We start from the raw sequence: 72,089 nt of genomic DNA on the forward strand, positions 1-72,089 counted from the left end.
GACAGTGGAGCTTGGCAGGCTACAGTCCATAGGGCTGCAAAGAGTTGGACACAACTGAAGCGACTTCGCACACCCACAAACCATAATTATATTGCTATAGATTAAAAGTTCAAGAAACAAGAGCATGGTCTCCTGTCTAAAATAAACCACAGTCATATTATTGGAAAGCAATGGAACTGGAGATCTTCAGCACTCGTCTTCTTTCAGCGATCTCTTTGGTCACAAACTACAGATAGTAAGGGGCTTCCCTGGTGACTCAGATGGTAAAGCAGCTGCCTGCAATGCAGGAGACCCAGATTCGATCCCTGGGTTGGAAAGATCCCCCGGAGAAGGAAATGGCAACCCACTCCAGTACTCTTGTCATGGAAAATTCCATGGACAGAGGAGCCTGGTAGGCTACAGTCCAAGGGGTCACAAAGAGTCAGACACAACTGAGCGACTTCACTTTTAGGTAGCACTAGTAGTGAAGAACCTACCTGCCAATTGGAGACACATGAGACACAGGTTCAATCCCTGTGTCAGGAAGATCCCTTGGATTTGGAAATGGCTACCCACTCCAGTATTCTTGCCTGGAAAATTCCATGGACAGAGAAGCTTGGAGGGCTACAGTCCATGGGATCGTGAAGTGTTGGACATGAGTGAGGACGGGTAGTAAATGTACTTACCTTCTATCTAGTTGTGTACATGACTCTGAACTAATCACTCTCTGACATTTATTTTCAGATTGCCTGACATAAGACTTTGGAATTTTAGTTTACAAAGGCTTTTTCTAGACAGTTTGTTGCTCTTCTGTAATTTTCTGTGGAAATACATTACTATATGCATACTTTTACCATCAGAAAAGCTATCAGATAAACCTTTAGCAAGGTGTTTGATTCTTGAAAAAGGAGTCTAACACCTGGAAAGACTATACAGCAGGATGTTGCAAGGTCATCATTCCCTCCTACAGCTCCTGACAAAACGTTGATCACTATTACACATAACTTTGCTTTTCATCTCAATAGGGAGTGAGGTGAGCAGCTCTCCGTAGAGAAGAATCTCTATATAGAAAAGTGCAAAGAAATCTGTTCTTGCAGAAATTTGTATTTTTCATATCTTTTCATTTTCAGTCTTTTGGGGAAAATACAATTTCTTAGAAGACTCTTCAATAGCACTTATTTGTGTGCTTAGTTTTATAGCTGAAATATCACCACGGGATTTCAGATTCTTACATGTTACTTTGTGTTGTCTTTATCCTAAATTGTCACAGTTGAATGCCATCCCTTGCTTCATTAAACAGCTAAAGAAAGTTCTTTTAGTTTAAACAAGTGGAAATAGGTATGGAGGTAAGGGTGAAGCAGTATTTTATTTATTTATTTTTTTCTGCCTGTGAAATTGAAAATCCAGTAACATGTACCTCAATGAGCCGAATGTATAGGAAGGACATGTTAAAGATGAACAAAATCCTATAACATAAAAATAATTTTAAAAAAATTCAAAACAAATCATTCAGAAGTACCTTAACACGGAAATATCAGCTTTAACACTGCAAATTTTCTAGTTTGGAACGTGGTATATTTGCATATATGGTTTAAATGAAGTCTTACCCTAACAAAATGATCTAAGGGCCAGTTTCAGTCAGAACACTGGGCATGCCTCATTGCCAGTATCTTGGTCATCCTATGTTCTCCTTCATTTTCTTAAAATATTTTATTAACTTTTTCTTTCATTTATTTGTATGATTTCATAAGAAGAAAAATTAAGAGGAAATACAGGCAGCAATATTTATGTACAATGAAGCATGAAACAATGGGTCAAGATCTGGTCCTCTTGGCAGCAGATCTGTAGTCACAAGCTTTAAAGATGTTGAAGACTGAACTGATTGACTGGGCCCTCTCTGTTTATCTCTATTTTTTTGGTATCCTTTTCAATATTCTATACTTTACTAATATTTCATTCTTAGAAACCTTAGTCTCCTTGAATCATTAATTTTCTGACAACTAAATAAAAAATAGTCTAAATATTGGGGTGTGTACTTAAAAAAAAAGTGTAAATAATTTAATTCTGAGATGATCTCTGGAATCCCTGATGCAAGAGTGAGACTGTGATTGGGTGAGGGGTGAGGGCCATTAATAAATTTGCATTACTAAGCAAGTTACCACTAGGGACAACAAAATTTTAAACCCATCAGAGGCTTGGAAAGCCAGCATAGAAAACACACTTTTCAGTAATTTCACACAAAGAAACCAGGGTATTTATTTACCAATTCTTGTCTGTCATTGGTTGGACAGTATGGTGTTAATTTCGCAGAAATTTTGGCTTGCTACTTTAGAGACAAGTTGAATCTAACTGCCAGATAAAGACTTCAGGGAAAGGAATGTAGCTAGCACTAATTGGAAATCTAGACCCTGTCCCCAGAAATAATAAGAAACCAAGGGATATGTACTAAGCATTGACAGCAACTATTCTGTCCTTAAGACAGATAAATGTCATTTTAATATATTTTAACATTTTTAAGCAAACACATTGCTTTCAAAGTATATAAATAACTGTGTTGCCTCAGAACCTTGACATGGAAATTAAAAAATCTGTATTCAAGGCCCATATTAATGAAACATAAGAAAAGTTATATTCTCCCTATTGTTCTCGACTTTTTATTCAATAAGGGTGGCTTCCTTGTCTTGCTCATTTGTATAATGAAAATGTGTGCAGAGATATCCTTACATTGAAAGAAAATAAAAATAAAAATAGATTTTGTTTTAAAATTGTTTCTACTAAACAGTTTTAAAAAGAGAAAGCAAAACATCCAGTAACTTAGAGGAAAGCAAGTTATTGTGCAATTATTTAAGTTAGATTTTAGATTGATCATACTGATAGTAAAGAATTGTGATTAGAATTATTTGCCAAATTATAAGTGATTTTAAGTGGGATCAGATGTATCTGATGAGTTATGTTTTCACTGATCCATGGATATTTTGATATCTGGGTGCATCTTAACATGTAAAAGATCACTAAAGATAGACTCAGCGTGTTTCTAAAATTGGTCTCTAATTTGCATCACAGCATCCAACAGTCATGATAATTAAGCCAACTGATAAAATCACTGTAACTGCTTCTTGTCACTGTAGTATTTTCCCCATTGAGAGGGGGTTAAATGTAGTGGTAGAATTATTTCCCTCTTAGGCAGAATTTTTAAAAACCAACAGTGAGGTTCAAAATGACCAGTAATAAAAGTAGGAGGAGATGATTGCTATGAAACTCAATTTAATGGGATTGGACTCACAGAGAAAATAACCACATAGTGAATTAGATCAAATAAAAGAAGTAAAATGGCCTGCATATAGTCTATTAAGAAGAACAAAATGAAGCAAAACAAACTGTTACATTGTAGTAATTTCAGATATTTATATCACCTAACTTTCACTAATTTGAGTATTATTTTAATATAAAATTGATCTATGCATGTATTAAAAGAAAAATGAAATCCTTCTATTACTGAAACTAGCTCAGATTCCAGAGGATAGTCCACAGTTTCTTGTACAATACTTAAATGGTGGGATCCTGGTTTATATTGATTCACACATTTCATAAGCAATGTAAGACTGTTTTCCTATGTTCTTAGTGCTAGACATTTTCAACATTACTGATTTCACATAATAATTAAGTTAAATGGAAACTCATGTTTTTAATTTTTATTTCTTCCTTGTAGGTGATGTTAAACATCTACTGTTTAAAACACTTGTTCTTTTTCTTGGTTTTGAATCATCTGTTCAGCTTCTTTATTCACTTATATATTACATGGTTTGACTTTTATTCATTTTTGGAAATCCTTTGGTTACTGATTCACTAGAAGAAGGAAAGATTAGTAGTCTCCATGATCTACAACCAGTTCTAGACCATTGGGTCTTCCACATAGGGTTTTATTGTTTTTAGTAGCTTTACATAAAAAGTATGTGTATATTTGTCATATATCTATAAAGTAATCAGAATTCACTGATATTAAGTGCTCAAATGTTCACTTGTGTCCGACTCTTTGTGACCCTATGGACTGTAGCCCACCAGGCTCCTCTGTCCATGGGATTCGCCAGGCAAGAATACTAGAGTGGGTTGTCATTTCCTTCTCCAGAGAATCTTCGCAACCCAGGGATTGAACTTGAATCTCTTAAGTCTCCTGCATTGGCAGGCAGAATCTTTACCATTACATGACCTAGGAAACTTACATTATTGTCACCTCAATTATAGAGCTGAAGAAATGTAAGCTTGGACAATGATTTGACCAACACTCATAAGAAAAATGAAACTTCTTTTCTGACTTCTTGCATTTATTTTCCAACTACAAACATCCATTGTCTCTATTTTATTAACAGAGTATTGTTATATCTATTATCATGCACCAATATTTTTTCTATTAAGTTTTCTATATTGAATACATACTAATTAATAGAAAAACAGATCAATTCCATAAAATTCCCTGCAAAAGTCTGCTTTAATATTTTATCATTTCAACACCCCCATACTTGGCCACAGAGATTTTAATAAAAGTAAATCAGCTGTTCCCCAACTACTGAGCTTGGCACCAAAATCAGCATCCATGTTATTTCAGCTTCTTGAAGTAGTCTAAATATTTCATGCCATGTTGCCAAATTATTAGCCACTTTATCAGGCTAGGTTAATTTCTTTCTCCTCAATGAAAACTGTAATAATCTTAAAAAAAAAAAAAAAAGGTCAGAACTTTTCTCACTCTCTGTACTTCAAGAATTTTACAATCTTTTATATAATAAAGTTCATTTCCTTAAATATCTACCATAATCTTTCAAATTATTCTAATAAAACTGTATTAATATCCTATTAATATGTAGTTTGACAACAGAATTGGACATCTTTTTTGGGTGTTAGTTCTAAAAGGTCTTGTAGGTCTTCATAGAACCATTCAACTTCAGCTTCTTCAGCGTTACTGGTTGGGGCATAGGCTTGGATTCCATGATATTGAATGGTTTGCCTTGGAAATGAACAGAGATCATTCTGTCATTTTTGAGATTGCATCCCAGTACTGCATTTTGGACTCTTTTGTTGACCATGATGGCTACTCCATTTCTTCTAAGGGATTCCTGCCCACAGTAGTAGATATAATGATCATCTGAGTTAAATTCACCCATTCCAGTCCATCTTAGTTAGCTGATTCCTAGAATGTTGACATTCACTCTTGCCACCTCCTGTTTGACCACTTCTAATATGCCTTGATTCATGGACCTAACATTCCAGGTTCCTATGCAATATTGCTTTTTACAGCATCAGACCTTGCTTCTATCACCAGTCACATCCACAACTGGGTATTGTTTTTGCTTTGGTTCCATCCCTTCATTCTTTCTGGAGTTATTTCTCCACTGATTCTCCACCTGCTGACTTGGGGAGTTCATCTTTCAGTGTCCTATCTTTTTGTGTCTTCATACTGTTCATAGGGTTCTCAAGGCAAGAATCCTGAAGTGGTTTGCCATTCCCTTCTCCAGTGGACCACATTCTGTCAGACCTCTCCACCATGACCCATCCGTCTTGGGTGGCCCCACACGGCATGGCTTAGTTTCACTGAGTTAGACAAGGCTGTGGTCCTGTGATCAGATTGGCGAGTTTTCTGTGATTATGGTTTTAGTGTGTCTGCCCTCTGATGCCCTCTCGCAACACCTACCGTCTTACTTGGGTTTCTCTTACCTTGGACATGGGGTATCTCTTCACGGCTGCTCCAGCAAAGCACAGCTGCTGCTCCTTACCTTGGACAAGGGGTATCTCCTCACAGTCGCCCCTCCTGACCTTGAACGTGGGGTAGCTCCTCAGCCCTCCTGTGCCGCGCAGCTGCCACTCCTTGGACATGGGGTAGCTCTTCTTGGCTGCCGCCCCTGACCTTGGGCATGGGGTAGCTCCCCTCGGCTGTGCTTCTGTGTGGTCCATCACAGCCACCATGCTTTTCATTATAGGAGGCTGGAATGCAAAAGTAGGTAGTTAGGAAACACCTGGAATAACAGGCAAATTTGGCCTTGGAGTACAGAATGAAGCACGGCAAAGGCTAATAGAGTTTTGCCAAGAGAACGCACTGGTCATAGCAAACACCCTCTTCCAACAACACAAGAGAAGACTCTACACATGGACATCACCAGATGGTCAACACCCAAATGAGACTGATTATATTCTTTGAAGCCAAAGATGGAGAAACTCTATACAGTCAGCAAAAACAAGACTGGGAGCTGACTGTGTCTCAGATCATGAACTCCTTATTGCCAAATTCAGACTTAAATTGAAGAAAGTAGGGAAAACCACTAGACCATTCAGGTATGACCTAAATCAAATACTTTCTAATTATACAGTGGAAGAGAGAAATAGATTTAAGGCACTAGATCTGATAGACAGAGTCCCTGATGAACTATGGATGGAGGTTCATGACATTGTACAGGAAACAGGGATCAAGACCATCCCCATGGAAAAGAAATGCAAAAAAGCAAAATGGCTGTCTGACTAGGCCTTACAAATTGCTGTGAAAAGAAGAGAAGTGAAAAGCAAAGGAGAAAACGAAAGATATTCCCATTTGAATGCAGAGTTCCAAAGGATAGCCAGGAGAGATAAGAAAGCCTTCCTCAGCAATCAATGCAAAGAAATAGAGGAAAACAACAGAATGGGAAAGACTAGATATCTCTTCAAGAAAATTAGAGATACCAAGGGAACATTTCATGCAAAGATGGGCTCAATAAAGGACAGAAATGGTATGGACTTAACAGAAGCAGAAGATATTAAGAAGAGTTGGCAAGAATACATAGAAGAATGGTACAAAAAAAAAAGATGTTCATGACCCAGTTAATCACGATGGTGTGATCACTCACCTAGAGCCAGACATCCTGGAATGTGAAGTCAAGTGGGCCTTAAAAAGCATCACTACGAACAAAGCTAGTGGAGGTGATGGAATTCCAGTTGAGCTATTTCAAATCCTGAAAGATGCTGCACTCAATATGCCAGCAAATTTGGAAATCTCAGCAGTGGCCACAGGACTGGAAAAGGTCAGTTTTCATTCCATTCCCAAAGAAAGGCAATGCCAAAGGATGCTCAAACAACCACACAATTGCACTCATCTCACATGCTAGTAAAGTAATGCTCAAAATTCTCCAAGCCAGGCTTCAGCAATATGTGAATCATGAACTTCCAGATGTTCAAGCTGGTTTTAGAAAAGGCAGAGGAACCAGAGATCAAATTGCCAACATCTTCTGGATCATCAAAAAAGCAAGAGAGTTCCAGAAAAACATCTTTTTCTGCTTTATTGAGTACACTAAAGCCTTTGACTGTGTGGATCACAATAGACTGTGGAAAATTCTGAAAGAGATGGGAATACCAGACCACCTGACCTGCCTCTTGAGAAACCTGTATGCAGGTCAGAAAGCAACAGTTAGAACTGGACATGGAACAACAGACTGGTTCCAAATAGGAAAAGGAGTACATCAAGGCTGTATATTGTCACCCTGCTTATTTAACTTATATGCAGAGTACATAATGGGAAACGCTGGGCTGGAAGAAGCACAAGCTGGAATCAAGATTGCCGGGAGAAATATCAATAACCTCAGATTTGCAGATGACACCACCCTTATGGCAGAAAGTGAAGAAAAACTAAAAAGCCTCTTGATGAAAGTGAAAGAGGAGAGTGAAAAAGTTGGCTTAAAGCTCCACATTCAGAAAACTAAAATCATGGCATCTGGTCCCATCACTTAATGGCAAATAGATGGGGAAACAGTGGAAAAAATGTCAGACTTTATTTTTGGGGGCTCCAAAATCACTGCAGATGGTGATTGCAGCCATGAAATTAAAAGACACTTACTCCTTGAAAGGAAAGTTATAACCAACCTAGATAGCATATTTAAAAGCAGAGACATTAATTTGCCAACAAAGGTCTGTCTAGTCAAGTCTCTGGTTTTTCCAGTGGTCATGTATGGATGTGAGTGCTGGACTATAAAGAAAGCTGAGCGCCAAAGAATTGATGCTTTTGAACTGTGGTGTTGGAGAAGAGTCTTGAGTTCCTTGGACTGCAAGGAGATCCAACCAGTCCATCCTAAAGGAGATCAGTCCTGGGTCTTCACTGGAAGGACTGATGCTAAAGCTGAAATTCCAATACTTTGGCCACCTCATGCGAAGAGTTGACTCATTGGAAAAGACCCTAATGCTGGGAAGGATTGGGGGTAGGGGGAGAAGGGGACGACAGAGGATGAGATGGCTGGATGGCATCACTGACTTGATGGACATGGGTTTGGGTAAACTCCGGGAGTTGGTGATGGACAGGGAGGCCTGGCCTGCTGTGACTCGTGGGGTCGCAAAGAATCGGACACGACTGAGCGCCTGAACTGAACTGAACTAACGACAGAATGTAAGTATATATAAATTAATGTAGTTTGTTGGTATTGCTCACAGGTGTCAGTAATTGCTAGAAACTTGAGTCAAAGAAGTTCAGGGGAGCTCTTTATTAATGAATAATGATTTAAAATCTAAGAATAAAAGAGGAAGGAAGAAGGAGGCAGTTGCTAAATATATAATTAAAATATAAACATGAATGTAATCATCCAGACCAGGTTAATATTTTGAATAATGCAAAAGCATTTTTGTAGTATTTCCAAAATTTTACTCTCTACCCCTTAAAGAATAAAGTGGACTCTTTAATTACGAAAGAAGACGAATGCTAGTAGTTGACCCAGGGAAGTTAATGCACCATTGGCAGAAGAGAAATAGGAATGGGAGGTTAGGAGGTGGCAATAAGTTTTGTTTTGTTTTGTTTTTTAATGTGATATATGAACAATTAGTCCAGAAACTGAGAAAGGGGAAAGTAAGAAGCAAATATGCAGGGGAGAATTTAAACTATTATGTATGTAGTTAGGCATGAGCAACAAAGAATGGCCTAGATACAAAATATTCAAACTGATCTCTAAACCGCATCCCAGACATGTCCCAGTGTAGCCCAGGAGATCTCACAGATATGCTATAAAATAACCACAGAGATTTTTCCAACTCCAGCACACGTGCAGTTGATTCACAGCTGTGTCCTCAAGTGACTTTAAGCAGCAGGGAGCTCATTAAGTGTTCATAAATATTCTGTACATACATACATCTGATTATAACAGACTGAATTATGGGAAAGGCATGTGCAATACAGCCTGTTGTTATATAATTTACAACTGTCAATCAAAACCATCAGTGCACACCCACCTAGATGAATATATAAAAGCTTTGTTCTGAAAACCCCATAGTTCATCTTGCAGGTGCCAGTGCCTCTCAGCTTGGCCCACCTCTCCCTTGAGGTATTCTTTCTGTTCTTTCTTCTATAAACTTGCATACTGTCATGGGTAAGACCTCAGATTCTTCTCTGTGTCCTTACCAAGAACTAAGGCCAAGGAAGGGTCCTCTTTGACTCTTCCTTCCTGGTAACAAAACTCATCTCAGTAAGGTCAGGAGATTGTTACAGGGATGTATACAGAGAAATGAACATCAGCTGGAATAGACCAATAGCACACTGTGTGATTTGTGTCATTATAAATTTTTATGGCACAAGTTCTGGAACTAAAGAAGATGCTCTGTCTAGACAGTGCCCCCAGAAGAGCCTGAGGTTTGCATAAGCTCTTCTGGTATTTTTCTTTCAATCCTGTACTTTGGAGGTTATGCCTTACATACCTAGCAGGATTATCACATTGTTCAAATCATTTTATTTGTAAATATTTCTGTATCTATCCATATATCAGTTTCTTAAATTATGCTGTATCAGGTATTGGTTTTTCAAAAGATTATTTCATTTCACTTATTTATTTCAGTGTTTCAAACTTCAAATATCTGCATGCAATTTAATTTCTGCCTAAATTATATCAAATATTATACATATATTTAATGCATTTGCAAATAAAATATGGCTAGTGTTTCATATTGCTATTTAGAAGGTTATTAAATTATTACACATAAACAGAAAATGTTCTATACATTTCATCACTTTTAATATTTTAGTAGTTGCTTCAATTTTGCTATAAAGTGTAGGGATATAGCCAGTTAAGGTTAAAAGACAACATAATAGAGCAAATGGATTTAAAATGGCTTCAAACTAGTTTTGTTTAATAAAATAATCTATGCCTTGGGCTTACCTTTTTCAATCCTATCTACTTTCTGATTCTTATGGTCCAGAAAAAGAGTATTGTAAATGACTGAACAGAGCATTATATCTGATTTTGTGCTAGAGAATTGAAACAGCATGTGATCATGTCTAAGCAGAAGTTTTATGGAAGGAGCAAATAGTTACATGATTATTGAAGTAGAGCTGTCACTGGAAATAGAAACCTGCAAGGAGCCTGTCATAAAAGTAGCAATTTCAGATTCACTAGTGTTCAAAATTAAAGTTTAGTAATTCATTGTGGATGTATCTACTTAATAGCTTCCAGAAAGTTTCTTACTTTTACTTAGCATTTTCATATTTTTTTCTTTAATGCCCTGCCCTTCAAAACAAAAATATATTTATTTAAGATGAGTAACACAATTGTTACAAGGTTGTGTGAATAAAGCATGCTAAAAACATTGAATTGTGAAACAATGGTCAGTCAATTGTTTCTGTAGTTAACACTTGATTTTTAATCAATTGAGGGATGAAATATACTAAGTCAATTTGACCAATAGATTCCCCGCCCGCCCCCACCTGCCCATTTCTGGAGTATAGTTAGCTGATGATGATGGTGAATCTAATTAGAGACATGAAGAAAATTTAAAGTGAAAGTGCTTAGTGACAAAAAAAAAAAATAAAACATGGCGATTTAAATAGGTGTACACAAATATATGATATTATACTGTCCTAAGTGGAGATGTTTATTTTGTTATTGAATAATGGAGGGCTCTTCAAGCAGTTTCTACAGAAAAAATGTCTGTGCCCATCAATTTATTATTGTTGTTCAGTTGCTCAGTCCTGTCTGACTCTTTGTGACTCCATGGACTGCAGCACACCAGGCTTCCCTGTATTTCACCATCTCCCAGAGTTTGCACAAACGGATGTCCATCGAGTTGGTGATGCCATCCAACCATCTCATTCTCTGTTGTCCCCTTCTCCTCCTTCCCTTCAATCTCTCCCAGCATTGGGATCTTTTCCAATGAGTTGGCTCTTCACATCAGGTGGTTAAAGCACTGTAGCTTCAGCTTCAACATCAGTCCCTCCAATGAATATTCAAGATTGATTTCCTTTAGGATTGACTGGTTTGATCTCCTTGCTGTCCAAGGGACTCTCAAGAATTTCCCCAACACCACAGTTCAAAATCATCAATTCTTTGGTGCTCAGCCTTTTTTATGCTTCAACTCTTACATCCATACATGACTACTGGAAAAACCATAGCTTTGACTAGACAGACCTTTGTCAGCAAAGTAATGTCTCCACTTTTTAATATGCTGTCTAGGTTGGTCATGCTTTTGTTCCAAGGACCAGACATATTTTAATTTCATGGCTGCGGTCACCATCTGCAGTGATTTTGGAGCCCAAGAAAATAAAGCCTGTCACTGTACCCATTGTTTCTGCATCTATTTGCCATGAAGTGATGGGACCAGATGCCATGATCTTTGTTTTTTGAATGTTGAGTTTTGAGCCAACTTTTTCAGTCCCCTCTTTTACTTTCATCAAGAGGCTCTTTAGTTCCTCTTTGCTTTCTGCCATAAGGGTGGTGTCATCTGCATATCTGAGGTTATTGATATTTCTCTCGGCAATCTTGATTCTTGCTTGTGCTTCATCCAGCCCGGCATCTCACATGATGTGCTCTGCATATACCCACTCCAGTATTCTTGCTTGGAGAATCCCATGGATAAAGGAGGCTATAGTCCATGGGATCACAAGAGTCGGGCACAACTTAGTGGCTATACCACGACCACCAGCAGCACTCTGCATATAAGTTAAATAAGCAGGGTGACAATGTACATTCTTGACATACACCTTTCCCTGTTGCCTATTGTTCCATGTCCGGTTCTAACTGTTGCTTCTTGACCTGCATGCGAGTTTCTCAGGAGGCAGGTAAGGTAGTCTGGTATTCCCATCTCTTTAAGAATTTTCCACAATTTATTGTGATCAATACATAACTCCTGTTGCCAGCTACTCCACAGTGTCTTTCCTGATTCTTTTATTCACAATTATTATGTGTTTTCCTTTTACTTTCATGGCTGTTTGCTTATTTCTCTACTCAGAGCAAATTTTAATCTGTTAAAATAGGCTTGTATATATTTGATTGCTTACTTGTCATTATTATGAATTATATGTACCAAAAAGTTTGAAAGACAAGCAGAAAAGAAATCTAATAACTGAAAATAGATAGAAATACCAAGAAATCATTAAGTTTTGCCCATTTTCTAAGAAAAAAAGTATTAAAAGCATTTGCTCCAGACTACTTTCCAAGAATATTTTTATTGCACTCACTATGGAGGAGCAAACCTAAGATCTCTCAGACTTGCTCTGATAAGGGTAGTAATGATCAGGGTCAAATTTTGGTAGATTGGAAGCAGCTCCCTTATAATATTGGGAGTTTCCCTTAGGTCATGTTTCCTCAGTTTTGTCATAAAAGGTACTAAGTGGACAGCATCCACCTGGACCCACCTCCAAATTACCTTGAGGGACTTAGGGACAAGAGAAAGTGACAGGTATATGAAGTCCTTGATCCCTGCTGTGCAGTGAGACATAAAGTTCTGTGATCCAGGTATCTTGTATTTTCTGCTTGTAACTATGAACCCATGCTGGGCAACCTCATAGATTAACTTAGTTTTCAAGTAAAGCAAAATTTCAGAACTCACAATTTCCTATAATACCCATTGTTTTCTGTATTTTTCTCATGAAAGGGCCCAAAACAAATGACATACCTATCCCAACATTATCATACTTAACATTGCAGATCTTGATCTTTGAATATCATTTAACTCTAAAAAGAAACAAGAATTCTTTAAGAATACACTGAATCCAGGGCTCATGTGGGTGCAGAGAAAGCAAAATGAAGAAGAATGTTGGTGGCAAAGCTTTACTAAGTTTATATTTAACATCACTGACTTTGGGGACCAGTAAGCATCACTTGCCTCCTGCTGTGATACACTGAAGAACACATCACTTTAATACTATTCCTGCCTATACCTTACAACCTAAATCTAATCATGAAGAAATACTAATATCAATGAGGAACATCCTACAATATAAATGACCTGTGCTCTTCAGAAATATAAAGAGTACAAAAGATTTAAAAAAAAAAAAACCCTCTGAGGAATCATTCTAGTTTATGAGACTAGCAGTACCTCACAAATAACTGCAAAGTGTGACTTTTGTAGAAAGAACATTTGACCATAGGGCACCAAATGACTATGCTTCTGAATGACCCATTCTGCACTGGGTACTGATGACCTGCCAAGACATAATTTCTAATGAGTCAGTCAAAGATGGAAATGATACAACTGGGATCAAGCATCAATAGTAGAGAGCATGAGTAAGCTGCATGTCTTGGTAGTCACCTCCACACAGCTGAACCCAGGGCTTGAACCTACTGCCATGTAGGATGTTTCATCAGATTAACTGAAGAAGAAAGAAAAGCCCAAACTAGGTTATGGAGGAGTTGGCTTGATATGTGTAAGCAATCTGAAAATGTGTAACTGCCTCACAATCACATTCAGGTATGACCTTGAAAGACACTGGAGTGAGAGAATCTTCCCAGTAGGCAGAACTGAGAGCAATGCACCCGGTCATCCACTTTGCAAGGAAGAGCAGGTGGTCAGAGGGGTGAGAATGTAGACACACTCCTGGGCAGCACCAAATGGTTTGTCCTGAACGTGGGCCTGGAATGAAAATGCCTGAAACATCAGAGGAAAACAGGTCTGGGAAGAATCATGAATTTGAACAAATAGAAGTGGACACAAACTTGACTATAGACCAATGGATGGGTAAATTAAATTGAATACTACAAAACAAAAATCCAAATTAAAAATTGTATTAAGTGCAATATTCATCAGTTGGAGCTTTGAGAAAGACTAATTTGGAATATAAAAAAGATAACACTTTTGACATTGGTATTTTTGCATGAATGTATTGTGTTAAAGCAATTGTCAAAAATTAACTTATAATTTTTTTCATAACAAAAGATTATGTATAAAGTACATTTTCAAGATCACTAAAAGAAAAAAAAGAATGTGTTAGAAAAAGTTTTAAAGAAATCATAAAATACCCTAATGGTCTTCTAATGATTTTGAAGTATATACTATTTCTTAATTTCAGAATTGTCAGTCTTAATAGCATAATTAATAATGTATTTTAAGTACCCTGAGAAAGGGCTTGTAAACATTATGGATTTTCACAAAGGTGACAATTTATTATAGTTTAATTACTTTGTAGATGCTTATAGACAGAGCTCCCGCGACGCTGAACCTCTGTGACGTTAGGCAGGACTTTAAACTGTTCTGTCATAATCTTTTGTCAACATGGAGATGAAATAAACAATTGAGATCTAAACAAGATTATACAGCTCAAAAGAAATATTTCCCAAGAGGCTTATCTCCTCCACTGCACATAATCTTTGCATTTCCATTTAGAGCAGCACCTTCTACCGCCACCATCCTCTTCCAATTAAAACAGGATTTTTAAAAAATGGAAATTTTTAAGTTTCAGCATTTTATTTTTAACTTAACTTTTTTAAAAAGTTCTTATTAAAGCAGAGGTTGGGTTTTGGGGGCCGGGTTGGGGGGGTATGTGCTTTTTTAGGAAAAAAGTACCTGTTTTACCAGAAATCAAATTATGTGCAGGCCTAAGTCTACAGGTATCTTGGTTTAATCTGCTTGCCTTTCTCAAGGGGATTAGATGAAAGGCCTACTCTCCTCATTTGGCCTGTGTTGCTCAGCTCTGTTGACGAGGATGAATCTAACCTTCATCTGCCTCTTCTTATTATCCTCCTATTGCTTTCCTACCTCCTTTGCTTAAACAAAGTCCTTTGCCAGCAGCTGCTGTTAAGTACCAGAGGTTGGGAATATTGCCCCTCCTCTCTCAGTACACTGGAGCAGGGAGCAGATGATGTTCAGTATCACTGTTAAATATGATGCTGACTTTACACAAAAGTGACAGAATAGAATCCTCTGTCAAGATCACAACGTCTTAGAATATTTTTGTAAAGGAAAAATAAATAAAATTGATTTTATCCAGCCTCGTGGGTAATTTAAAAATTTTAAATGACATTTAATTTTAGGACAGTGATTATCCTGATGTTATTCAAATTACTCAGAATATTCTGCAATATGACAATATGCTTTAAGTAAAATTAGTATACTCCCATTTGCTAAAATCTACAAATATCATTTGCAGTTGGCAGGCTATCAGACATATTTTTAATTAGCATATAGGTTGATTGGCTTAAGTTATCTGTGGACAATAAGTTTATTGACATCTACTTTCAAAATTTTAATGAATGGTTTCATACAATTTTATACCTGAAATTAGTCATTTAAATTTCTTTTAGAAATAAAAAGATGAAAAATCTGTATGAGAGAAACTCGTTTAATAATATGTGCATTTAAAATGCAGAGAAAAACATTGCTGTGTTTTTTTGAGAAATTAATTTTTAAGTGACATTTTGTATTTCAGAATACCTAAATCAGGAAAAAGACCTCTAACCTTTGTTTCTCTATTAGGAAATAACATCTGAATGTCCCCACGATGAATTTAAACAAAAATGTGAAAAGAGCAAAGGGCAACTAATGGTATATCATGAAATCATGGGTGAAATGTTAACCAAGGCAAATTTGTAGTGAAGATATGTGGTGACTGGGAAAATACATAGCAAATGTGTATGTAAGATGGTGGTAAGCAGGAAAAAAATGTGATTGCCTGTGGAGAAGTAATCCTAATTGTGAGATATTATACATAATTGATGATTTATTCTCAGCAAAAGCATTGATAAATATTTCCCATATGTCATCTCATTAAATTTTCACATCGAATTACAAAAGAAAAATAAAATAAATAAACTAAGAATGAGGGAATTTAAGTAAAACATCCATGTTCCCAGAATAGTTTTGAAGCCATGATTCACTCTAGATTTATTTAACTACCCAGTGTATGCTTATAACTCTGATATTTCACTTCTTTCCTCTGCACCACACTGTCTTCTACTGCATGAATCAATTACATGTATGTTGATAGAACAAAGTAGAATAAATATTAATATAAGCCCAGATTTTTAATATCTAGATTTTTTATAGTTTGGGAAAATGAATTTGCACCAGCAACCTAAATTCAACTCCACATATACTTTCCCTATTTTTTTTAATGCAACAAATGTGACTTCATTTCATGCTGCCTACACATCACATGGATTCCTGCAGCTGAAAGCAGACTAGAGTGAAACATAATTATGCTGGATTATAATCTTTTTTAAATTTGTAATCATCAAATTGAAGTTGATAATGTCTGTTAAAGATGACATTTTCCTAGTCCCTACTCTCCAAGATAACTTTATACTCTCCCATTTTATTTTCTCCTTTCTACAAACTTAGATAATATTTTTTTTTTTTTCTAATTCCAATGCTTAACTGATATTTTTGCTTCTTATTCCACAGTGGGGGGAAAAAAAAAAAAACAACAACCACAAGGAGTTAGAAGAGAGTTTTTCAGAGATTCATTACAACATCTAGGAATTAATTCACTTCTATTTGTAGTTGGGTTTCCCAGGTGGCTCAGTGATAAAGAATCCACCTGCCAAGCAGGGGATGCAGGTTTGATTCCTTGGTCAGGAAGATCCCCTGGAGGAGGAAATGGTACCCCACTCCAGTATTCTTTCCTGGAAAATGCCATGGACAGAGGAGCCTGGTGGGCTACACACAGTCCATGAGGTCACAAAGAGACACAATTTAGCAACTAAACAACAACAAATTGTAGTCATACTTAACCTTTCATATATTATTATGAATGAATTATCCAAGTTCCTATCAAAAGCAATCATTTTTTTTTTTTTAAACACATGATCGAATACTCTTGTTTTAAATGTAACACCATAGTGATTTTCCTCTCTTTCTCACATCATGAATTTTCTCCATACTTTCTGGATCAATATGGTTAGTATACCAACATGCTTTGACTTCTTTCTTTAAAAAGCCCACCTCCAGTACTAGTCCATGCTCTTTTTCCTATTCACTATTTCTTGAGAGATCAAGTGTTTGTCCTTGTCATTTCACGGAAACTAATCTCTGCTTTTCTACATCTGTTGGTCAATTCTCAGTCCACATCTCCCTTGCTTTAGCAGCATTTTTAGTAGTCGTTCAATCTTTCCTCCTTGAAGCTCTTTCCTTAGCAAAAAATATTACACTCTCCTGGTTTAACTTCTAATTTACCTGGTGGTTTTCTTTTTCATTTGCTGATTCCGCCTAATTCTCAACACTGAGTATATTAGGACTCAGTCTTTGGATTTCTACATTACTCTTGTTCTACATTATGGATGGAGGAAAGTCAAACTTAAACTGGAATTATTCATGATAATGGATAATATAGACATTAAATGGAAACATATAGACATTAAAAAAAAAACTTTAGTATTAATTGCAAGGAAAAAATAAACTTGGAACCATTATTAACAATTCATCAATTACCAACTATAATATAACTGTATTTAATGATTTTCTACAATTAAAATTTAGAGTTAAATAATTAAAACTTATATCACATGTTTAACATATTTAATTGGATACTACTTTTTGGCTTCTAAGATTCTACCTAAACATATCTATGGCATATAATTCATATGCTATAAAAACATTTACACAGATATGTATAACCATGTTTCTTATCTATATTGTTCATTGTTCATATCATTTTCATGTCAGAATTTAATTTAGTGGAATATTTTGAAAACATACTTAATGAATATTTAAATGTGATTTCAATAACTCACTCAGCATATAGTAAGTTAAACAAAAACATTTGTCAGTGTAATAAAACAACCTCAAAGTAAGTGCTACCATATTTTAGCCATGATTTGGGTTGGTCTCTATTTGAGATTATCTAATTAGGTATGTATAATAATATAAGTAAAATGCGAGATGATTAGAAATATAATGGGGAAAAATAAAATTGTTTTTCCCTAGAATTATCTCCCAAAGATATTACTTCTTAAAATGCACAATTATAAGACTAAAGAACATGACAAATGGTCTCATATTGAATGCTCTGTGGAAGACTGAGATAATAGCAGAATTAGGTGTCAATCTTATATACAAACATGTCAATGAAATTGGTTTATATATTGATTTAGCAAAGCTAATTTTGCTTTATATTTTAATGAATTTACATTAATGCTGCTTATATTATAATTAATGATTACATTAATGCTGTTGATAGATAGCTTCAACTTAATTTCCACTAATATCTTTAATATGGGTTTTTAATAAGTCAGTTCTTCCCATACCCAATCTGTATGACTAAATCATTAAATCAGATTCATAGTTTATTTCATTAAGCTTAAAATTTCCTCCTATTATTTTAGTTTATTTAAAAATTTTATTTTATTTTTTTTTTATTTTTTATTTATTTATTTATTTATTTTTTATTAGTTGGAGGACAATCACTTCACAACATTTCAGTGGGTTTTGTCATACATTGATATGAATCAGCCATGGATTTACACGTATTCCCCATATTTAAAAATTTTAAACATAAATTTACCAGTCTACATAATAACTCCTTCTTACTCCATATTAATTACATACGATAATCCTACCTTTTACATTATCACCTTCAATACAATTTAGTAGGAAACTGCCAAGGTGGACTAGTAAATATCTCAAGCAAAGCTTGTCCAGATTAAAGCTTTAATATTTCAAAGATTGAAATCTAGTTAATTGTAAAATTTTCTAACTTGAGTTTCTCCTTTCTAAATTTAAGCTACTGTATAATCAATAATCCTAACTAAAATGAAATACAAATTATTTTGGCATAACTTGTTCCTTGTGTCTTCCCAGGTGGCACTAGTGGTAAAGAACCCACCTACCAGTGCAGGAGACATTGGATCCCTGGGTTGGGAAGATCCCCTGGAGGAGGGCATGGCAACCCACTCCAGTATCTTGCTTAGAGAATCTCATGAACAGAGGAGCCTGGTGAGCTATACTTCATAGTGTCGCAAAGTGTTGGACATGACCAAAGCAACTTAGCATGCATGCACATACAACTTGTTCCTTAAAGAAAAACTATTATCTATAGTTTTTACAAGTACTTGTATACTATTTATAGATTTGTTGAGTCATTTATCCTCAACAAAATATAGTTACCACCCACTAGGTGTGAATTTCTACTCTAGGTACAAAAGAGGTCCTCTCATCATTTACTTGATCCTCTAAACTGCAAGTGGTAGACAGAAGATATTTTGACCCTAAAAATCACCCTCATAATGGTATTTTTGAAAAGTCTTAATATTCATTTGGCCAAATTTATTGGTTTATAGCTTTTATTTTTCTTACAAATTCTTACTTTGAAATAAACCCTTTCATTTTGTATATTACTCTTAACTCTTGATTACCTATATAAGTTTCACAATTCTCCAACCTTGGGTATTTTTCCTAAAAGTAAGATAAACTTTAGTAAGTACACAAGTCTTTAGTCAAAAAATTCTATATTATAGTTTTTATTGAATTATTGTTCATCATCACATGTGAAATAAGGACACTAGCAGTAATTAGGGAAAGAATAAATATGGAAAAAAAAAAAGGTAGCATACCTTTCTCTCAATGTTTGAAATGGAATAATTTGCATTAAACAAAAATAATCTGTGTATTTCATATATTTTGAAGATCTGTGCCCTGTTTAACAAAATAGAGCTGGTTTGGACTAATAACAAAAATAATAGCTATTATTATTATTATAATCCATGGCTGATTCATATCAATGTATGACAAAACCCACTGGAAAAAATAAAATAAAATAAAATAAAATAAAAATTATTATTATTGCTATTATTTTTGTTAAACATTAAAGGTTTTGTTACCATCAACACTCACTTTATTCATTAGACTGATTAACTGTATAACATCCTTCACAACCATAAAGTAGTGAGAGGAGATTCACACAGATATAGGATATGACTCATCTCTTCTGTTGAATATACTCTGAAAGTGAATACTGGAATTTAAAACCTGCATTTCTACAGAGATTTCCCAGTGAAATGAAGTTTAACAATGATTGCTGAGTGCCCCCTAAATTGGGTTGTACCTCACTAATGACTAGAGAATGATCTTTAAAATACTCCTACTAAAATTATTCCAAGACCCCAGGGGTACAGTTTCTAATGTAATTAAATTGTATTTCAGTACAAAGAAATTATTTTCCTTCACAATTTTTGAAACCACCTGCTACTGCAGTTGAGCTTATTTGCCTTTATTTTTCTTTCAAGAAGAATATACTATCCATTGCCATCACAGGGAACCCCTAAGTACATATTTAACCTGTAAGTGTGATCTTTTGTTAATTTTGCAGATGATAGTTGTTTAGTTTTGCTTTCTGTTGCAAAGAAACTTGTCCTCTAGCTGAAATGACCAGAGTAACATGAAAAGCTGGAGGCTGCTAGGTAGGTGAGCATCTGAATTAGGATGTAAGTGGTGCAGAAGCTGGAAGAGAAGCAGTATCTGGTGTAATAGAGCTGAGCAATGACATAGCTGCCAGAAAAGCCATACCTGGTGGGAAGGGCCAAAGGTGAATGGGTGAGAACTATCTAGAATATTGGGTGCAGAAAAGAAAAGAGTGTGCAATTTCATGAGAAGAATGATTATAAAAGAATGAAAAAGGTTATTTTGTGAGGAGAATGAAAATATCGATTGTCTAAAATTTTATAACAGTCGTAATTAGTGAGGCTTTTTCTGCTGTCATGAAATTAGAAGCACCTGCGGTTACCGGTAATAACAACTCCTGACCCGAGTATGTCAGATAGATTTTCCAAGTACTGAAAATTACTGTTTTCATGGAGAACTGCAACTGTTCAGGAATGGAAAAAAAAAAAAAAAAAAAAAAAAAACCTTTTCTGTAGGATTCGGAAGAGTTTGAATTGTTGATTTTTAATATGTTTGGTGATTTTTCATATCACTGAAGACAAATGCTTATGTCTAGATAATGAAATTTGCTTACAATCTAACAATTTTTAGTATCTGGGAGAAAATAATCTGATCAATAATCTCAAATTGGATCACTGGCTTTCAAAGACGCATTGTTTTCAATGTTTCAAAATAATGTGAGTTCATATTAACCATTGTTGTTGGATGGAAGGAGCAAAAAGTGCCTATAGAACTGAGAAGGTATTTTGAGACCAAAAGAGAAGACAGGTCGCTCCATGTAATCCTTGGTCAGTTTATTGTAGGGTAATTTACAGGGTATGATTGGATTGTTGACAATCAAGATGTATTCACAGCTGCATTCTGCACTGCTGAGGGGCCATCAGGACAATTGTACAGCTAACCTAGCATATTGAGGTATGTGCTTGAAAACAGGAAGTGTATTGCTAAGTCAAGATTTAGTCAAGTGCATTGCTAACTTAAGACAATTTTATAGTTAACCTAGGACATGGAGGTATGTGCTTGAAACAGGAAGTGCATTGCAAAGTCAAGATTAATACTAGTCTCCTGGGTACTGAGAATACCTCAGCAAAGGTCTTCATCGTTGTTTGGAGACCAGTACAGTATAGACCTAAAAATCATGAAACAGTATCTATGGACTTCTCTGACAGCTCGGTTGGTAAAGAATCCACGTGCAATGCAGGAGACAGAGGTTCAATCCCTGTGTCAGGAAGATCCCCTGGAGAAGGAAATGGCAACCCATTCCAGTATTCCTGCCTGGGAAACCCCATGGACAGAAGAGCCTGGATGGCTATCAACCATGGGGTCGCTAGAGTTGGAAACAGCATAGTGACTAAACCACTGCCACCATCAGCTACAAAGAGGCTTCCCAGCCGGCACAGTGGTAAAGAATCTGCCTGCCAATGCAGGAGACACAAGAGACAACGATTTGATCCCAGGATCGGGAAGATCCCCTGGAGTAGGAAAGGGCAACACACTCCATTATTCTTCCCAGGAGAAGTCCATGGACTAAGGAAGCTGGAGGACTACAGTCCATGGGGTCTCAAAGAGTCAGATATGACTGAGCACGCAACACTCACTCATAAGCCATATTAAATTCAGACTATGTTTTGTTAATGTTGATATTTATTATTCTTTATTGAAAAATGTATTTCCTAACACAATCAAATGAAAATTCAAGTAGGGAGATAATTAATTAAAAAATGTAATTTTTAAATTATGACTGAAAATAATCAGAAATTTGAAAGGCTATGTATAGCAGAAATGAGTGAATACAGTTATCCAGGTAACTGACTCATTCTTAGTTTATCTATTTGAGATAAGTGTATTCAGCACCTAATGTTGAATTGGCAGACATGGCATTGACAAATCTGACAAAGAACTTTGTCTTCAGATATCTTACATAATATAGTCATTACATATTTCTGACATCTTAGTTACATATTACATTAAATATTAAGATCATAACTTATTTAGCAGATATATGTTTGGCTTTGCAATATAAAAGCTTCAAAAATTACTGTTAGAACATTTATATGACCCCAAAATATTTTATACTTTGAGTGTGGTGGTAGTTAAATAGGTGTATATACTTCCCAAAAGAATTCAAAATATATAATTAAATTTTATAATTAAACTGGACAATTCAAACTGGGGAATAAAATTCATATTATTGTATATAAATTATATCTTAGTAAAGTAGGTTTTAAATGCTTGAAATACATACTATAGAAATTACTTCTATGCACATACCTAAATTTCACAAGTGTATATATGAAATATACTCTTTCTATGAAAGAGTAAGTAGGAAATGTGACTTGATATATTTTGGGAACTCTAGGTTGAGGGTTGGTATATTTGTTGTATTTTAGGAATGTCATTTTTACTCAAAATGAAGTTATTTCATCTCTAGCCTTCAGATTCCCAGGATGACAATACTGTTGTCACTAATAGATGGCATAGGGACTTTGGATGATTTAAATAAAAGTAAATTCTATTGCCTTGCTATAAGTTAATTTACCTCTCTTTGGAGCTTTCATTTTTTGGAATAGTTTATAAAAAGACCATTTGTTTTGCAGTTAAATGAAGAGAAATAAAAATTAGTTTGTCTTATGCTTATGTGACACTCATTAAGTTCTCAGTGATAAGATTTAGAACCAGAAAAGCACATATTCTAACTGTGATTAATGACAGAATCAGTTAGAAAGAGAATTTATAGCTAAAGCCTCAGAGAGCAGTTATCTATATCTGTGCCACAAATTATAAGTGGTTGGGAATAAGAAAATATCAGAGAGAAAAAAGGAGGAACAAAGGCTATTCATTCCACTTCTTTTGACTGAATCAAACTGGGCCAGAGGCAGAATTATCACCACTAACCTGAGATAGAAATGATTCAAATGGCACACTGCTCACAAATAAAATAAGACGGCAAATGTGTTTCTGCTGTTTAAGATTGCTTTAAATGGTACAGTAAAGCCCTTTATGTTATAGTTAGAAAATAGAAAATAAAGGTGGTGGTGTGTCTGTCATGGTAGAATATAGAGAGGACAATTAGTATGAGTAACTTAAGCAAACATGGTAACATATGAAATTATGATTTCTATTAAAATAGATCTTTTATTGCCCCTCTTTGTCTATACATTGCTACTTTCTCTTTGTATCTCTTTATACCTATTCTTGGGCTTCCCAGGTAACTCAGCTGGTAAAGAATCCACCTGCAATGAAGGACACCCCAGCTCCATTCCTGGGCTGGGAAGTGCCCCTGGAGAAGGTATAGGCTACCCACTCCACTCCAGTGTGCTTGGGTTTCCCTGGTGGCTCAGAAGGTAAAGAATTCACCTGTAATGCAGGAGTCCTGAGTTTGATCCTGAGTTGGGAAGATCCCCTGGAGGAGGGCATGACAGCCCACTTCAGAGGAGCCTAGTGGGCTACCGTCCATGGGGTTGCAAAGAGTCAGACACGGCAGATCAACTAAGCACAGCACATAACAATATATGCAGAGAGTAAGCCTGTATCTAAAGTGTAGACTGCATTCTATATTTTTACTTAAATTTTATTTACTAATTTGTGTCTCAATACCTGACTTATCAGTTTACAAAATAACTCCATTTTATAGATATCTTCTACCAAAATGATAGCAAACAACTTTATAAAACATTGTCATACTGTAGAAAATGTTTTAAATATTTGGGGCAATAGGTGGGGAAACAATGGAAACAGTGACAGACTTTATTTTCTTGGGCTCCAAAATTACTGCAGATGGTGACTACAGCCATGAAATTAAAAGATGCTTGGTCCTTGAAACAAAAGCTATGACCAACCTAGAGAGCATATTAAAAAGCAGAGACATTACTTTGCTGACAAAGGTCCATCTAGTCAAAGCCTATGGTTTTTCCAGTAGTCATGTATGGATGTGAGAGTTGGACCATAAAGAAACCTGAGTGCCAGATAATTGATGCTTTTGAACTGTGGTGATGGAGAAGACTCTTGAGAGTCCCTTGGACTGAAAGGAGATCCAACCAGTCAATCTTAAATGAAATCAATTCTGAATATTCATTGGAAGGACTGATGCTGAGCAGAAGCTTCAATACTTTGGCCACCTGATGTGAAGAATTGACTCATTGAAAAAGACCCCAATGCTGGGAAAGATTGAAGGCAGGAGAAGAAAGGGATGACAGAGGATGAAATGGTTGGATAGCATCACAGAGTCGATGGACATGAGTTTGAGCCAGCTCCAGGGGTTGGTGATGAACAGGGAAGCCTGGTGTGCTGCAGTCCAAGGGGGTCGCAGAGTCGGACACAACTGAGCAACTGAACTGAACTGAGTAAACTTTCATTCCCAACATATTATATTAAAAATAAGTAAATTAGTCTTACCTATTACTCAAAATTAAAATCTAGTTAATATCAGAACCAATATAATAACATGTAGCTGCAAAATATTGTGATTATGAAATTTTATATGCACACACATTATGTAAACAAAAATGTATTTAGCATATTGTGTGTATGATACCTGAAGGGGGTGTATTTTCTCAGTTTGTACACATGTTAATAAAATGTATGGGGACAGCAAGAGAGAATGGATAAAAGTAAAAATTAAATAGTGGCTTAGATTTCCACTCTAGATTTAATAGTTCTCACACATATCCCCAGATAGTTGATTATAAAAGACATAAAAAAGGAAGAGAAACGATGGGAAGGAACTGAAAATAAAATAAGAAGAAAGGCATAAATGAGAGAGGACTGAAAACAAAAGGACAATACAAAGTATGACAAAGATAAAAGAATGGATAATATGAGAAAAGGGAAACAGTTCTTGCAAAACAATTTTTATTGTCTGGCCAAGTATAATGTTGGCATCCAGTATAGTTATGTACTTTTATCTTTGACCCTGAGATTATGTCTGCCTGAGCACAGTAAAATCATAGCAATAACCACAGCTAATATTTAAACAGTATATCCTATTTAGCAAATGAATTTTTTAAAAATCTCCCTGCAGTGGATTTCATGTCATCTTAGAAAGAAACCAAATGACACACGAAAATATCTTAGACGGATGAATGGGTATTTGAGATGTTTGTTGTTTTGTTGATCTAAATATATTTGAGATGGTCATTTCTGCACAAATATCTCTGATGGCTTTACAGATTTTTAAGAAATTAAATAGTTTTTTAAATTAAAAGTATGAATGCCAATCTTTGAAATGCTTTTTTTTATAACCTTATTTACCTAGATTAATGAGGTAATACTATTTGGTTGAGAAATAAAAGAAATCATTGGTATAATATAATCTTTGTGTTTGAAATACTTTCTGCTTATTTTCTATATTTTCAGATATATGTAATATCACTTAAATTTGATATTTAAGATGGGCTTTTTTCCCCTCTTCTATAAGGCCTACTAGCCTAAATTAGTTATACTGATAACTTGATGAGAAGAAAAATAAGCAATATGTTCTAAGTATATGATACAGAAATTATAAAAAACGTTGGAATTCTTTTACATTATGCAAGAATGTATATGCAGATACATGTTTAATCTGTATAGTTTTGTATTTTTTATATAATTTAATTGAAGATAATCTTATTTAATGTGTAACTTTTGGACATCCTTTCTCATGATTACTTAATTTTTTATATAAACATATCATAAATAAATGAATGATTTTCATATTAAGACTGAAAGTAGAAAGGAATATACATAACAAATTACAGCAGTAGCTTTCAGTGACTGATGGGATTCTGTTGATTTGTTTTTATCCTTTTATATTTTTCCACATTTAAAGCTTTAAAATATAGTCAAAATCATTTTAATAAATTTCATTGCTATTTCCATATAAACAAAATTTATTAAAATATGACTATAATTTTTAGAACTACAGTAAAAAAGAAGCCAGCACCCATATTTGGGATTAAACTAGTCTAATGCTAAATTTTAATATGGAAAACGTGGTTTTTTTAGTATGTGGCACAAAGTTCTCAAATTAACATGACTGACTCTAGGGATGGGAGAAACAGAGCACAGAGCAAATCTTTTCAAACAAAATACCAACATCCCAAAGGATTACTTCTAGGCTTTATTTCTTTCAGTTTGTTGCTGTTGTCTACTATTATAATACAGATATACCTAGTAGTCGGTCCCAAATATACCAGCTAAAATACGGGTCGGGAAGATCCCCTGTAATAGGAAATGGCACCCCACTCCAGTATTCTTGTCTGCAAAATTCCATGGGTAGAGGAGCCTGGGGGCTTACAGTCCATGGGGCTGAAAAGTGTCAGACATGACTGAGTGACTGAGTACACACAAAAAAAGTTTATTAAAACTGAATAATTTCTGACTTATTATCATCAAATGCTTAAAAGTGCACAATTCAAATATACCGAAGAGGAATTAAAGACATATTTTTATAAAGGGCTAATCACTTGCATGGTTTAAACAACTAAAGTCTTTGGACTTGATGAAACATTTTAATGGTTGGGGAAATATCTACAAATTTAACTAACAGCAAACATGTATTACCACTTTTCTACATTTATGTAGCATATAAGTACATGCAAATAGAATTGACATCTTCAGGAATGGATTATTTTAGGAAAAAATTATGGTGGATGAAATGGTCAAGATATTAAAATGTATGGTAGTAAATGCTTTACCATCTCCTCTCCAGCTGTTGTCTTCCAAAAATTATCAATGCCATAAGAAACCTAGTATCATTAGATGAGGCCTTAGATTATCTGTATAAATGTTTATCCTTTATAAAAGACCATCTGATTTTCTTCAATGATATCTCTGCTTTTCCTGTGAGTATGACATTTTTTGATATATTCAAAGATAAAAAGACCAGTCCCCCACTGGAGAGTTATTTCTACATTGTCTGAACAGTAGAGGAATATTGATCTGTCCAGACACTTGAGTCCAGTTTTACCTACTAGTAGAAATATCCTTTGGCAAGTTACAATTTGGGTACAAAGTCTCTCACAGGATAATCAACCATATATGCACATTAATAAGTCACATTACAGTGCATTTCATCTAATCCACCCTTATTATTTCAGAGGTGCAGGCTCAAAGGACGAATGCCCTTGTTTGCTGAAATGCAAAGCAATAACCCCATGGGTCCCCCTAACATTGTTAAAACACTTAAAACGTCTGTGTAACCAGTAACCATGGAGACTATCTCCACGGAAACAATGTTCTCAAATTAGATGTGAAAAGAGGTCAAGTAGAGAATTGTACTTTCCTTCTTGTTTTACCTTTCTAGACTGCAGATAGGAAACCAAGGCAAATTGTCTTCTAACAATGAAGGATAATATTAATTGAGCATAAACAGAATTCTGTTGCCCTAGAAAGTGGGTCTTCAATTAAAAATTTCAAGAAAACTTCTTTAATATTTACATATTCCAAGTGAACTGTTATATATTTCATACTGTGGGATTAATAATGTTAATTCTCATTCACTTGAAAATTAAGACAATATAAAGTCAAATCAATGTTAAACAGATACCTAGAGATAAAAATTGTATCTATCAAAAATCAAAACTAAATTTTGCAAGTAAATAGATCTCAAATCCTTTGCTGCAGAATATCTACTTCTCTAATGATTAAAATATTTTCTAATTCTTAGAATACTATTTAATATTATAATTTTAACATGGCACTGATATTAATAAGTAGTTTTTGAATCTTTGAAAATAACCCAAGTTTAAAATTTCTCCCTAAAGTATTTTAAAAGTTCTTTTTTGTCATCTAGCCATGAATATTAAGTTCTAACAAACCACAAAAGGATCAAATCACCCCATATCCAAATATAAACAGATATTGGTGAAAGATGCCAGATCTGTGCAAGATTAAATCTTACAACCATATGCTTTATTAACAACAGATGTGGCATTTAACAACTGTGATTTAATTAGCTTCAAAACACACATTAATTCCCCTATCAAACCACCATATATATTAACATACAGATGAACTAGTGCCCTAGGTCTATTCTGTTTTCCAAATAGTTATTCTAACTGCTGACAATTCTAATTGCTCTGAATATCTTCATTTCCCTCATCCAAAACATAGTGTAATTTAACTTTATTCTTTAGATTTCAGGTAACCAGGGCTGAATTTGTTTGGATTAATAAGTTATAAGAATATCAAAATTGTATCATGAAAGAGTTCTTAGGAACTATATCAATACATCCTAAGATAGTCAATAAAATATCAAGCTGTAATATTTTTTAAATAGAGTACTTTAAAATGGCATAACCATAACTTTAGAAGATATGTGTATGTATGCATGCTAAAGATTCAGTATTAAGCCTGTATATTAAGTGATCACATACAGCCCAAACACTGAAATAAAATATGCTTCTAAAACAATAGTATCACAACAGTCAAACTGCTTTAATAAAGGAGCATTTGAGACAAATATGTGCTTATGACTACAAAACACACACACATAGTCAAAATGGACAGTAAAATAAATAAATAAGTAAATAGGACCAAGATATTAAAAGAGGATGGATCAATTAGACCTTAAGGATGTGAACTGAAGTGAGGGTTAGATTCAAGTTGAATTTCCTATTAAAACAGTCGGAAGGTTTATTTTAAAATATGCAATAAATGGGCATTTACAAGAATGTCAGGATACATAAACATTGGTTTTATTGAACTAAATTTTTAGATCACTTTACTTTAGAGAAGGAAATGGCAACCCACTCCAGTACTCTTGCCAGGAGAATCCCATGGATGGAGGAGCCTGGTGGGCTACAGTCCATGGGGTCACAAAGAGTCGGACACGACTGAGCGACTTCACTTCACTCACTTTATAATACAAAAATATACCTGTAACTACAAATGCATTTAGTATCATAAAAGTAAAAAATAAATTTCATGTGTGATGCAGATTGTACCCTAAGGATTCTGGTAACCAGTTAATTTCAAATAAAGAAACAGCAGCAAAAAATAGATGACTTAGGTTTAAGTGATAGCTCTGAAATTTAGCCATTATGTTCTCCCAGGTAAAAGAGCCCTTAAATCTAACTTGAATTTTAACTTATTCAACTCTAATGTGAGAGTTGACTGTAATTATTTTAGTATATTTTGAGTGATATGAGAGACTCAAAGGAATGAATGTGTACATGATTTATTAACCTTTTGGAGTGTGAATAAAGATTATTATTTTTAACATTATAGTACAGTATAAAATTTATTTGAATGTGAAGAATAAGATATTATTTCTGGTGTATTTGGTAACATGAAAATGGCAATTTCCTTCTACAAATAAAAAATGGACAACATGCTCAAAAATAGCAATTTCAGGTTACTGGAAATTGACCAATAGGAGAAACAAACGAAGAAGAATTTAGTCTTCCAAACTTTCTAGAATTTTTAAGACATGATGGAATCTATGCCTTCTTATGTAGACCTACTGTTACCCAAATTGCCACACTGAAACATCAGTTAAGTCACTCAGTCGTGTCTGACTCTTTGGATGCCATGAACTGCAGCACGCCAGGCTTTCCTGTTCATCACCAGCTCCTGGAACTTGCGCAAATTCATGTCCAATGAGTCGGTGATGCCGTCCAACCATCTCATCCTCTGTCATTCCCTTCTCTTCCTGCCTCCTATATTTCCCAGCATCGGGATCTTTTTCAATGAATCAGATTTTCCCATCAGGTAGATGTTCAAGCTGGCATTAAAAAAGACAGAGGAACCAAAGATCAAATTGCCAACATCTGCTGGATCATCGAAAAAGCAAGAGAGTTCCAGAAAAACATCTATTTCTGCTTTATTGAGTATGCCAAAGCCTTTGACTGTGTGGATCACCACAAACTGGAAAATTCTGAAAGAGATGGGAATACCAGACCACCTGACCTGCCACTTGAGAAACCTGGATGCAGGTCAGGAAGAAACAGTTAGAACTGGACATGGAACAACAGACTGGTTCCAAATAGGAAAAGGAGTATGTCAAGGCTGTATATTGTCACCCTGCTTATTTAACCTATATGCAGAGTACATCATGAGAAATGCTGGGCTGGAGGAAGCACAAGCTGGAATCAAGATTGCCAGGATAAATATTAATAACCTCAGATATGCAGATGACACCACCCTTATGGCAGAAAGTGAAAAAGGACTAAAGAGCCTCTTGATGAAAGTGAAAGAGGAAAGTGCAAAAGTTGGCTTAAAGCTCAACATTCATAAAACTAAGATCATGGCATCTGGTCTCATCACATCATGGCAAATACATGGGGAAACAGTGGAAACAGTGGTTGACTTTATTTTTCTGGGCTCCAGAATCACTGCAGATGGTGACTGCAGCCATGAAATTCAAAGACACTTACTCCTTGCAAGGAAAGTTATGACCAATAGATAGCATATTAAAAAGCAGAGACATTACTTTGCCAACAAAGGTCCATCTAGCCAAGGCTATGGTTTTTCCAGTGGTCATGTATGGATGTGAGAGTTGGATGGTGAAGAAAGCTGAGCACTGAAGAATTGATGCTTTTGAACTGTGGTGTTGGAGAAGACTCCTGAGAGTCCCTTGGATTGCAACGAGATCCAACCAGTCGATCCTAAAGGAGATCAGTCCTGGGTCTTCATTCGAAGGACTGAATTTGAAGCTGAAACTCCAATACTTTGGCCACCTGATACAAAAAGCTGAGTCATTGGAAAAGCCCCTGATGCTGGGAAATATTGAGGACAGGAGGAGAAGGGGACAACAGAAGATGAGATGGCTGGATGGCATCACCGACTCAAAGGGCATGGGTTTGTGTGGACCCCGTGAGTTGGTGATGGACAGGGAGGCCTTGCGTGCTGCGATTCATGGGATCGCAAAGAGTCGGACACTATTGAGTGACTGAACTGAACTGAACTAAACTAAACTGAAGCCAAAGTATTGGAGCTTCAGCTTCAACATCAATCCTTCCACTGAATATTCAGGACTGATTTACTTTAGAATTGACTGATTTGATCTCTTTGCACTCCAGGGTGTTCTCAAGAGTGTTCTCCAACAGCACAGTTCAATGGCTTAATTTCTTCAGCTCTCAGCTTTTTCTATATCCAACACTCACATTCATACATAACTACTGGAAAAATCATAGCTTTGACTAGACAGACCTTTGTCAGCAAAGTAATGTATCTGCTTTTTAATATGCTGTCTAGGTTGGTCATAACTTTTCTTCCAAGGAGCAAGCAACTTTAATTTCATGGCTGCAGTCACCATCTGCAGTGATTTTGGAGCCCAAGAAAATAAAGCCTGTCACTTATTCCATTGTTTCCCCATCTATTTTCCATGAAGTGATGGAGCCAGATGCCATGATCTTCGTTTTTTGAATACTGAGTTTAAGGCAGCTTTTTTACTTTCCTCTCCCACTTTCATCAAAAGCTCCTCAGTTCCTCTTTGCTTTCTGCCTTAAGGGTGGTGGCACCTGCACATCTGAGGTTATTGATATTTCTCCTGGCAATCTTGATTCCAGTTTGAGCTTCATCCAGCCAGGCATTTGTCATGATGTACTCGGTTTATAATTAAATAAGCAGGGTGACAATATATAGCCTTAACGTATTTCTTTCCCAAATTCAAACGTTTCCACTGTTCCATATCCGGTTCTAACTGTTGCTTCTTTACCTGCATACAGATTTCTCAGGAGGCAGGTAAAATGGTCTGGTATTCCCATCTCTTGAAGAATTTTCCACAGTTAGTTGTCATCCACACAAAGGCTTTGGTGTAGTCAATAAAGCAGAAGTAGTGTTTTACTGAAATTCTCTTGCTTTTTGTATGATACAACAGATGTTGGCAATTTGTTCTCTGTTTCTTCTGCCTTTTCTAAATCCAGCTTGAACATCTGTAAATTCTTGGTTCAAGTATTGTCGAAACCTCTCTTGGAGAATATTGAGCATTACTTCGCTAGTATGTGAGATGAGTGCAATTGTGTGGTAGTTTAATCCTTCTTTGGCATTGTCTTTCTTTGGGATTGAAATGAAAACTGACCTTTTCCAGTCCTGTGGCCACTGCTGAATTTTCTAAATTTGCTGGCATATTGAGTGCAGCACTTTAACAGCATCATTTTGTAGGACTTGAAATTGTTCAAATGGAATTCCATCACATCCATTAGCTTTATTCATAGTGATGCTTCCTAAGGCCCGGTTGACTTTGCAATCCAGGATTCTGGCTCTAGGTCAGTGATCACATCATCATGTTTGTCCAGTTTATTAAGATCGTTTTTGGGAGAAGGCAGTGTTATCCCACTACAGTACTGTTGCCTAGGAAAGCCCATGGACGGAGGAGCCTGGTAGGCTGCAGTCCATGGGGTTGTGAAGAGTCGGACACGACTGAGCGATTTCACTTTCACTTTTCACTGTAATGCATTGGAGAAGGAAATGGCAACCCACTCCAGTGTTCTTGCCTGGAGAATCCCAGGGATGGCGGAGCCTGGTGGGCTGCCATCTATGCGGTCGCGCAGAGTTGGACACAACTGAAGTGACTTAGCAGCAGCAGGAATATCTTTTTTGTATAGTTCTCTGTGTATTCTTGTCACCTCTTCTTAATATCTTCTGCTTCTGTTAGGTTCATAGCATTTATATTATTTTAGTTTGTTTGTTTGTTTGTTTTGTTTTTTTTCTTTCTTTTTTTTATTTTTATTTATTTTTTTTTTTAATTAGTTGGAGGCCAATCACTTCACAACATTTCAGTGGGTTTTGTCATACATTGATATGAATCAGCCATGGATTTACACGTATTCCCCATCCCGATCCCTGCTCCCACCTCCCTCTCCACCGGATTCCTCTGGGTCTTCCCAGTGCACCAGGCCGGAGCACTTGTCTCATGCATCCCACCTGGGCTGGTGATCTGTTTCACCATAGATAGTATACATGCTGTTCTTTTGAAATATCCCACCCTCACATTCTCCCACAGAGTTCAAAAGTCTGTTCTGTATTTCTGTGTCTCTTTTTCTATTTTGCATATAGGGTTATCGTTACCACCTTTCTAAATTCCATATATATGTGTTATATTATTTATTGTGCCCATCTTTGCATGAAAAGTTCCCTTGGTATCTCTAATTTTCTTGATGAAATCTTTAGTCTTTTCTATTCTATTGTTTTCCTCTATTTCTTTACATTGATCACTGAGGAAGGCTTTCTTATCTCTCCTTGCTATTCTTTAGAACTCTACTTTCAGATGGGTTGATCCTTCCTTGCATCTTTTTTTTTTCCTTTTTAATTTTTTAAAATTTATTTATTTATTTTACTTTACAATATTGTATTGGTTCTGCCATGCATGGACTTGAATCCTCCATGGGTATACATGTGTTCCCCATCCTGAACCCCCCTCCCACCATCCCTCCAGGTCATCCCAGTGCATCAGCCCTGAGCACCCTGTCTCATGCATCGAACCTGGACTGGCGATTTGTTTCACATCTGATAATTTACGTTTCAGGGCCATTTCCCATATCATCCCACCCTTGCCCTCTCCCACAGAGTCCAAAAGGCTGTTCAATATATCTGTGTCTCTTCTGCTGTCTCGCATACAGGGTTATTGTTACCATCTTTCTAAATTCCATATATATGCATTATTATACTGTATTGGTGTTTTTCTTTCTGGCTTACTTCACTCTGTATAATAGGCTCCAGTTTCATCCACCTCATAAGAAGTGATTTAAATGTATTCTTTTAATGACTGACTAATATTCCATTCTGTATATGTACCACAAATTTCTTATCCATTCGTCTGCTGATGGACATCTAGGTTGCTTCCATGTCCTGGCTATTATAAACAGTGCTGTGATGAACATTGGGGTACACATGTCTCTTTCAATTCTGGTTTCCTCAGTGTGTATGCCCAGGAGTGGGATTGCTGGGTCATATGGCAGTTCTATTTCCAGTTTTTTTAAGGAATCTCCACAGTTCTCCATAGTGGCTGTACTAGTTTTCATTCCCACCAACAGTGTAAGAGGGTTCCCTTTTCTCCACACCCTTTCCAGCATTTGTTGCTTGTAGACTTTTGGATAGCAGCCATTCTGACTGGTGTGAAGTGGTACCTCATTGTGGCTTTGATTTGCATTTCTCTGATAATGAGTGAGGTTGAGCATCTTTTCGTGTCTCATCTTTGTCTTTCATTTTTCTTCTTCAGCTATGTGTAAGGCCTCCTCAAACAACCATTTTGCTTTTTGCATTTCTTTTTCTTTGGTATGGTTTTGACCCCTGTCTCCTATACAGTGTCATGAACCTCCATCCATAGTTCTTTAGGCACTCTATCAGATCCATTCCCTTGAATCTATTTGCCACTTCCACTGTATAATCTTAAGGGATTTGACTTAGGTCATACCTAAATGGTCTAGTGGCTTTCCCTACTTTCTTCCATTTAAGACTCAGTTTTGCAATGAGGAGTTAATGAACTGAGCCACAGTCAGCTCTGCATCTTGTTTTTGATGATTGTAAGGAGCTCAGTGCTGGAGAGGTGGCTGCACTCTGCTGGAGTGACTATGAGGAGATACCCCACGTTTGCTGTGCTGTGCTGGAGAGGCCGATGCATGGTGCTGGAGTAACTTGAGGAGATATCCCACGTTCAAAGGCAAAGGGGAAGCCCCAGCAAGACAGTAGGAGGGGGGAAATTGTGTTTAGAATAAAACCCCATAGCCACCAGTGATGCTCAGAGGGCTTAAACAAATCTTGTGCTCACCAGGACCCAGAGACTCCACAGAGACTGAGACAGAACTATGTGTGAATGTCTCCAGAGGAGGTACGGGTCAGCAGTGGACTGCTGTGGGGGCAGGGGCTCTGGGTGCAGTAGACCTGGGTATGGCATAAGCCCTTTTGCAGGAGGTCACAATTAACCCACCAAAGAGCTGCCAGAACTTACATAGGGCTGGAGAAACAGACTCTTGGTGGGCACAAAGAGAACCTTGTGTTTAGGACCCAGGAGAAAGGAGCAATGACCCCACAAGAGACTGACCCAGACTTGCCCATGAGGGTCCAGGAGTCTCCAGCAGAGGCATGGGTCAGTGGTGGGCTGCTGCAGGGTTGGGAGCACTGAGTGTAGCAGTGCCTGCATGGGACCTTTTGAAGGAGTTTGCCATTATCTGCATTACCTCCACCACAGTTAGGCCTCACTTAAAATAACAGGGAGGGAACACAGCCGCACCCTTCAACTAATCTTATTGAAGATTTATGGAGTATGGCCCCACCCATCAGAACAAGACTCAGTTTACCCCTCAGTCAGTCTCTCCCATCAGGAAACTTACATAAGCCTCTTATCCTTCTCAATCAGAGGGCAGACAAACTGAAAACCACAATCACAGAAAACTAATCAATCTGGTCACATGGGCCACAGCCTTGTCTAACTCAATGAAACTATGAGCCATACAATGTAGGGCCACCAAGATGGACAGGTCATGGTGGAGAGTTCTGACAAAACGGGATCCACTGGAGAAGGGAATGGCAAACCACTTTAGGATTCTTCCCTTGAGAACCCCACCAACAGTATGAAAAAGCAAAAAGATAAGAAACTGAAAGATGAACTCCCCAGGTCGGTAGGTGCCCAACATGCTACTGGAGATGAGTGGAGAAATAACTCCAGAAAGAATGAAGAAGGAGCCAAAGCAAAAACAGCACCCGGTGGTGTATGTGACTCATAATGGTAGTAAAGTCTGATGCTGTGAAGAAAAATACTGCATAGGAACCTGGAATTTTAGGTCCGTGAATCAAGGCAAATTGGAAGTGGTCAAGCAGGAGATGGCAAGAGCAAACGTCACATTTTAGGAATCAGAGAACTAAAATGGACTGAAAAGGGTGAATTTAACTCAGATGACCGTTATATCTACTACTGTGGACAAGAATACCTTAGAAGAAATGGAGTAGCCATCATAGTCAACAAAAGAGTCCATAATGCAGTTCTTGGATGCAGTCTCAGAAATGACAAAATGACCTCTGTTCATTTCCAAGGCAAACCATTCAATAGCACAGTAATTCAAGTCTATGTCCTGACCAGAAATGCTGAAGAAGCTGAAGTTGAACAGTTCTATGAAGACCTACAAGACCTTCTAGAAATAACACCAAAGAAAAAAAAAAAAAAAAAAAGATGTCCTTTTAATGATAGGGGACTGGAATGCAAAAGTAGGAAGTCAAGAAATACCTGGAATAATGGGCAAATTTGGCATTGGAATAAAGAATGAAACAGGGCAAAGGCTAACAGACTTTTGCCAAGAGAACACACTGATCATAGCAAACACCTTCTTCTAATAACACTAGAGAAGACTCTACACATGGAAATCACCAGATGGTCAATGCCAACATCAGATTGATTATATTCTTGCAACCAAAGATGGAGAAGCTCTATATAGTCAGCAGAAACAAGATGAGGAGCTGACTGTGGCTCAGATCATGAACTCCTTATTGCCAAATTCAGACTTAAATTAAAGAAATAGGGAAAAACACTAAACCATTCATGTATGACCTAAATCATATCCCTTATGACTACACAGTGGAAGTGATAAATAGATTCAAGGGTTTAGATATGATAGACAGAGTGTCTGAAGAACTATGGATGGAGATTCGTGACATACAGGAGACTGGTATCAAGACCATTCCCAAGAAAAAGAAATTCAAAAAGGCTGTCTGAGGAGGCCTTACAAACAGCTATGGAAAGAAGAGAAGTGAAAGGCAAAGGAGAAAAGAAAAGATATTCCCATATGAATGCAGAGTTCCAAAGAAAATCATGAAGAGATAACAAAGTCTTCCTCAGTGATCTATGCAAAGAAATAGAGGAAAACGATAGAATGGGAAACACTAGAGATCTCTTCAAGAAAATTAGAGATACCAAGGGAACTTTTCATGCAAAGATGGGCTCAACAAAGGACAGAAATGATATGGGCCTAACAGAAGGAGAAGTTATTAAGAAGAGGTGGCAAGAATACACAGAAGAACTATACAAAAAAGATCTTCATGACCCACATAATCACGATGCTGTAATCACTCACCTAGAGCCAGACATCCTGGAATGCGAAGTCAAGTGGGTCTTAGGAAGCATCACTATGAACAAAGCTAGTGGAGATGATGGAATTCCAGTTGAGCTATTTCAAATCCTAAAAATTGATGGTGTGAAAGTGCTGCACTCAGTATACCAGCAATTTTGGAAAACTCAGCAGTGGCCACAGGACTGGAAAAGGTCAGTGTTTGTTCCAATCCCAAAGAGAGGCAATGCCAAAAAATGCTCAAACCACCACACAATTGTACTCATCTCACACGCTAGCAAAGTAATGCTCAAAATTCTCCAAGTCAGGAGTCAACAGTATGTGAACCGTGAACTTACAGATGTCAAGCTGAATTTAGAAAAGGCAGAGGAACAAGAGATCAAATTGCCAACATCTCTTGTATCACCAAAAAGCAAGATAGTTCCAGAAAACCATCTGCTTCTGCTTTATTGACTACACCAAAGCCTTTAACTGTGTAGATCACAACAAACTGTGGAAAATTCTTAAGAGATGGGAATACCAGACAATCTGACCTGCCTCCTGAGAAATCTGCATGCAGGTCGTGACGCAACAGTGCAAACTGGACATGAAACAACAGACTGGTTCCAAATCAAGAAAGGAGTGTGTCAAGGTTGTTTACTGTCACCCTGCTTATTTAGCTTATATGCAGAGTACATCATGAGAAACACTAGGCAGAATGAAGTACAAGGTGGAATGAAGATTGCTCAGATAAATATCTATAATCTCAGATATGCAGATGACACCACCCTTATGGCAGAAAGCGAAGGAAAGTTAAAGAGCCTCTTGATGAAAGTGAAAGAGGAAAGTGAATAATCTCGCTTAAAACTCAACATTCAGAAAACTAAGATCATGGCATCTGGTCATATCACATCATGGCAAATATATGAGGAACAGTGAAAACAGTGACAGACTTTATTTTTGGCGGGGGGGGGGGGGGGGGGGGCACCAAAATCACTGCAGATGGTGACTGCAGCCATGAAATTAAAAGATGCTTGCTCCTCTACTATTCAACATAGTTTTGGAAGTTTTAGCTACAGCAATCAGTGCAGAAAAAGAAATAAAAGGAATCCAGATTGGAAAAGAAGTTAAAACTCTCACTGTTTGCAGATGACATGATCCTATACATAGAAAACCCTAAAGATTCCACCAGATAATTACTAGAGCTAATGAATGTATATCGTAAAGTTGCAGGATATGAAATCAACACACAGAAATCCCGTGCATTTCTATACATTAGCAATGAGAAAACAGAAAGAGAAATTAAGGAAATAATTCCATTCACCATTGCAACAAAAAGAATAAAATACTTAGGAATATATCTACCTAAAGAAACAAAACACCTATATATTAAAAAAAAAAAACTATAAAACACTGGTGAAAGAAATCAAAGAGGACACGAATAGATGGAGAAATATACCGTGTTCATGGATCAGAAGAATCAATATACTGAAAATGAGTATATGAACCAAAGCAATCTATAGATTCAATGCAATCCCTATCAAGCTACCATCGATATTTTTCACACAACTAGAACAAAAAAATATCACACTTTGTATGGAAATACAGATAGCTCGAATACAAATACAAAATACAAAAAAACTCGAATAGCCAAAGCAATCTTGAGAAAAAAGAATTTAACTGGATGAATCCACCTGCCTGAATTCAGACTTTACTACAAAGCCAGTCATCAAGACAGTATGGTCCTGGCACAAAGACAGAAATATAGATCAATGGAACAAAATAGAAAGCCCAAAGATAAACCCATGTACCTATGGACACCTTATTTTCGACAAAGGAGGCAAGAATATACAATGGAGAAAAGACAATCCCTTTAACAAGTGGTGCTGGGAAAACTGATAAACCCTTGTAAAAGAATTAAACTAGAACACTTTCTAACACCATAGGCAAAAATAAACTGAAAGTGGATTACAGATGTAAATGGAAGACTGTAAAACTATAAAACTCCTAGAGGAAAACATAGGCAAAACAGTCTCTGACATAAATCACAGCAGGATCCTCTATGACCCACCTCCCAGAATATTGGAAATAAAAGCAAAAATAAACAAATGGGACCTAATGAAACTTAAAAGCTTTTGCACAACAAAGGAAACTATAAGCAAGGTGAAAAGACAGCCTTCAGAACGGGAGAAAATAATAGCAAATGAAGCAACTGACAAAGAATTAATCTCAAAAATATGCAAACAACTCCTGCAGCTCAATTCCAGAAAAATAAATGACCCAATCAAAAAATGGGCCAAACAATTAAGCAGACATTTCTCCAAAGAAGGCATACAAGTGGTTAAAAAAACACATGAAAAGATGTTTAGCATCACTCGTTATTAGAGAAATGCAAAACAAAACCACAATGTGGTACCATTTCACACCATTCAGAATGGCTGCTATCCAAAAGTCTACAAGCAATAAATGCTGGAGAGGGTGTGGAGAAAAGGAAACCCTCTTACACTGTTGGTGGGAATGCAAACTAGTACAGCCACTGTGGAGAACAGTGTGGAGATTCCTTAAAAAACTGGAAATAGAACTGCCATATGACCCAGCAATCCCAATCCTGGGCATATACACGGAGGAAACAAGAATTGAAAGAGACACGTGTGCCCCAATATTCATTGAAGCACTGTTTATAACAGCCAGGACATGGAAGCAACCTAGATGTCCATCATCAGACAAATGGATAAGAAATCTGTGGTACATATACAGAATGGAATATGACTCAGCCATTAAAAAGGATACATTTGAATCAGTTCTAATGAGGTGGATGAAACTGGAGCTTTTTACACAGAGTGAAGTAAGCCAGAAAGAAAAACAGCAATACAGTAAAAAATGCATGTATATGGCATTTACAAAGATGGTAATGATAACCCTGTATGTGAGACAGCAAAAGAGACACAGATGTATAGAACAGCCTTTTGGACTCCGTGGGAGAGGGCGAGGGTGGGATGGTTTGGGAGAATGGCATTGAAACATGTATATTATCATATGTGAAACGAATCACCAGTCCAGGTTTGGTGCATGATACAGGGTGCTCAGGGCTTGTGCATTGGAATGAACCAGAGGGATGGGATGAGGAGGGAGGTGGGAGGGGGATTCAGGATGGGAAACACATGTACACCCATGGCAGATTCATGTCAATCCGTGGCAAAACCAATACAATATTGTAAAGTAATTAGCCTCCATTTAAAATAAATAAATTCATATTAAATAAATAAATAAAATATGCTTGCTCCTTGGAAGAGAAGCTATGATTAACGTAAACAGCATATTAAAAGGCAGAGACATTACTTTGCCAACAAAATTCCATCTAGTCAAAGCTATGGTTTTTCTAGCAGTCATGTATGGATTGGAAATTTGGACTATAAGAAAATCTGAGTGCCATAGAATTGATGCTTTTGAACTGTGCTGTTGAAGACAACTCTTGAGAGTCTCTTGGACTGCAAGGAGATCCAACCAGCCCATCTGAAAGGAAATCAGTCCTGAATATTCATTGGGAGAACTGAACCAAGTTTCTCTTGGATGGAGAAACTCCAATACTTTGGCCACCTGATGCTAAAAACTTTCTCATTTGATAAGTCCCTGATGCTGGCAAAGATTATAGGCAGGAGGAAAAGGGGATGACAGAGGATGAGATGGTTGGATCATGTCACCAATTCAATGGACATGAGTTTGGACATGGACATCACCAACTCCTGGAGTTGGTGATGGACATGGAGGCCTGGTGTGCAGCAGTTCATGGGCTGCAAAGAGACGGGGACGACTCAGTGATTGAACTGAACTGTTAGAGCTTCTGCATCTTCAGCTTCAAAGTATATAATCAATCTTATTTCAATGTTGACCATCTGGAGATATTCATGTGTAAAGTCATTTCTTGTGTTGTTGGAAGAATGTATTTGCTATGAGTAGTGCATTCTCTTTACAAAATTCTGTTAGACTTTGCCCTGTATCATTTGTACTTCAAGGCCAAATTTGCATGTTATTCGAGGGATCTGTTGACATCTTACTTTTGCATTCATGTCCCCTGTAGGAATAGGACATATTTTGGGGGCATTAGTTCTAGAAGGTCTGTAGGTCTTCATAGAATCATTCAACTTCAATTTCTTCATCGTTAGTGGTTGGCACATAGTCTTGGATTACTGTGATATGGAATGTTTGCCTTGGAAATGAACAGCAATCTTTCTGCTATTTTTTAGATTGCACCTGAGTATTGCATTTCAGACTCTCTTGTTGACTATAACATTTTTCCTAAGGGACTCTTGCCAACAGTAGTAGATACAATGGTCGTCTGAATTAAATTTGCCCATTACAGTTCGTTTGAGTTCACTGATTCCTAAAATGTCGATGTTCACACTTGCCATCTCCTGTTTGACCACTTCCAGTTTACATTGATTCATGGACCTAACATCCCAGGTTCCTATGCAGTATTGTTCTTTACAGTATTGGCCTTTACTTCCATCACCAGTCCCATCCCCAACTGGGCATTGTTTTCACTTTGGCTCCATCTCTTCCTTCTTTCTGGAGTTATTTCTCCCTTCTTCTCCAGTAGCATATTAGGCACCTACCTACCTGGGGAATTCATCTTTCTGTGTCATTTTTGTTGTTGTTGGGTTTTTTTTGTTTGTTTGTTTTTTGTTTTGTTTTGTTTTTGCCTTTTCATACTCTTCATGGGGTTCTCAAGGCAAGAATCCAGAAGTGATTTGTCATTCCCTTCTCCAGTGGACCATGTTTTGTCAGATGTCTCCACCATGATCTGTCCATCTTGGACAGCCTGCACAGCCTGAGCCTGCACAGCATGGCTCATGGTTTCAATGTGTTAGACAAGGCTGTGGTCCATATGTTCAGTTGGTCAATTTTCTGTGACTGCAGTTTGGTTTTCATTCTGTCAGCCCTCTAATGAATGATAAGATGCTTATGGAACCCTGCAACTTAGTTGGTGATAAATGTAGCTTTAGTAACCATGCTAGCCAAGAAAAGCAGTAGCTTTACTGTTTACAGTAGCTTTACTGAAAAAGAGGGGGTGATGTTGGTTCAGACAAAGATGAGACAAAAGGGGAAAAAATGTATGGTTTTTGCATAATAAAAAATACAAATGCACAGTATAAAATAATAAATATGAAAGCTTAAGTTTTTAGTCTTGCTTTGGGACAAGTGTTAAAACATCATCAAGCAGATCCTGGATTGAAATACTAAGGAAGGCCTGATATTAGGTCTCCTAACATTTCTGGATGACAAAGAAACTGTGCAAATTCAGTAAAACAAAAATGTGAAATCCAGATGAAACTTGAAAACAGACTGCACATTTACAGTTATTCCCCAACTGATGTAAAGATCTATCAGCAGCAGTTGGAAGACATATATTCGATGTATTCGACCACAGCTTCTAAAAATCATTGCTTGCCATTAAACTATATCTACACAAGAAAGAACCTTAAGGAAATAGGCTGAAAGGTAAATGTAAGCAAAATAAATAAATAAAGCAGAAGGACAGGTATAACAATACAATAGCAGTGCACAGTGAAGGACAAAGACTGAAAAATTTAGTTCTGTGCTACTAAATCAAATGGGCTTCCCTGGTAGTTCACTTGGTAAAGAATCTGCCTGCAAAGCAGGAAGGCTTGATTAGAATCCTGGGTCAGGAAGATCCCCTGGAGAAGGAAATGGCAAATTGTTTGAGAATCCTTACCTGGAAAATCCCATGGACAGAAGAGCATGCTAGACTGCAGTCTATGGGATCACACAGAGTCAGGCATGACTGACAACTAACACTTCACTTCAAAACATATAAACAAAAAACATAAAAATAAAATATAATTTACATTTTCTTCAATACATTATCTAAAATAGCTAATATTCAGTCAAAATTGATTAGAGATATGGAGAAAGAATAAAATGTAACTCATACCCCCAAAATAATTAGGTAATAAGAATTAATTCTGAGTGGGTCCTTATTTCAAAGACACTATTATAAATATGCTTAAGGAACTTGTAGGTAATATATTCAAAGAATTAAAAAGGAACATAGTGATAAAAATTCAATCAGCAATATTAGTTGAAAATTAGAAATGATAGAAATTTCAAATGTTAAAAATCATATGATCATCTCAATAGAGAAAGAACATTTGAGAAAATTCAGCATTCATTTATAGTAGAATCTCTGAATAAATCAGGTACAGAAGGAATGTATCTCAACATAGTAAAAGCTGTATATGACAAGCCCATAGCTAACAGTGAAAAGCTGGAAGCTTTTCTTCTAAGATCAGGGGCAAGACAAGTGCCCACTCTTGCCACTTTTATTCAACATGGTATTGAAAGTGCTAGCAATTAGTTAAGAAATAGAAAGTGTATACAAACTGGAAAATAAAACTTGCATTATTTTCAAAAGACATTATACATAGAAAGCCCTAGTATTGGCCCCTCAGTTGGGTCTGACTCTTTGAGACCCCAAGAACTATAGCCTCTGTCCACAGAATTCTCCAGGAAGAATAGTGAAGTCAGTTGCCATTCCTTTTTCCAGAAAACCCTATAGACCATACCAAAAAACTGTTAGAATTAATAAACAAATTCAATAGTTTTGTAAGATAAAAAGTCACTATTTGCATTTATGTTGTATTTCTATACACTTATAACAAGCTATCAAAAAGAAATAAAGGAATACAACCCAATTTGCAATTGCATCAGAAACAATGAAATACCTATTACCAAATATAACAAAGGAGGTTAAAGGTCTGTATACTGAAAACTACAAAATATTGAGGAAAGAACTTGAGGATGTTACAAAGAAATGAAAATATACGCTCTGTTTATGTATTGGAAGAATTAATATTGTTAAAGTGTCTATGCTATCCAATGTAATCAGGATTCTATGTAATCCTTATCAAAATTCCAGTGTTATTTTTCATAGATAAAGAACATAGAATCTTAAAATTTGTATGGAACCAGAGCAGACTCTGAATAGCCAAAGTAATCCTGAGAAAGAACAGCAAAGCTGGAGACATTACATTTTTTGAATTCAAACACTATTACAGTAATTAGAACAGTATGGTAATAACATAAAAAGAAACATTTTGCTCAATGGAACAGAATAAAGAATGCAGAAATAAGCCTATGCATATATGGTCAATTAGTTTACAACAAGATAGCTGATTCATGTTTTTGTACAGCAGAAACTAACAAAACATAAAGCAAATACACTCCAATTTTAAAAATTAATTAAACAGTTTGCAACAGTAGAGATAGGAATATGCAATGGATAAAGGACAGTCTCTTCAATAAATTGTGTTGGAAAAACCAGATAGCCACAAGAAAAATAATGAAACTGGACTTCATTCTTATATCATACACAGAAATTAAAATAGATCAAAGACTTGATTGAAAGCTGTGAAACTATAAAACTTCTAAAAGAAAACATAGACTCAGATGGATTGGGTAGAGAGGGAGGTAGGAGGGGGGATCGGGATGGGGTTCCATGTAAATCCATGGCTGATTCATGTCAATGTATGACAAAACCCACTACAATATTGTAAAGTAATTAGCCTCCAACTAATAAAAATAAATGGAAAAAATAAAATAAAATAAAATACAAAAAAAAGAAAACATAGATGGTGAGTTTCTTAACATAAGTCTTGGCAATTTTTTAATCTAAAACAAAAAGAAACAAGAGCAGAAATAAATGGAACTGTATCTGATTATATTTACACAACAAATATTTAATATAATATTAAATTATATTAAGTGTCTTTTCTGACCACAATGTTATGAAACTAAAAATCAACTACTGAAGGAAAAATGAGAAAACAGCAAGCATGTGGAGACTAAAACAACATGCTACTAAAAGTAAAACCATGAATCAAAAATGATAGGAAAGAGAAAATTAGAAAATAGCTTGAGAGAAATGAAAATGGTAATATAACTTTACAAAATCAATGGGATGCAGCAAAAGCATGTCTGAAGGAAGTTCATAATGATAAAGGACTTCCTCAAGAAACAAGGAAAATCTCAAGTAAGCAATCTAACCTACCACCTAAAAGAATTTGAAAAAGAAGACCAAAAAATTCCAGAGTCAGCAGAAGGAAGGAAATATTAAAACTCAGAAAGGAAATATATAAAGTAGGAATAAAAAAATTAGAAAGGATCAATAAAATCAAGAATTGGTTTGTTTGTTTGTTTAAAATAAACATAATTGACAAACCTCCAGCCAGCTTCACCAAGAAAATAAGAGAGAAGACCAAAACAAACAAACAAACAAAAAAGAAATGAAAGAGGAGAAATAATAACCAAAAGTATGAATATGGCAAATGAGGGTAGAGTGTGAATATCAATATTTTATATTTCATAGAATGGAATAATTAAAATTCAAGCAGGAAAATGTGTCCAAATGGATCAGTGGAACAAGGTTTTGTTGTTTTTTTTTTCACTGTTGATATTAACATTGGTGTTAGCTTCCTAGGGTTTCCATAACAAATTACTGCACACTCTGTGGCTTAAACAAGAGAAATTTATTTTCTCACAGTCCTAGAGTCCACAAGTCCAAAATCAAGGTATCAGCACATGTCTCCCTCTCAGGGAACTAGGAAAGAAATATATATAAGAATGCTTTCTTAGCTTCTGGTCATTACTTGGCTTGTAGCAGCATAAATACAGTCCTTACATGATATTCTCCCCATGTACTGTCTGTGTTCAAATTTCTCCTTTTTATAAGGACACCAATATTAGATTAGGGGTTCTCTCTAGTACAGTGCTTAACTGTACTAATTATAGTTAGTTATATATCTTATATATCTTAGTTGTATGTAGTTAGTTATATATCTTAACTAATTATATCTGCAATGACCCTATTTCCAAATAAGATCACATTCTGAGACACTGGGTGTTAGAACCTGTGAATTTTGGGCTTCACATTTCACTCTGTAACAGGAAGCATTAATGCAGTAAGGAGGGGAGTGTCTTTCAGACTCTGAGACAAAAAAGAATATAGAAATAATATCTCATCTTGTTGCAAGGGCAGTAGTTTGTATAAACGTCAGAGGGAAGTGGCCAAACAATGGTTTAAAGTTAATTATTCATAAGTTTGGGTATTCAACCCAATGTAAAATGATGTACTCAGATAGTAATGTTGAATGCTATCCACTGTTACATTGTTTATAAACATCACCATATTTAACTTTGTTTTTAAAAATGTATCTCATAGTCTTGATTTAAACAATGTTCACATTTGTGTATTATTACATAAAAATATAGCAAAGTGTTTTTGAGATAGAAACCTACTTAAAACCATTTGGTTATAGTGATTTCTGATATAATAGTTAAAAATAAAATTTAACTCCTGAAGAATTTTATCTAATCATTGTCCTGGGACTAGATATACAAAAGAATTTTTTTTTAAATAAAACTCACATAAAATATGTTTCTAGACAAGCAGAAAAATGTGCAATAAATCACATTTTGAAAGAATGAAAGTGAGAACACGGTTCATTTCAGAGAATCTGACCTTTGTTTTACTATCAGGCAGTGTCAGTTCAGATTAACTGTGATATAAATCCAGTCATCCTAGTTATCCTACTATTTTCCTTCTGAGTTGCATAACTGCACACACAACCATTTTCAAAGGCATATATTTTGCTTCCTACATCTTAAGCTACTAAAAAATTTGCTTTTTTTAAAAATAAATAGTCAATTAGAAAAAAAAAAGTGAAATCTTATATGTTGAGAAAAGCTGCTAATACTTCCAAAGTGATAATAAGTTTAATTTAAAAAGGATGTATAAAAGAAAGGCTGTCAGTTCAGTTCAGTTCAGTTGCTCAGTCATGTCCAACTCTTTGCGACCCCATGAATCACAGCATGCCAGGCCTCCCTGTCCATCACCAACTCCTGGAGTTTACTCAAACTCATGCCCATTGAGTCGGTGTACTCACTATTAAAACTGTTGTTTAATGCTTTCAAATCTTTATTATAATTCATTAATTTTGATAGTAATTGAATACATATGGAAGTATTTTGTTTGCAGAGTATTTGGAGCACATATCTTTCCTTCAAAAACATAAATGAAGACATGTCATTTGAAACTTAACTGTGAAATCAATACATGTACCCAAAGTTTCAGAATTCCAGCATTTGTAATGAATAATTGCAGAAATTGATATTATCAGAACTCCCATTTAAAGTTAATGGTATAAACTGTCTGCTGATTTTTAAGTTAATATAACTTTAAACATAGAAAACTAATGAATGCTTATATGCCTTTTACAAAATTAATTGACTTTATATTTATTAAATTTCCTTTATCATTCTCTCTTTTGAAATCTTTACACAAAATACCTATATCACATGAATATAAAATTTATAGCAAAAGAAAAGAGAGAAAAGAATAAGAGACAAAGAATAATTCCCACCCATAGCCTGATTTTGTGGGAACTTTGTTGCATAAATCACATTTTAGAGTTTCTCCAACTTGTAAAAACTGAGGTGTTGTTGTCCAGTTGCTAAGTAGTGTCCAACTCTGCAACTCCATGGACTGCAGAACACCAGCCTTCCCTATTCTTTGCTAGCTCCTGGAATTTGCTCAAACTCATGACCATTGAGTAGGTGATGCCATAGCCATCTCGTCCTCTGTCTCCTCCTTCTTCTCTTGCCCTAAATCTTTCCCAACATCAGAGTCTTTTTCCAATGAGTGGACCCTTCACATCAGATGGCCAAAGTATTAGAACTTCAGCATCGGTCCTTCCAATGAATGTTCAGGGTTGATTTCCTTTAGGACTGATTTGATCTCCTTGCAGTTTAAGGAACTCTCAAGAGTCTTCAACACCACAATTAGAAAGCATCAATTCTTTGGTGCTCAGCCTACTTCATGGTCCAACTTTCATATTGATACATGACTTGTGCAAAATCATACTTTGACCCCACAGACCTTAGTCAGCAAATGATGTCTCTTCTTTTTAATATGCTGTGTAGGTTTGTCATAGCTTTTCTTTCAAGGAGCAAACGTTTGTTTGTTTTTAATTTCATGGCTGAAATCGCTATCCACAGTGATTTTGAAGCCCAAGAAAATAAAATCTGTTACTGTTTCCACTTTTCCCCCATCTGTTTGGCATTAAGTGCTGGGTCTGGAAGCCATGATCTTAGTTTTCTGAATGCCCCTCTTTGTTTCTTGCCATTAAAATAATAATCATCTGTCTGCATATCAGAGATTGTTGATATTTCTCCTGGCAATATTGATTCCAGATTGTGATTCACATATTCAATCATTTTGCATGATGTACTCTGCATAGAAGTTAAATGAGCAGGGTGATCATATGTAGCCTTGATGTACTCCTTTCCAATTTTGAAACATTCCATCGTTTCCTGTCCAGTTCTAACTATTACTTCTTGCCCTGTATACAGGTTTCTCAGGAGGCAGGTAATGTGGTCTGGTATTACCTTATCTTTAAGAATTTTCCACAGTTTGTTGTGAGCAACATAGTCCAAGACTTTAGCATAGTAATGAAGCAGAAGTAGATTTTTTTTTTTCTTTCTTTTTTTTTTTCGGGGGGGAGGGGAATTCTCTTACTTTTCTATGATCCAATAGATGCTGGCAATTTGATCTGTGGTTCCTCTGCCTTTTCTAAATCCAACTTGTATACCTGGGAGTTATTTGTTCATGTACTGTTGCGACCAGCTTGAAGGATTTTGAGCAATACCTTGCTATTATATGGAATAAGGACAATTGTATGGTTGTTTGAAGAGTTTTTGGCATTACCTTTCTCTGGGATTGAAGTGAAAGCTGACATTTCCCAGTCCTGTGGGTGCTGTTGAGTTTTCCAAATTTGCTGACATATTGAGTGCAGCACTTTAACAGTATCATCTTTTAAGATTTGAAATAGCTCAGCTGGAATCCCATCACTTCTACTACCTTTGATCATAGTAATACTTCCTAAGGCTCACGTGATGGACATGAGTTTGAGTAAACTCCGGGAGTTGGTGATGGACAGGGAGGCCTGGCATGCTGCGATTCATGGGGTCACAAAGAGTCGGACACGACTGAGAAAATGAACTGAACTGAACTGAAGGCCCACTTGATTTTACACTCCTGGATGTCTGGCTCTAGGTGAATGACCACGCCATTGTGGTTATCTGGGTCATTAAGACCTTTTTTAAAATATAGTTTGCTGTGTCTTCTTGCCATTTCTTAATATCTTCTGCTTCTCTTAGTTCCTTGCCATTTCTATCCTTTAAATGCTCCCTTGGTATTTCTAATTTTCTTGAAGTGATCTCTAGTCTTTCCATTCTATTGTTTTCCTCTATTTCTTGTCCACTTAAGAAGGTTTTCATATTTCTTTCTGCAATTCTCTGGAACTCTGCATTCAGTTGGGTATATCTTTCCCTTTCTCCTTTTCCTTACACTTCTTTTCTCAGCTATTTATAATGCCTTCTTAGACAACTACTTTGCCTTCTCACATTTATTTTTCTTTGGGATTGTTTTGGTTACCACCCCCTGTACAATGTTAGAAACCTCTATCCATAGTTCTTTAGGAACTCTGTTTACCAAATCTAATCCCCTGAATCTATTCATCACCTCCACTGTATAATCATAAGGGATTTGGTTTAGGTCATACGTGAATGGCATTTTCCCTCTTTCTTCAGTTTAAGTCTCAATTTTGCAATAAGGAGCTCATGATTGGAGTCACAGTGAGCTCCAGGACTTGTTTTTGCTGACTATGTAGAGCTGCTCCATCTTTGGTTGCAAAGAAGGCAATTAGTGATTTTTATATTGACCATGGTGATGTCCATGTGTAGAGTTGTCTCTTGTGTTGCTGGAAGAGGGTGTTTGCCATGGCCAGTGTGTTCTCTTGGCAAAACTCTGTTAGTCTTTGCCCTGATTCACTTTGTACTCCAAGTCCAAACTTGTCTGTTACTCCAGGAATCTCTTGACCTACTCCTTTTGCATTCCAATTCCTTATGATGAAAAGGACATTTTTTTTGGTGTTAGTTCTAGAAGGTCTAGTTGGTCTATATTGTCCTGTTTAGCTTCAGCTTCTTTAGCATTAGTGGTTGGTGCATAGACTTGGATTACTGTGATGTTGAATGGTTTGCCTTGAAAATGAACCAAGATCATTCTGATCAACCCCATGAACAGTATGAAAAGCTAAATAATCTGACACAAGAAGATAAGCCCTCTTGATGGTAGATGTTCAATATGCTACTGGGGAAGAGTAGAGATAAAGCTCCAGAGAGAATGAAGAGGCTGGGCCAAAGCAGAAATAATGCACGGTCATTAATGTGACTGGTGGTGGAAGTAAATTAGGGTGCTGTAAAGAATAATGCTACATTGGAACCTGGAATATTAGGTCCATGAATCAAAGTAATGTGGTCAAGCAGGAGATGGCAAGGGCGAACATTGACATTTTAGGAATCAGTGAACTAAAATGGATGGGAATGGGTGAATTGAGTTCGAATGACCATTAAATCTACTTCTGTGAACAAGAATCCCTGGAGGAAATGGAGTAACCCTCATTAGTCAACAAAAGAGTCTGAAATGCAGTATTTAGGTGCAGTCTCAAAAAAATGAGTTAGGATTTCAGATTCCCTTACTGCTAAGTCACTGATGCCTATTGGATATAAACTCTCAGACACTCACATCTTCCTCCTGCTGAGGGAGAAGTGGTTCCTGGAGCAAAGAACCAATGTATGTATAAGACTGCAAGTGCCAACTATTAGAAGCAAAGCACACAGAACTTGAAGATGGATTTCTAAGGGAATTTGAAAGGACAATGACAGTGCTGCAGTGCCCCTGTGAGGTATAGACAGGGAGACTAAATATTAATACAAACTGCCTATATTATGATATTACTAACAATAACACCTCCTATGTGAATACTGTGGAAATAATTATATTTTGAGATAGAAAATTCATAGCTTAATTATTATTTTTAATTGGGAAGTAGGAATCAAATGTGATTTTACTACTTGCTACATTGTATCATTCTATCATTTAAATTCTATTGAATGCCACTTCTATTACATCTAACTCAAATTCTATTGAATGTCACTTCTATTACATCTAACTCAAATTCTATTGAATGTCACTTCTATTACATCTAACTCAAAACATCTTGTAACATAATTAGAAGAATTGTTTTTGCATGGTGTCACCCTACAGCAACAAAGGTATAGAGCTTCCTTCTTCATCTTATATATTTGGGAAAATTATTTGGTTGTTTAGATACTAAAGCCTAATTAAGTATCAATACCTAGAAGAGCTATTTATTTGGAGTAATGAGGTTACAACTTAGGCTATCACTGTAACCAAAGATTGGGTGATCTTCTGTGTTATATATTTATTTAGAAATTTAACAAAATGTGTGGTTTAAGTGTTTTTTTTTTTTTTTTTGTAAGCACCACAGAATCAAAAGTAAGGACAGAGCAAAAATTGTTATAAATTTCTCTTACGTAGAAAGTTTCTATTCATGTTTTCCATAGATATGATTTTGGAAATATTAATTGTACTTCTCTCTAAATTATAGATAATAAGTGATTAGTAGTATGAACATAAAGGAGTGTTATCAGGAAAACTTGGGGTCAAATATTCCATGGCCAGTCAGATGGAAGATCTGGAACTCTCTCTCTGAAGTGTGTGTGTGTGTGTGTGCATGCACATAACTAAAATAAAACCTCCGAACTGTTCGAGCTTGTAACTTTTACAATATAAATATAAACCCATGTGTGGATAAGGATACATGATGCCTTGCTTGGATACTAACTAGATAGCTACAGGTAGAGTTATATCTCATAAAATGCTTCAGTACCAGTTGAGCTAAGACTTAATCTCAGTATCTGGTTTACCAAGTATGAATTAGGTTGGCATTCATAGATGGTTCAAATATGTGTGGCCCTTAAGATGAAACAGTCAGTATGTTCTTATTGACAGTTTACAAGCTGCATGCTCAGATAAGAACTAATCTTAAAAATACTCAGCCTTTAAAATAATTCTAATATATCAGTTATAAATATTTTATATGATGCTTTAGGTATATGGTAGTGATAACATAGTGGTCCTTGTAAGAGTTGTGTCAACATTGTCACTATGTTTTGGACATTTAAATTTTTGAAACTGTTCTAACAAACTAAATGAGAACACAAAAACCAACAGATGAACTAGACTCTCCTTTCAAATAAGGGCATTTGCCTTCCTGAGGAAACAGAAGTCCGTAGTACTGAAGTAATCTAGACTTCTGAATGCAATTATATAGTAATAAAAAGTTATGAGCAATAAGAAAAACAAGGATGAAAAGAAGTCAAATTGCAAAGTTATTTTATATAGATTGATCATAGAAGTCCTCTCTATGGTGCAGGAATTCCGGAGTGGGTTGCCATTTCCTTCTCTAGATAACATTTAATAAGAGACCAAAATACACTAAAGAAATGAGTATATAACAATCTAGGGAAGAATGTTCTAGGTAGAGGAAAGAACAAGTGCACAAATTATAGCAGTATGTTTGTTTTATTTGAGGACCAGGAAGGTAACTGCTTCTCTCGTGGTTCAGAAGGTGACCGCTTCCCTGGTGGTGGTAAAGAATTTCCCTGTAATGGGGGAAACTTGGGTTTGATCCCTGGGTTGGGAATATCCCTTGGAGAAGGGCATGACAACCCACTCCAGTATTCTTGCCTGGAGAATCCCCACAGACAAGAAGCGCTTGGTGGGATACAGTCCATGGGGTCACAAAGTTGGACACAACTGAGTGACTAAGTACAACACAGCAAGGTGACCAGTATGATATGAGCAGAGCTAGAAAAATATATACAACCATTCATAGAGATAGAGAATTGGTTAGTGTGAAATGTACAAGGAGTTGTAAAGTTTTTCTATTTCAGTATGAGTGAGATAGAAATTGTTGGAATAGAGATCTGATTTGATATATGTTTTAAAAGATAATACTGGCAGTGGTATGTAGAGTGCTGATTTTATTAGAGTAGCTGATTATAATGTCTTCAATATTCACTGTGTATGCTATATATAAAATAGATAACAAATAGGTAGAAAACTAATCTATTAGTTAACAGATAACTAATAACCTACTGTGCTGCACTCAATATGCCAGCAAATTTGGAAAATTCAGCAGTGGCCCCTGAAAAAGGTCAGTTTTCATTCCAATCCCAAACAAAGGCAATGCCAAAGAATGTTAAAACTACTGCATAATTGCACTCATATCACAAGCTAGCAAAGTAATGCTCAAAATTCTCCAAGCCAGGCTTCAACAGGACGTGAACTGTGAACTTCCAGGTATTCAAGTTGGATTTAGAAAAGGCAGAGGAACCAGAGATCAAATTGTCAACATCTGTTGGATCATAGAAAAAAGCAAGAAAATTCCAGCAAAACACTTACTTCTGCTTTATTGACTATGCCAAAGCCTTTGACTGTGTGGATCACAACAAACTGGAAAATTCTTCAAGAGATGGGGATACCACATGACCTTACCTGCCTCCTGAGAAATCTGTATGCAGGTCAAGAAGCAAACTGTTAAAACTGGACATGAAACAATGGACCAGCTCCAAATGGAGAAAGGAGTGTGTCAAGGCTGTATATTGTCACCCTGCTTATTTAACTTACATGCAGAGTACATCATGTGAAATGTGGGTCTGGATGAAACACAAGCTGGAATCAAGATTGCTGGGAGAAATATCAATAACCTCAGATATGTAGATAACAGCATCCTTATGGCAGAAAGTGAAGAGGAACTGAGGAGCTTCTTTATGAAAGTGAATGAGGAGAATGAAAAAGCTGGCTTGTAACTCAACATTCAATAAACTAAGGTCATGGCAAAAGGTCCCATCTCTTCATGGCAAATAGATGGGGAAACAATGGAAACAGTGATAGACTATTTTATTGAGCTCCAAAATCACTGCAGATGGTGACTGCAGCCAAGAAATTAAAAGACGCTTACTCCTTGGAAGAAAAGTTATGACCAACCTAGACAATATGTTAAAAAGCAGAATCATTACTTTGCCGACAAAGGTCTGTCTAGTCAAAGCTATGGTTTTTCCAGTAGTCATGTATGAATATGAGAGTTGGACTATAAAGAATGTTGAGCACTGAAGAAATGATGCTTTTGAACTGTGGTGTTAGAGAAGACTCTTGAGAGTCCCTTACAAGGAGACCAAACCAATCAATCCTAAAGGAAATCAGTCCTGAATATTCATCGGAAGGACTGACGCTGAAGCTGAAGCTCCAAAACTTTGGCCAAGTGACTCACTGGAAAAGACCCTGATGCTGGGAAGAGTTGAAGGCAGGAGAAAAAGGAGGCCACAGAGGATGAGATGGTTGAATAGCCTCACTGACTCAATGGACATGAGTTTGAGCAGGCTCTGTGAGCTGGTGATGGATAGGGAAACCTGGGGTGCTGCAGTCCATGGGGTCGAAAATAGTCGGACAAGACTGAGCTACTGAACTGAACTAAACCTACTGTATAGCGCAAGGAACTCTACTCAGTACTCTGTATTGAGCTATATAGGAACAGAATCTAAAGAAAAGTGGCTATATGTACATCTACAACTGATTGAATTTGCTTTTTACAGTAGAAAGTAACACAACATTGCGAATCAACTATATTCTGATAAAAATAATTTTTTAAATATTTTAAAAATAAAATATAAATAAATTTAAAAACAAACACAACAAAATGAAGGTATTAAAATAATAAAACCACACTTTATTGCATTTTACATTTAAATAAATTTAACTTTAAATCAACTTTATTTTAAATCAAAAAAATCTTCACTGGGTGTTGGCCATGGTCAAATTCTTAGAAGTCTTTAGAATTCAGCTACATCGATTGGAGAATTTCTCAAAATACTTATTTCATTGTCTTCCTTTCAGGTTAAATGACAAAGTCTGTTACGGTAACCTTGTAAATCATTAGGCACCAAATCAGTACTAATTATAAAGACATATATGAAGTTCTGTATACATACCACTGGTGAAATTCAAAAGTTAGACCTCCAATTTTCACTGGGAAATTTATGAGGCTCAAATGCTTACTTGCAGCTAAACACTTCCAATTTATTAATAGTTTCTCTCTTGATATAGCATAATTTTGAACTGAGACATATGGGACATCTTTAATAAAATGAGTCTTTTTCTCATCTACTTTTGCTTGTTAGCAACCTAAAGATTTGAGCACCTGAATGTTTGGGATGTCAAGAACACTCAGTTTAATTCTAGGAAGGTTAACAGATGTATCAACCAAGTTATTATTTTTTAAAATTAGTTTTTCAAAACTTTTAATATTATCACAGTTTTTTACTGTTTTCAATGAAAAGTTAGGCCTTTTTTAACATTACCACCTCAAAATTATTGCCAATAACTGGAGAAATCCATAATTATTGGTGCAAATGTTACCTTTTTACTAATTTCAACATCTCATAAATAATTTAAACCCATCAGCATAATTATAGGTATATTATGAAACAATGTAGTAGGTTTTTACCACTTCCTTTCATTTTAGCATTCGATTTGAGAGCTGTACTAAAAGCATTATAAAGTTCATCATCCTTTGGCACAAAATCAGATAACACATTTAAATTTGGCTTGTGTTATAAAAATCATGTAAACAATAAATGCTTTTACATGAAAAGATACCCAGAATAAAATACCTTAAGTTTTATAGTAAATCAGAAAATACATTTTAACATTATTTTTAAATAAAATCTTCCAATTAATTTGGAGGAGAGGGCATAATTGAAAAGTTTCTGCATGAATTATTCACAATTGCTTGTTTTTTTACTTCAAAAATTGACATTTGTGCTGCTTTTTTTGCATAAATTATATAAAATAATCATTAGCATTTTCCCCATGTATATTTTGGAGACTTACAGTGTTAAATTTTTATGCACTTTATCTCAATTAATTCCCCAAAATAGGCTTTTAAAGTTGGCTCTAATGTTATTCTGTAATACAAATGAGAAACTGAGGCACCGAGTTTAATTATCTGCTGAATATATCACAGAGAGTAAATTGTGGAGCCAAGAGAGAAACTCAATAAATCTGTAAGCTGAGTATATGTGGTTAAACATTGGTTATATTTCTTATGGAAAATCATAAGGGAATGTGATGCAAAAATATCTTTATCTAACTTTTCTAATAATTAGATTTTTTACTGTCAAAGTGGTAAATTCATTTAAAAGATATGATTTTTTTCACTTATAAAATTGACGTGTTTTTTTTTTCTTTCAGACTCCAGATAGTATTGAAATATCATATAATACAATCTCTTTGAAAGGAATTTTGGCACATGAATTTAAAGCTTTATAAAAGGCAGAACTTATGACTCAGAAATTCATCATTTGGAAAAGTAATTATAGCTCATTCATGATCAGAGAGTTGGGGATAGAAAGTCATGAATGTAGATTGCCTATGGTAAAAGGCACTGATTTCTGTGTTGATTGTGTGGAGTCAGGGACTAAACCCCAGGGATAATAAGAACACAAAGTTATACTTCACTATGCCTCCACAAGCAGAACATAATTGTGGTGGTACACAACTCTTACTGGAAGCATTGTATAAACTGCTCAAGAAGAATTTGCTTTAGGGTGAAGATATAACCACATAGCCACTAAGTCTCCACGGAAATCTTCATGACCAGATTCCTAGATCCTATCTTTATTCCCATTGTCTGAAACCAATCGGTGCAATCTTAATACATTACCTAATTAAGTGGCTATACCTTTTAGCACATAAGATGTTGAATTGCATTAATGACTGTTTCCCACCAAAAATCCATCTATTGAGCCAAAATATTGCAGTTCACATACAGGAGACGTCCCTTTGATCTGACTAAACTGAGTCATAGTAAAATTGACCTGCCATATATCTCTGTGGCTCTGGTGCTCCTTTTCCACTTTGGGACATATAATTCAGGTTCTTGGTGTCCTAGGATAGAATACTAACCTTGCATATTCTGCAGCGTCTGTAAGAGCAACAAGGAATCAGAAGTATGATCTCAACTACTCCAAGTTAGTATATGTCTACATTATTCTAATTTGAGGATTATTTTACCTTCTCTTATCTCAGACAAAAGTTAAGTAAGTGAAAGTCGCTCAGTCGTGTCCGACTCTTTGTGAGCCCATGGACTATACAATCCATGGAATTCTGTAGGCCAGAATACTGGAGTGGGTAGGCTTTCCCTTCTCCAGGGGATCTTCCCAACCCAGGAATTGGACCCAGGTCTCCCGCATTTCAGGCGGATTCTTTACCAGCTGAGCCAGAGGTAAGCCCAAGAATACTGGAGTGGGTAGCTTATCCCTTCTCCAGGGGATCTTCCCTACCGAGGAATCAACCGGGGTCTCCAGCATTGCAGGCAGATTCTTTACCATCTGAGCCATCAGGGAAGCCCCGAGGTTGACCCTTTTCTCTAAGCGTGATTTTCCTCATAATGATTTTTTAATTCAGCTCAGCATGCAGGCTCCCTGGCCATCTGAATTTGCTCTTCCTTCTATCTGGATTTTTCACATACACAAATAAGTTGAATATAGATAGATGAATTCCTCACTTCTCTCAAGTCTTTATTTAGATAACACTTCCCAGTAAAGCATTTGCAGTGATGCCATTACTGTTCATAAGTATCTAAATTTCCATCTTTTCTTACCTCTGTGATGTGATTGCCTCTAGACATGACACTCTTTATTTCTTCCCATGATCACCAGCCAAAATTAGTCATACAGCACCCAATCCAGTTATAGCTGGGCACTAATAAACTCATAACCAATGTGCCCAGTTGATTATCCTCATTCCATCAATTTTTAAAGTCTTATTTTGTTATGATGGACCTAGAGTCTGGATCCCTATACCACCACTTAGGAGGAAGCTGCCATAGTGAGCAATATCTAGATATGGCAATATCTACAGAAGAATTTGTAGAAGTTAAAAAAGACACGTTTATATGCTAAACCAATTAAAATTTAAGAACTAATTTTTTACTGCAACTTACCAACCTACCAGACTAAAGAACTTTCCTTAAACACATAACTTGAAATTATAACCACTTCTCCAAACATTTTCTTGTCTCTCTGTCCTTCTAAATTTTCTTCAAAGGACTTATTGACATATCATATTATTTAAATATTTGAAAATTTCTTACTATCATGACCATAGCCTCACTCTACTATAACCATGAGAGGGCAATGGTTTTTATCTGTTCTGCTCACTACAATATATCCAGCACAAGATAAGTGTTCAATAAATATCTGAGGAAAATTAATTTAAAACAGTGTCTTCATGAATTTAAGATTTAGAAAATCAATTTGTGCTTACAAAAAGTGTCTAATTTTTGGCAAATTTTCTCCTAGTGTTTATAATTTTTTCAAGAAAGCATAGTTTTATTTGCCTTTGCTATATAATATCTCATAGCTGGAGAAAATCTTAAATTAAAAGGTGCTCATAAATCAAGGAGTAATTTGAAAGCTCCTTTTAAATTATTACTAGTGATATGGATACTATAATTATTGTAATTCAGTCCAGTCATGTGAGCTAATTTTAAATTTTCTTTCTTTGGATTTAATCCAAAACTTATGATCTTCCATATTTATTCATTTATTTGTATTTTGAATACTTAATATTTGTTCTATGATAGTGTGAAAATGAGTAGAAAATCTATTTTCTTGAAATTATGAACCTTCTGTGTATAAAGAAACTGATACATTTTATTGATCTGATATTCTCCTTTCTCAAAAACATGATATATTTATTTTTTTATTTATCTTTAGGAGAAGAGGCATCATTTATGAGAACACCTAAATGCTGCATATTTGACATTTGAATAAAACTTTCCTCTGCATAAAATTTGCTGCCTGTGAGAAAAATTTTGATATACACAGTTAAATTTTTATAGAAAAATGTCAAGAAGCATAGCATAATACAAACTGACAAATATTTCTAACAATTTAGAATTATTTAGAATTATTATTTTTAATAATTTTCTAGATTTCAAAGACAGAAATTACCTGTCTGGGAAACAGAGAATTATTAGATGGCTATCAGTTTGTCCTGTTATTTTACCTGGGGTTCTCAAAGACAATAAGAATGACAATTATATCATACCAGTAATTAATGTTATAGAGTTTGTAAAAACTATAGAGAAATTATGCACTTATTTTTATTTTTGGACAATTTTTACTTTTAAAATAAAAAACTAATGTTTTAGTGAATTACTTTCTTGCATCATCTTGTTCTGATATCTATTTTTACCTGCTACTTGTATCCTCTCTCTTTCTCTCTTCATGTTGGGAAATAGAGTTCAATAACTGAATAGTTATTCAATAACCATAGTTATTGGACAAATATGTTATTTAATAAGATCCTCTCAATAGACAGTAGATAAATAAAGATATGGAAATGTATATATAAACACAGATATAGCTATATGGCCAAATCCATGGAATATGATAAAATACAGACATAATTTAATAATATGTATTACATGATATATAACAATGATATATTAATATATACTGTATATGAATATATTAATTAAATATAACACTATTTTGAGATTAAAAATAAATTTAATTATTAGGTATTTTAACTCATGATTATATAAATCAAAAAGACAGTAATTTAGAAATGATTCCTCTATTTTATTGTCCAAAATTATGTCTTGTATCACTCAATAAAGTGAAAAGTACATAAATCTGTTCTTTTTTTTTAAATTTCACATAGGTTGGTACTCAATACGGATCATTGTCCTTCAATGTTACATATTCTTAATAATAAAATATTAGGTTTATAGTATCTTAATATATTGGAATTGTGTTTCACTTAATGTACTGGAGTTGTGTTGCATTTGCTCACTTCTACTAACTTTAGATAAAATTACACAACTTAAAATATGTAATTAGCCATAAGATATAAGTACATTTAAGATATAAGTACATTTATAAATATATATTTATAGATTCTATAAATATATAATATTTATATATAATATAATTATATATATTATATAATTATATATATTATATAAATATATAACATATATATATATTTATATATAACATTTATATAATATATATATTTATATATAACATTTATATATATTTATATTATTATAATATATAATATATATATAATATATAATATATATATTATATATAAAAATATAATATTTATATAATATATAAATAAATCTATATATAGAGAGATTATATAATTAGCCATAAGATATAAATACATTTAAGATATAAATACATTTATAAATATATATTTATAGATAGGGAATATAATAATTTGATATTTTAGGGAGGTATTTCATTACTAGGAAAATACTTTTCTTAAAATGTTAATAGGATTAAATATTTTCTACATCTTTTCATTAAATTAACCAAGGAAGGCAAATAATTAAGATTATAGATTTATTAAAAAAAAAGATTTCATATATTTTAGACTATTAAGTTTTTCTTCATGATTTTAATCATTCTTTAACAGTATTTCTCTCTCCTTTTCCTGCTGTAGAAATTTGATTATTCCCCATTGTATTGGTCTTCAGTCATTTAGATTTACATTTTAAGAATGTGATAGATGGAAATGAGAAGTTGCTGAATTATATAAATGTGTAGAGAGAGCGTAACAATATTTTGGGGATAGGCAAAATACTGGAACAATTGCAAAATACTGGAACACTTTATTTTAAAAACTACCTAAAGAAAAAAAAATCCTACATTTGGTTGTCATGGGATGAGGGCCAGGGTTTGGAATAAAGTGCTTTAATATGATAGCTCTTAAACTATATATCATGGAACCTCTTTTATATTAGATAGTATGTTTAATAGGAAATGTATTAATTTCACTCAGTATATTTATCCAAATTAATGTTCATATTAACATTTTCAAGAACAATAGAATCCTTTTTTTCTCTGTCTTAAAGATTATTTGTAAAATATATCTTTCTGTAGAATAATGATTGTAGAATCTGTTAATGTTCACACACACACACAAAAGAAAAAGGAAAATAAAGCAGGTGAAAATGCAAAATTGAATACAAAAAGAAACAAATGAACCAAATTGTATTTCAAATAAATAGCATAGCCACCATGAAATTCATGGGAGAGTACTAGCCCAGATGATTTTTAATCAGCATTTGGATGCTATATCCTCCGACTAAGAAAAAAGAACTCTAAAAATATTTCTCTGTTGTTAATAGCTTTATTTTTCACAGAGACATAGTAAGAAATTCTGAAACTACCTTTTGGGTATTCAATGATTGAGCAATTATGTAAATATATTGTGAATAATTGGAGCTTGGCTTCTCACTGTGGATATGGAAGTCATAAACACAGAACAAGAAAAAAGGATAGCAAGAGGCTCTGCTTTTGGATTGGAGTGGGAGGTATAAGTGTGTACTCGTGTGCTTATGCAGAAACATGTACTTACACATATTATATAGGTATATATAGGCATAAATATAGATTTGTGTCATTTTAAATATATTTCTTAAAAGTTACAGATATATCTGTATTTGCACATATATGCATGTATGTATATAGTCCATGGGGTTGTAAAGAGTTTGATACGACTGAGTGACTAAGCACACACACACATATATGCACATACATATGTATGCATCTAGATATATTTGTGTCTGTGAGTGTATATACAGTTCTATAGTTAGTCTAAAATAATGATGTGCTAGTGTCCATGAACTGAACTTATGCCCAAGACATGGTTGATACATATCACTCTATTTAGTAAGAAGTAAGACTCCTTGGGAAAAAACCTGACTCTAGGGCTGAAATAGAAAAAGTTCAAAATGAATCTGGAGTATCTTGCTGTCTGATACAGCAAGTTAGAAAATGCTAGGGGGATGAAAGGGACAAGCCAATAGACAAAGGAACCAACTTGAAGGATCTTGCCTTCAATATGGGGAAATTGGGCCATGAATAAAGGATTATAACCCATTGAATAAATTAGAAACCTCTGAGTCCATCATGAGTCCATGTTAAAAAAAAATTGAGAAAGGAAAGACCTTCCTTAAAGTAGAAAGGCAAAAAAATTAATAAGAAATTTTTAAAAATATCATTATTTTATTTTTTTAATTTATTATAATTTTTTTTGCATTTCCTCTGCATTTCTTTTTTTTTTTCTTTTTTTCAGGGCTGGTGCACTGGGAGGACCCAGAGGGATGGGATGGGGGGATCGGGATGGGGAACACATGTAAAGCCATGGCTGATTCATGTCAATGTATGGCAAAAGCCACTACAATATTGTAAAGTAATTAGCCTCCAACTAATAAAAATAAATGAAAAAAAATCACTATTTTAAAAACATCATAACAACATTTTTTAGAGCGGAATCATTTTGAACACTAAAATTAATAGGTGAAAGTTTGAAGAGTACTATATTTGTATATTATTAAAGTATCTCCCCCAAAGATAATTATGAACTACAAAAGAAACAAATAGTAATTCTCAATTAAAGACAACTCCCAGGACCTGCCTTAGTCATGTGAATAAAATTAGCAAAATCAATGCTCATATAAATCTCACAAGTTTCCTGACATCATATGCACTTTTAACAGAGTGTAGCATCACTTGCATATTATTGTTATCAGAAATGCATAACTGAAATTTAAACCTGAGATAACATGAGAAACATTACATAGGATATTAAACTAATTTAAAATATTAACATTTTAGGAATCTAGATAAAGAATACATTAATATTTTCACTAGTCTCTCAAAAATTTTCTCTATGGTCAAAATTATTAAACAGGTTGTTAAAGTACTGCTAGATAAAAAAGAGGATATTTCAAACTAAAAATTTCAATATGCATGCATGTACATTTTTCTTTTTAGTTTTCTAAACTACTTTTTAATGATGGGAGGAATAATCTGTCCATAATTTCTACATTCTGACCAGAAATTGAAGTCCATCAGTTACTTTGAAATACCTTTTCGGCAATATCTTGCTAAATGAAGTCAACAGTAACTATTAATATTATATGTTGTTGTTATTATACTGATTGCCAGTCTTTCCCTAGGGCTATAGGCTTTATGGTTTATGGTATACTTCATTTGGAACATAAGGCAACAATTTTACCCCCCAAACTGCTGTTTACATATAATGGATTACCATATTTCCAACACCAGGCAATTATTTCCATGCTGCTAGACAAAAGACTTTCAGATAATATCACAAAGTTTAGACTTTGTTACTATCTACTCATTGATAATGCTGAATATGTGTGCTAGTCTGAATGGGCTAGGTAAAAAGGAGTCCAACACTTCCAGTGGTTTAAAAAAGCAAAGTTTTCATTTTGATGGAAAAATACCATAACTATGAGTCTCTCTCTGAACATTTAGTGCATTTCTTTCCAAGAATATTACGCCATCTCCATAATGCTCATATAGTTTCACATATATCAATCAGCACACTTAGCTGAAACTAATTGTTATCATCAAGTACTATTCCTTAATGAAGTAAAAATAAAGTTTTGTGAAAAGTATAGTTACTGTTCCCTATTTATATTATGATAGAAATATAAGATTGAGTGTTGAAGATCTTCATTAATTATTATAATTCAGCATTATTAATTTAATATTTGATTATACAGAAGATGAGCAGGAATTTTGTAGTTGAGTGAATTCAAAAGTGGTTCCTTGCTTAGTTGCTCAGTCATGTCCAACTTTTTGCAATCCTTTGGACTCTAGCCCACCAGGCTCCCCTGCCCCCGAGGTTTTTCAGGCAAGAGTACTGGAGTGGGTTGCCTTTTCCTTCTCCAAGGGGATACCCCTGACCCAGGGATTGAATCTGCATCTCCCGTGTTTCCTGCACTGCAGGCAGATTCTTTACCCACTGGGCCACTGGAGAAGCCCCCAAAGGGTTATAATCACACTTATAAATCAATCATTAATTTGTACAGATTCAATGACTATGATAGTTTCTTACTTTAATAAACATCCTTTCCTTTACCTTAGAAAGCAAAGCAAATAAAAGAAACATTTGTAAACATTCATATATATTATAATATGTATGTTGATATTACATGAGATTTTATATATGAAAACACTAGATATTGTTAATAATTACTTTTATTAATCTGTGAATAAAATGTAAAAAGAGAGCTTCCCTGGTGGTTCAGATGGTAAACCATCTGCCTGAAATGCAAGAGATCCAGGTTCAATCCCTGAGTTGGGAAGATCCCTTGGAGAAAGGAATCCAACCCACTCCAGTATTCTTGCCTGGAGAAATCGATGGACAGAGGAGCCTGGTGGCTATAGTCCCTGGAGTTGCAAAGTGTTGGACATGACTGAACAACTAACACTTATTTGTAAATTATTGTTTACATTTACAATTGATATAGTGAAAATATTGTCTTCCAGTAATGAATTAGTTTTCTAAGGCTGCCTTGACAAATATTAATACCACAGACTGAGTGGCTTAAAAAACAGAAATATATTTCTTCACAATCCTGGAGAGATGAAGTCTAAGATCAAGATATGGCCACCTGATGCGAAGACCTGACTCATTTGACAAGACCCTGATGCTGGGAATGGTTGAAGGCAGGAGGAGAAGGGGACACAGAGGATGAGATGGTTGGATGGCATCACTGACTCGATTGGCATGAGTCTGAGTAAGCTCCGGGAGTTGGTGACGGACAGAAAGCCTGGCATGCTGCAGCCCATGGGGTCACAAAGAGTTGAACATGACTGAGCTACTGAAATGAACTGAACTGAACTGAAGATGTTGGCAGGGTCACTTTTGTTCTGAGGCCTCTCTCCCTGGCTAACAGATGGCCATCTTCTTCTGTTGTCTTCAGATGATTTACCCCTCTGTGTGAAAGTGAAAGTGAAGTCGCTCAGTCATGTCCGACTCTGTGCGACCCCATAGACGGCAGCCCACCAGGCTCCCCCGTCCCCGGGATTCTCCAGGCAAGAATACTGGAGTGGGCTGCCATTTCCTTCTCCATGGAATCTTCCCAACCCAGGAATCGAACCCAGGTCTCCAGCATTGCAGGCAGGTGCTTTAACCTCTGAGCCACCAGGGAAGTCTGTGTGTACCTGTGTCTTAATCTTCTCTTTCTATAAGGATAAATCTCATAATGAATTAGGGCCCACCCTTTAACTTAATTACCTCTTTATAGGAGTTTGAAAGTGAAAAGAATGTCCTGTCCAACTCTTTGAGACCCCATGGACTATACAATCCATGAAATTCTCCAGGCCATATACTGGAGTTGGTAGCTGTTCCCTTCTCAAGTGGATCTTCCCAACCCAGGGATTAAATCCAGGTCTCCCTCATTGCAGGTAGATTCTTTACCAGCTGAGCCACCAGGGAAGCCCAAGAATGCTGGAGTGAGTAGCTTATCCCTTCTCCAGCAGATCTTCCCAACCCAATCATCAAACTGGGCTCTCCTGCATTGCAGGCAGATTCTTTACCAAGCTACCCGGGGACCCTTAAAGGTTTTTATTTCCAAATAAAGCCACATTTTCAGGCCCTGGGAGTCAGGAGTTCACCATATGCATTTTGGGGGAAACACAACTCAGTCCAAAGCAAATAACCAGATTTATTAGGTTATTTAGGCAAAAGTTAAATTGTGATTTTCCTAATATTAAATAGGTACCATAGTATAAGAAGTTATTAACTCCTATTACTGCTTTATGATGTATGATACAGAGATTTGTTGGGAGAAGATGAACCAAGGGACGTACACTTTGTCTACCCAGCCCTCAGCCCTCTCTCTTTCTCTGAGTAATATATGGCTGATTTGTATCCTGCTCACTCATGATTTTATGGGACCTATTTCTATTAGTATTTGCTCTGCTGATATAAGGAGTTGACACCCGACACAAGTGTACCTATTCCTTCTAATATATCAAATGATCCATGCAATTCTGGGATTTGTTTTCTAACAAAGGAAAGAAAAAAAAAAAAAAAACAGAACACAGAAAAAATTCCTCAGAATTAGCTTAGCAGTAGAGAAGGATCAGAGAAGGCAATGGCAACCCACTCCAGTACTCTTGCCTGGCAAATCCTATGGATAGAGGAGCCTGATAGGCTGCAATCCATGGGGGAAGAGTCGGACACGACTGAGCGACTTCACTTTCACTTTTCACTTTCATGCATTGGAGAAGGAAATGGCAACCCACTCCAGTGTGCTTGCCTGGAGAATCCCGGGGACAGGGGAGCCTGGTTGGCTGCTGTCTATGGGGTCACACAGAGTTGGACACAACTGAAGCGACTTAGCAGCAGCAGCAGCAGAGAAGGATCATTTCATTTTTATTTCTGAACATGTGAGTTGTGACTCTGGAACTTCTGACAACCGTATCTTTCACAGTTTGGGTTCACTGAACAGAAACTTTAAGATGAAAATTAGCACCAGAAAATGAATTAGATTTTATTTGCTGCTGTTTTGTAGCTGTTGTAACAAACTACCACAAACCTAATGGCTTTAAATGACAGATATTTATTCTCTCGTAGTTCAGAGTGCTAGAGGTATTAAATCTAGCTGTAGATAGGGCTGTGTTTATTCCAGAGGCAACTCTTAGGGAGAATCAGTTCCTTGCCTCTTCCAGCTTTTGGTAGTTATTGGCATTCCTTGACTTGTGGCTGCATCTTTCTCTGCTGACTTCACATCACCTTCCAACAGAATCTGAGTCAAAAGTCCCTCTACCTCTCTTTGTCTCTCAGTTTTACTGAGATATAACACTGTGTAAGTTTAAGGGGGCACAACATAAATATTTTAGGTTTCCATGTATTTTGAAATAGCTACCACAATAAGATTAGTTAACATCTGTCATCTCACATAGTTAATTTTTTTTTTTTCAGTAATCTCTTACAAGGATGCATGTGATAGCATTTAGGGTCTACCCAGAAAATCCAAGATAAACTCTTCCTCTCATAATCTTTAAATTAATTTCATTTCTGGCATAGAAAGTAATATTTAATATTGCCATATAAGGTAATATTCACAGGATCCCATGATTAGGATGTAAATATATCTTTGGGAGGGAAATCATTTCAAAAACATAGGAAAACACCTAATGAAAGAAGTAAATCAGGGATCATATGTCAAATAAGAAAAGAAAGTAAGACTAGGCAGAGAGAAAGACTGAGTTGTGATACCATCTCAGTGAAGATCTCAGTCAACCTACTGGAACATGTGAACATGGAATCATCTTGCAGAGTTGTTCAAAGGTGGGATAAATAGGTCAGGGCTGTTTAAACCTTTTCAAACAGTTGTTAAATGTATATAAGGCACTTCCTGTGGAAGTGCTTTTGGCGGGTGACTCTCTCTAGCTGAGGCAATTCTTTATAATGACTGAAGGCTATTGGTCAGTGGAACTCCTGACAACTGGTGTAAAAATGTCTTTATTTTAAAAGAGGAAAATGCCAGTAGAACATCACAACATGCACCAAAATGGAAAATTATGTAGAAATGTCTCTAAAAGCCAGAGAGAAACAATGTGAGAGATTTGTCAAAATCTAGACACAACTCATCCAAGCTGATCTAGATCCATGAAACTGTTCCTTTGATTCTGAAAACAATTTAAATTTCCTTGGTACAAAATTTTGCTTAGACTACACATAAAATATATTTATTTGTAACTAAAGACACAAAAATACTATAAAAATGTGCAAAAACATGTATACTACTAAGATAAGTGATAAGAACAGAGGAAATTCATAACTATTTCTTTAATATATAGCTATCAGGATAGTTGTGGAGGTGGTATTTCAGTTACTGACTAAAATTGTCTACTTTATAATATTTTTATATTATGATTACAGGCAGTAAAACTCCTCAAGTTTAGGTCAAAAACACTGTTTCTATTCTATTCCAACTCTTTTCCTTATGGAGGGAGCATCATTATCTTATGAGTGCTTGATAAAAATTCAAATTCTGAATCACCAGCTATGTCTTTGGAACCAGAACCTCAGGTTGGGGCTGGGAATAAGTCCTTAAACATGTTCTCCTGTTTCTTTTGACAGCAATTGGCATTTTGACTTCTTTTTTGTTGTTATTGTTGTTTTTATGACCTTTTAAAAGACATTTAGTGGTATCTAGTTGTGGTTTCACTTGGATTTCCCTAATGATTAATTAAAGATTGCTTCATCCCCCTATGTGGTAATAAGTTCATCAAATTGGTTGCCCATTTTATTGGTTTATTTGTTTTCTTATTATTGAACTTGAGGATTTTTAACATATTCTTGAATCAAGTTATTTATCATATACATTATTTGCAAATATTTTCTCTCAACCTTCAGCTTTTCTTTTCACTTCTTTAAGATTGTGTTTTGAAGACCAAGAAGTTCTTGATTTTGATAAATTCCAATTTATTTTCTGATATGAATCATTCCTTTGGTGTCAGATCTGAGAAAGTTTTCCAAAAACAAGTCTGAAAAGATATCCTCTTACATTTTTCTCCTAGAAATTGCACAGTCTTACATGTGGCTTTCTGATAAATATTGAGTTATTTTTGCCCACATTCAGAAGTATTGACTTTTATCTTTCAATGCATGGATAATCAATTGTCTCATAAAGCAAATATTTCAATATAACTTGGGAATTATTATCACAAGTTGTGTCAAATCAGTTGGCCACATATAAGTGGGTCTGATTATGGACATATTATTCCTTTTAAAAATGTAAAAAAAAAATAAAAAAAACTTAGCTCACAAGTAGCACAAAAATAGACCATAATATAAACTAGGCCTATCTACTAGCGACTTAACAGCAACCTTACTGTGTTTTCCAAGGTGACACAGTGGTAAAGAATCTCCCTGCCAGTGCAGGAGACGCATGTTTGATCCCTGGGTCTGGAAGATCCCTTGGAGAAGGAATTGGCAATCCACTCCTGTATTCTTGCCTGGGAAATCCCATGGACAGAGGAGTCTGGTGGGTTATAGTCCACAGGGTCACAAATGAGTGAGATATGACTTAATGACTAAACAACAATGACTATACTGTAACTGACAAGTAAAATTATATACATCTAGTCAAGGCTATTTTTCCAGTGGCCATGTATGGATGTGAGAGTTGGATTGTGAAGAAAGCTGAGTGCCGAAAAATTGATGCTTTTGAACTGTGGTGTTGGAGAAGACTCTTGAGAGTCCCTTGGACTACAAGGAGATCCAACCAGTCCATACTAAAGGAGATAAGTCCTGGGTGTTCATTGGAAGGACTGATGCTGAAGCTGAAACCTCAATACTTTGGCCACCTCATGTGAACAGTTGACTCATTGGAAAAGACCCTGATGCTGGGAGGGATTGGGGGCAGGAGGAGAAGGGGACGACAGAAGGTGAGATGGCTGGATGGCATCACTGACTCTATGGACATGAGTTTGAGTAAACTCCGGGAGTTGGTAATGGCCAGGGAGGCCTGGCGTGCTGCGATTCACGGGGTTGCAAAGAGTCAGACACAACTGAGCGACTGAACTGAACTGAACCGAAGTTGCATAAGTTGATGTTTTATATATATATACATATATATATATATATATATGTATGTATGTATGTATATAGTAGCATAATCACTACAATTATTATATCCATCATCTTATATTTTCTTTTCTTTTTTCGTCTTTGGGGTGGGGATGGTAGTGATTAATTGCTAACCACTAACCTACTACCCTACTATTTGCCTCCCCATGGACTGTAGTCCACCAGACTCCACTGTCCATGGGATTTTCCAGGCAAGAATATTGGAGTGTGTTGTCATTTCCTTCTCTAGGGGATCTTTCCAACTCAAAGATCCAATCCACATCTCCTGCTTGACAGGCAAATTGTTTACCACTGAGCCACCTGGGAAGTCCTTTATTTTTTGGAGAAATGGTGAAAACACTTAAGACCCACCCTCTCAGCAAATTTCTAGTTCTAGTTCTCAAGAATTTCATCTTGCTTTACTGAGATTTTGTACTTCTTGAACCAAGATCTCCCAATTTCCCTCTTCCCCCAGCCCCTGACAACTATCTTTCTATTCTCAGCATCTATGATTTTGACTATTTTAGATTCCACAGATAAGTGAAATCAGTGAAGTCATGCAATGTTGTCTTTCCACATCTGGTTTATTTCATTTAGCATAATGTCCTCTAGGTTCATTTGATGGACATTTAGGCTGTTTCCATATCTTGATTATTGTGAATAATGTTGCAATGAACACAGGAGTGTAGATATGTCTTCAAGATGCTGATTAAGCTTACTTCAAATGTAAGCCCAGAAGAGGAATTACTGTCCCAATGTTACATTCTTAAATTTTTGAGGATATTCCATACCATTTTCCATAATGGCTGTGGCAAGTTACAATCCTAGCAACTGTGTACAAGGGTTTATTTTTCTCCACATTTTTACCAAGATTTATTATCTTTTGTCTTTTTGGTTCTAATATGTATGAGGTAATATCTCATGTGGTTTGGATTTGCAATTCCCTAATAATTAGTGAAGTTAAGCATGTTTTCATATACATGCTTTTGTATATGAAAAACCTTTTGTTTTTCATATACATATATATACATATACATATGGATATATGTATAGTATACATACACATATACACAAAAAACCTTTTGTATATATCTTCTTTGGAGAAATGTTTATCATATCTTTTCCTTATTTTTAAGTTGGTTGGTTATTTGTTTTTGTTTGCTATTTAATTGTATTCTGAGCTCTTTATATATTTTAGATATTAACCTTCTATCAGAGATAGTTTGAAAATATTTTCTTCCATTCTGTAGATTTCTCTCATTATACCTTTTTACTCTGGTCATGATTTCCTTTGCTGTGCAGACCCTTTTTCACTTTGACGGCGATTAACCTGTCTATTTTTGCTTTTGCCCCTGTGCTTTTGGTGCGAAAAATCATCGCTCAGGCCAATGTCAAGAAATTTTTCCCTGTAGTTTCTTCTGGCAGTTATATGTCTTCAGGAATTAGAATCAAGTCTTTAACACGTGTTGAATTGATTTCTGTGTATGATGTGAGATAAAAGCTCAATTTAATTCTTCTGCATGTGGATGCCTGGTTTCCCCAACACTATTTATTAAAGAGACTGTCTTTTCCCCATTGTGTGTTTTTGGCATGCTTATAAAATACAGTGAGCTGTAGAAGCTTAGATTTATTTCTGAGCTATCTATTCTGCCCTGTTTGGCTATATGTCTGCTTTTATACCATGTGCCACGTAGGCACTAATTCCTTGTAATGTAAACTTAGGCAAGTGCTTGTGAATATTTATACATAGTTTCAAATAAATCCCTATAAATATTAAGAACAACTTTGAGGTTTCTTTTAACCATAACCTTTTTACTAAATATAAATATGTTATGTTTACTTTCCCTTTCCCAGTAAAACTACAAATTTAGCCTGACTGACTTTCCTTTTTATTAAAATATGATTCTAGATTCTACTTTCAGTTCAGTTCAGTTCAGTTACTCAGTCGTGTCCAACTCTTTGCGACCCCATGAATCACAGCACACCAGGCCTCCCTGTCCATCACCAACTCCCGGAGACTACTCAAGCCCATGTCCATCAAGTCGGTGATGCCATCCAACCATCTCATCCTCTGTCGTCCCCTTCTCCTCCTG

The sequence above is a fragment of the Dama dama genome, chromosome 19 (genome assembly GCF_033118175.1).
Source record: "Dama dama isolate Ldn47 chromosome 19, ASM3311817v1, whole genome shotgun sequence".
NCBI lineage: Eukaryota > Metazoa > Chordata > Mammalia > Artiodactyla > Cervidae > Dama > Dama dama.